At 42.2% G+C, this 72,089-nt stretch overlaps 1 protein-coding gene across 1 annotated transcript; it reads left to right on the forward strand.

Moving 5' to 3' along the window:
- The first annotated feature begins 623 nt into the window (after positions 1-623).
- On the forward strand, positions 624-52,002 carry LOC116423988 (uncharacterized). The gene is made up of 3 exons (XM_031969837.2): positions 624-2,204; positions 22,919-23,091; positions 49,636-52,002. Exons 1-3 carry the CDS (start codon positions 1,316-1,318, stop codon positions 49,915-49,917), a joined length of 1,344 nt encoding a protein of 447 aa, XP_031825697.2. The 5' UTR covers positions 624-1,315; the 3' UTR covers positions 49,918-52,002.
- The last annotated feature ends 20,087 nt before the right edge of the window (positions 52,003-72,089 follow it).

The following is a 72,089-nucleotide window of genomic DNA, read 5'->3' on the forward strand; positions in this document are numbered from 1 at the left end:
ACTCCAGAACAGAGCGCTCCAAAAACTCGCCACCCCTCCCACAGGGGCGCATCAACGGAGCGCACGAAGTGGGCTCACGGAGCGTCGCGGGCGAACACTTTTCCCGGGCCGTGTTCCTCCTCCTGCGGGGCGAAAGAAAGCCGCCGCGGCAGCAGAGGCGAAGCCGGCGAGTGGTGAAAAGACGGTTGCCACGGCGGAGCGACGGAGAGCCTCCACGACGAGAAGGCAGAAGGGGGATCGAGAATCTGCGGGGTGGGGGCCTCCAGACGTATTAATTAAACGACTCATTTTCATCGCACGACAAAAACGTGAGTTTAACGCCCATCGGCGGCTAATGCGTCGCCCCTCTGCAGCTCGGCCGTGCCCGAAGGAATCGCGGTAGCGAGGTTCGTGCCTGGCGAAGAGCGTCCGACAGTACATTCGGACCAATCAGGAGGGATCAGGCGGCACGCCTAGCCTCGCCGTTCGCGGCGCTTGGCCCCGCCCACCGTCTCTCGGCTCTCGCTCCCCCCACCAGCGGCCGAAAGCGAATCCGGTTGGTGGGGGTGACGGGTGACTCGGCGGAGCTCCCCCACCACCGGCCAAGAGCGCCTCGTTTAGCCTGTAATTTGCTCAAACACTAGCAAGCTCTCGTGCCAGAAACATCCGTCAGAGCCGCGGAGCTCTGCTGGCCTGCTGGTGTGTTCCCGAACCGTGAAGCTCGCTCGCGGCTCTCGCACGCTGCTCTCTCCTGTCTCCGGCAGTTTGGCCCGGGTCAGGCCGACAGACGCAGAGAACCGATCACGCGCCGTTTCCATTCGACAGGCTCGCGTCACCCGCGCGTCGATCCTCGGTGATAAGTACTCGTAGCTAGAGAACCAGCTCCCTCGATGGAGATCATCGCCGGATGCCCAGTGTGTGTTTATGTGAATTCCAAGTGGTGAACTCTGGTTTCCTCTAAATGCGTCGGGATCATCGTGGACCCGGGTGATCCCTCGCGGTGACATTCGACGGTACAAGGATTGTCCGCGATGTGTGCTTTTGGTGCCGGGAACTGAGTGATTAACCCGCAATTCGGATGGTGCACCTCGGACATGATAGTTGCTGAGTAAAGTACCCAATCGAGACCAGCCTGATATTATCCAAGTGCAAGAGAAGCTACAGTTAGTGTGTTACCAAAAGGAAGAGTGGATCGGACAGTGTCGAAACACCCTCCGACATCCGAGGAAAGCCTGCAGCAGCGATGCGGCGGACTTGACTCCGCGTAGCCCACTTGGAATCCCATCCCGACCCGCCGCAAGTGTGTCCCGTCAGCCAAGCGTGCGATAATCGTACGATGATGCCGCTCGCGCCGACGCCAATCGTTCCGGTGCCCACGAAGCCGAAGATCGGCTTCAGCATCGACTCAATCGTGGGTGGCGGCGGGCAGGGCGGTCGAGAGGACAGGTTGGACCGTTTGGAGCGGGTGGAGATTGAGAGGGATGGCAGCCCTATGGATGTCGAAGGCTCATCTTCGCCTAGGAGTCGTCGGGTCACAGCGAGATCACCTGGCGCTCATTCCGAAGGCTCCGATAGGCCTGTATCGAGGAGTTCCTCTATAGAATCATACCCTAACTCCCGGCGAACGCCTTCGCACGGTCTCCATCATCATCACGGGAACCATCACGGGCACCATCATCATCTGACCGCCGCGACGCACCTGGACTTCAGTAGAACGACGGTGCACAGTCACAGCGGCGGGTCCACGCCCAATAACAGCCCTAGTCCTCCTCACAGGATATCGCACGGCGATTCCCCGGTTGGCGCACATCCTCAACCGCCGCCAGGGGTTGTCCGACCTAGTCCGAATTATCTAGCGCCGCCGCCGGGCGCGGCAACTGCGGCTGCTGTCGCCGCGGAACAGCTCAAGTCCCTCTACGGGATACCCGGACACGGCCCGGCTGGCCCGCAGACCGGCCAGAACGAGTACCACACGCAGCAATTGGCTTTGGCCGCGAACCTAGCGGCCGCGCAACACTTCCAGGCTGCGAACCTGGCGGTTGCCCTTCAAGCGCACCACGGCGCGTCGCCTCATGGACCGCCGCACGGACCCTACCCCCATGGAGGCGCGCCCGGAGCACCTCATCCGCCGCCGCATCCCCATCAACCGCCTAGGGACAGTTACCCGCTCTATCCGTGGCTACTGTCCAGGCACGGACGCATCTTCCCGCACAGATTTCCTGGAGGTACGTAACGGTTTGAGATTGGAGCCCCTGCGGTTTGAGGATCCGTGAGGATTCGGTTGGGAATTGGAACGTTCGGGACGGAGATCGATGTCAAAGATTGGAATTTCGGTCAGGAGATACGTAGGCTCGTTTAGGGTTGTCGAGTTGAGGGAGCGCTGCGTGAAAGATGCGATGATGGAGGATTTGCTGGGAATATCGATTGCTCAGGCGTTTTTAATTGGAATAGGGCTTTAGGGGTTGACGAGGTGAGATTTGTGTTGATGACGTTGAGAAGAGGTTGTTGGTGTTGTGGACGTTAAGGAGGATGTTTGGATATTCGAGGATAGGTTAATTAGTGAGTGTTTTTAGATTGGAGATGGAAGGTTGCGAGTTGGAGGGTTGCTTGGTTTAAGTATTTAGGTGGACGTTTAGAGGAGCTCGTTAGATTTGTCGAGTTTAGGTAGAATGTTTTGAAGCTGGAGCAGATATTTATGAGTGAAGCAGCGTTGATTTGTGAGTGATTCGATCGAGGGTTGGAAAGTTTAGTTTCAGGGAGTTGATTTATTGAAGTTTGTGTTGAAATAAGTTGGAGAAACGAGATTGTAGGGGGTTTCAAGATTTAAATGAGATGTCTTGAAGATAGGATGTAAATTGAAATAGAACAATTTACTGGAAGCTTTGAACGACGTACCAATCTGCTTACATCTGATTTACTGACGTGAGATTAGATTATATAATGTTTAATATCGAGTTGAAATTAATTCTTAATGCGCCTATTATATCCACTAGTTTCTTTAACATTTGCATTCATTAATTAACGCGTCCCCTGGCATTTACATAAAGATATGATTGATGAATGCTCTCTAACGAGCGGAATAAAATGTTCCTGCATATGAATTCTGCAGACGTTGAGAGATCCATTTTACTAGAAAAGTAACCATTACAAAAGCGTTGAAATTTCCCTGCTGTTATTAATTAACCATGACACTACACTACTGCTCCACTACAGTTCAAGTTTCACAGTTTCCTTAAAACACTTCGCTTCCTCAACTATCACAAATGATTTTCCAAAGATTTCCTTTCGATAACTTCTATCTCTAACATTTCCCCCCAAAACCACAATTAAAAGCTACAAAACATGTTACACACCGTACACAGAAAAAAACTCCATCTCCACAAATGAACGACCACTAGAAACAAACTCTCGACAAGTCTCCACTGCCGATCCCATAAAACTCCGTTTCCACCCAACTCCGAAACCTGGAACACAGCTAAAGAATCCCGTTCTCCGCTGCAAAAATCAGAGAACTCACTAACAGTTAAATTCCTAGCAACCCTGTCCGCCGGAGCGGGCAAAAACCGTAGTCACTTAATCCGCACTTTCTCTCAATAAGATCTTTTTCCGCGATCCGAAGGAACGTCAGCCACGTTCGATTTTCCCGGGAACCGAGCTATCCGATAGTTCCTCGAACCGTCGGCGAATTCGACTCGCTAATTGCCCCCGGCTTTAACGAGAAACAGCAGGGGAAAAAAAGCGGCCCGCGATCGAAACGTCCACAGCCCCGAGAACCAGACAACTCGGTCCTCGGTTCCGGCCGAGCAGGCTCCGCGGCGGCGAGTTAACTCGTCATTTTCAGGCGAGTTAATAAACTCGAGCGCCGGAGCGATTCTTTTTCCCGGGGCTTAAACGCGCGGCCGCGACCGGTTCTCTCCCGCCGCGAACGACCCTCGCGAATCTCTGCGGAATCTGCGCCGCTCGCGGGACAATATAATCAGTTTTTCTTTTTCGCCGATAAAAAAAGTTGGTAAATCAGTTTCGCCGGTGGCCGAGCGGACGCGGTTCAAGATGTTACGCAAAGGTTTCGTAACCGTTGGAACGGTTGGTTTTGTAACGTTGTTGTTCGAACGGTCGGCCCTCCCGTTATCGGCCACGAGAAGCACTTAGAATCCGAAACGCGACCGCTACGAGCGTAATTGATTCACTCGTTGGCGGCCGATAACATCCAATTATGAATTATACTTAGATAAGGCGATATCGTTAATGCGCGGACGAGATAGCGGATCCATCCAGTCATCGTTCGATGGCGCCTCGATTCGGGGAACGCGGTGACTCCGGGAAAATTTCGGTGGAACGTTGTGAAAGAGTAGATCCGTGGATTTTACGGTGTTGTGAAACGATCGAGGGAAGTGGCCGGTTGTGTACGGTCTTCTTTTTTTCCTTCGGGACGAGTTTTCGGGGATGTGACGCAACGGGGAACGACAAATTCGCGCGTAGGCGGTGATGAGTTGATTAATTTATTTTCGAGACGCTTGGAGGCTGTTCGGTGAATCGGAATTGGACTACAGTGATAATTTTGTAATCTTGAATACGTAATTGTGATAATGGATTGACGTTCGGTTCGTGGTTTCAGTTGGTTAATTCGTTTCTGTTTGCACGAATGTTGTGATGCAATTTGATGCGAGGGTTTCTTGGGTGTGAACAGTGAAAATAAGATGAGACGGGAGATTAATGTGAACGGCGAGTGTATTCGTCATTCTTCGCTGAATGGTTAAGGGATGATGTTTACGAAATTTATAAATTTATGAATGGGAGAAGCTGATTGCGTAGTGACTTCCTTGTTGGACAGTTTCGTATAATTATTTCTACAGGTGTATGATTAATAGGTTACGAAGTGTCCGATGAATTTGTCGGTGTAGTGGGGAAACAGGAGGAATCGATGAGTTATTTGTTAAATTGGAAAAATTGAGAAACTTGATTAGTGACTCGATGCCTGCGAATTCGAAAGAAATGAAGGAGTAAATATGCGGACGGATAATACACAGGCAAAAACTAGTATTTCCAGTTGGCAATGCGATTGTCAATTCACTGTTTATTTAAACATTCAATTGCACCGATTATATAAATCTCAGATAAATATAAACGACAATAACAGAGTATGTCTTATCGATTCTAATTAGTTGCGAAATCTGCCAAAACAAAGTCAACAAGAAACCCAAAACAAACAATCGGTAAACACAAAAATCAATATTAAACATACCCAACGAATTTTCACTTCACTATCAATCATCAACAACGAAACGAAAAATTGGATCTCTCCAAAAAATAATTTCCTTCTCAAATCTACATCAATTAACCCTTTGCACTCGAGAGATGACACTCAGTCACCATTTGCTTTGTAATTTTGGAATATCAAAGAGTACACACAGTATTAAGCTTCGTGTAATCCATAAATATGTGGAATAGTGAAATAATTACTTTGTTTCTTAATTTATGTATATTCTTCCATAAGGTTCGTTTCAAAGAACAACTCACTGAAAAATATTGAATACACCTAATGAAAGATTTCCGGGTGCAAAGGGTTAAAACAAAATATTCCTCGATCAGTGCTATCGTCACGCAAAAATACTTCGCACAGCAAACTATCAATCTTCAATTACCACCACAAAAACTGTTGACCGGATTCGCGTTGAAAAATGGTAACATTCAAATCTGCCCAAGAACAAGGAACACTCCATAACAGGGGATGCGACGAGGCCTCGGAGCGACCGCCGACAAGAAGGGCGCAATAAAATCCTCGGAAGCAAATAAGACTAAATTATTATCGGTCTTACAGATCAATATCGCGTAAAATAAACATCAAGATTTTAATACCGCAGTAAAAAGGCAACGAACAAAAAAAAAGAAGAAGAAAAAAGGAGACAAGGACTAAATGCGTACACACACACAGACTCGTGCTCTTGCACGCGTTCACGTGTATTTCCTGTTGGATGGTTGAGGTCTCCATCGTCGACATGCTCCGCCAGTGCCCCCAGCTTCCGTTTCTTGCTACCGGCCATCTCATCGGCGTAAATCAAGCTTAATTAACTGTGACACGGCGGATTATCGTCGATTCGCTCGTGCGCCCGTTTCATCGGTGGTATCGACAATGTTTCGAGAAATAGATTTCCAATCGGTTTTTCGCTGGTCAGGTTAGAGAGGACTAGACGAGCCGCTCGACAGGGGAGGGTGGGGGTTGCGCGGTCACGAGACGCGGGGCAACGTGGAGCGCGCGAGCGCACGCGCATGATCACGAGCCCGCGGTACTTCGAATTTTACGGCTTGTCGCCTCGTTCATCCGTGGCTGCCAGTTAGTTTTATCTGCGATCACGGCCCGATCATAAATCATCAATCGTAACTTGTAATGGTCTAGGCATTAGCGATGGAATTTTGTTGCAGAGAGGATGCTCGTTTATTTATCGGCCGTAACTCGCGGCCTTTTGCTCGTCGAATATGAATTATCGCGATAGTTCCCCTTCTTTTCGCTCTTTCTTTTTCCACCGGTCTCGGCCCCCTCGAGAAGAAAAAACGCGCCGGCCCCCACCGTTCCTGACTCGCGATGGCCATGTGGAGTACGCGTGGGCGGTTTATAGTACTAATAAGTTGCAAGTGCTTTTAGGCGAGTAATTTCGGGAGAATTGTATGCCTCGAGAGCGAACCGTTGCGATCGATTGTTTCGAGGAACGGGCCTTTGGGAATGTAATCGATGGGATTGTTTCTGGAATTTAGGTGTTTTCCAGTTGACGCTTGGAAACGTGACGTTTCGTTTTCGGTGAAGGGGCTTGGTAGAGATCATTGGAATGCAGTTCCAATCGTCTTGTGTTTTTATTGTAGTGTAGAATACTATACCATAGGAATCTACGATTTTAATATTTCCATCGTCGTATTGCTTAATATTTATAATACAGTCACAAATGAGTTTCAAAGCATAGCATCCAGGAAACCTTCAATTTCCGGTTACCTTCTAAATCCAGGTTTCTAAAAGCTGATATCCCATTACCACTGAAACACCTCACGTTTCTGTCGCGAGCTTCGCAATTTAATAAACCATCCAGTTAAACATACAATTACTAAGCTTCCTTGTACCTAACGTCCGATTCAAACGCCAGCAAACCGAAACGAAAAAAGGGACGTCCGTTCGATTCCAGTCCCAACAAACTGGTCCCAAAGAATCTATATCGGCATAAATATCCGCGTTAATTTCGAAATCGACGCCTTAGAGATAAGAACAACAAAGAAATCAGGGAAAAAGGGTGAAGAAAAGGAAAAAAAAAACGTCGCGAACAATCGGCGAGATTATGGCTCGATGTTACCGGGCAAACATGGCCACCATTTTTTCTCCGCGCGGAACGAGTTTCTGGGCGCATTTCTCTACCGGGTGGCGGCCGCTCGCGCCGTATACGCGATCCCGGTAAATTTATGGTAATTGTCTCCCCGGAGCCGGAGACGTTTCGCCTTTTCCCTCGTTTCCGCGCTACCGGTTGCTCTGACCTCGTAACTAACCGCAAACGAGCCTCAATAATGCCTGATTGCCACCCGATTAGGTATCGGAGTCTTTCAGAAGACCCCGTCTCTCCTCTGGAAACGGGCGTCGCGCATATACGGGCCGAACCGGAAGCCGGCCGCGGACCGTTTCGGTCCCGCGGACCGTTTTTCGCGATCCACGGGCTAACGATCACGATTTTTCGATTGAGCGATTAATCTTCGGCGTTCGCGAGTGTATTTGGTCGAATGAGACGCGTCGCTGGATAGGTTGATCGATGGAGGAGATACGCAAGAAATGGTAAAAATGAGCCGTTTACTTGTTATAATGGTCAAGTCTAATTGTAGGAAGTCGGAAGAAAGTCGAGGAAGTTAATGAACTTGATTATTAGAGTATTTATTAGATTGCCAGTATTTCTTTTTGTTGGTAGACGGTCTTCACGGAAATTCAAATGTTAATTGAATTTGGAATTTCAGATGTGGAATAGGTAATTAGAAATGTAGAATTTACTGTAGAAATTGGTTTCCTCTGATGATTATTCTGTAGGGCACAGATTCTGTTGGATGTTTTATATATTTTTTTCCTGTAGGTAGTGTGTATTCTGTGGAAATTTGAGGTAGAACCTTTTGTGAGCTCTGTTTTGAGAGTTTTTGTGAAGAGTTTAGATAAGGAATTGACAGTTTCAATGGATGCGATGTTTTTTAAAGGACCATTGTTCTGTATAAGGCTTTCGGTTTCTATGTTTTGTATTTAATAATTTTCGCAATATCATATAGCAAAAGAGAGGAATGATAATTCAGAACATGAAGTGTTAAATCACCTCGCAAGTGAAAACCAAGGATTATCGGATATAGCGATCTTGATGACCGTTATTAATGGTCTTGTAGAAATCGTGCTTTATTTCTGTACCAGAAAACATAGAATCTTGAGCTACATAATAAATACATATTCCCCATATTTTATTACGGTACTCGTAAACAGCGAGCGGTTCAAGAAAATTCCACCGAGTCAGTTTTTATTAATTCATCAATTAGTTTCATTTAACGCGCAAACCGCAAATAAAAAAAAAAAAAAAAGAATGCGATGTTATTCGACTATCGCTAAACTGCGGTCGTTTCAACGCAGTCCGTAAGATGATAAACTTACAACGCCAATAACTTTTATGAAAGCGTCGTAAATTTTATATCGCTCACTTTTGTAAATAAATAAATGACCAGATAACACGCCACCATTATGTAGCAGTCATTATGATACTATCCACAGATAAACTAACGTGCCCTTTAACTGCTCAACATTAACACGAAAATTCCCAATCTTACGATTATTTCAAATGCAATTTGTAATCCTGCTCTACAAATAAATTTCGCGATGTTTCAATAACTCAATATACTCGAGATAATAGGTACCCTTAAAAAATACTGACCAAACACTAAAAATTCACTCCTATAACTAACATGGAACAAAAACTACTCAATCTCAATACGATGCAATCAAACTTCCAAAATCCCTGACAAATAAGCTTCTAAATATTCCAATAACTCATTCCTAGAGTACCAAATTATCCCTAAGAAATATTATCACTGGCCAAACACTAAAAATCTATTGTCAAACATAAAATACTCAATCCCAATACAATGGAAACTCTGATTTCCACGATCCCCGACAAATAAACTCCAAAACGTTTCAATGATTCGACCCTGGAGGCATAAATCACCCTGAAAAGAATCCTGGCGCGCGTCAGACGCAAAGAGGTCGCGACAGACTGCGCGCGTCTATCTGCGATCAAACGGAAAAAGCGTATATTTCACGCGTAACAACTTAATAGACAGGAATTCGATCGAGACAGAAGGCAAAATGCGTACAATCCATCTGCTTGGCCAACACTTAGCCTCGAGGCGTAACATTCGCGACGGAACCGTCCACTGTGTTGTCCCCTTTTCTTTCTGCGGTAATTGAATGTTCCGCGAGTCGAGTAGTCGCATAACTTCGCGCCAGCTCGTTTATCCGGGGAAAAGGGATCGCGCGAGATTTCACGCGAGCGGCACCGGTAAAACGATATCGAAGAAGCGGCCGCGAGATCCGGCGATGAACGCTGGCCAGCAATGCAGAAAAGGCGGCCGCTTATTTAGCAATTAGTCGGCATCGATAATTACCGCCGCGAAACTGATCTTCGGCCATTATCATTCCGCTCGTTTAAGTACTTACACAGTTGCGTCACGACTCGATCCTGAAATTCTTGACTTTCATTTTGACCAAGTGGCTGCTTTGACGTTGCCATTTTGTGAAACCAGTTATACTTAAATAGTGTTCGGGCAGGTTAACTGTGTAGTTAAATATTCGTAATAGCAAAGGAGTATCTGATCTCAACTGGGAAAGAACGAATGCTCATGTTTACTCAATTTCGTCTGAAATCACTAATTGCGGCATTTTGTACCGTATCGTAGGAGGCAATGGTATTTGTCAGTTAAAAGGTAAACTTGTCTAATAATGTAAATACTGTACACTTTTTAGTACTGGCTGCTTGTATGATACTTTTATAATTTTCATAAATTTCGGTACTAGGATTCTTGAATGATCCTTTCGATCTAGTTTAATCTTTCACTAGAGTATAGTCTAGGTTTTGTCCTGAAGAGTTAATCGATCTCGTAATAGGTAACGAAAGAGATAAAACGATGAAGTAATTTGTCATTCTTAAATGTTACGTTTGATTTAAGTGACAATTAGTCAGCGAATGATAATGTAATTGAATCCGTCGTGACGGTCGAATTTCGACGGTCGACGCGGAGACAATGTAGATAACTTGACGTAACAGTTCGTGACGAATTCGCTGAGCCGCTTTAATCGTGCTCGTGGCTCGGCACCGAGTGATTTTTTAATGACATCCGCGAACACTGAACGAACAGTTGCAATACTAATTACCTCTAATACCTCGCGGTTGCGCAAACGCAATGAATACGTGGTAGCGGGCTCCGAGCCGGTTCCAGCGTCGACACTGTTTACGGGGAATTGATATTACGAAAGGGAATTACCATTGTAGTTAAGTCACGAGCAATTACCATTAGCCATTCCGAGTAATTACTCTTTTGTTAAGTGAAACGTGCGAGACGGCGGAACGGCACGACTTCGGAACGGAAACGTTCGCGAGGCGTGAACGGAGGACCAGTAGGCTTGAAAATGGTAATTTTACGCCGCGTTGCCGGGGACCGTCCGTTTCCGAGAAAAACTCATCTGAAATATTGCACCGACAACGACCGGGGATGAGTACACCGACACTCGTGAAATGGAAAGTTCAGAGATTTTTAATATTCGAGTATTATTTACTTGCCACCTGACGAAATGGCAATCACATTCTCGCAACGGAAAGGTCAGACACTCTTATTATTTGAGTGTTATTTCGTATCTAATGAAGTGGCAACCGCAATCTTGAAATGAAAAGTTCAGACACTGTTGCTGTCCGAGTGTTATTTCGTGCCTAACAAAATGGCAATCTTTCCGGTACATAGAAATCTAGTTATATTGCAGAAATTATCAACTCTGCGGACTAAATATCACAGAATCTCCGTAGACACTTGTAATTGGATACTATAAAATTAAATTTCCACAAATACCAACGTAATTTAAAGTTTAATACGTAAAATCTAAAATGGCCATATTGGAAGCTCTAACATAACAAACTTCCACAATAAAATATCCCAGTAAAATTTTCAATGAATTACACTATTCCCATTCGATTTTATTTTCCCCAAATCGTTTTGCACATTCTGTACTTCAAATGTTCCAAACGATAAAATGGCATTTCCTTCTGCAAACGGTACTTACAATTAACTAAACTTTTCGGTCAACTGGATAAATTGAAAGCACATTGAAACTATGGTAGAAAGCTGCCGATGAAAATCGCCGTCGTCGGGGAACATCCTGAAGCACAATAGCGGAGTTAATCAGCTTTATTAAAGCGTCGTTTACCCCCGTGACGTCCTCGCCATGGGGTGTCCGCCATAGCCAATGGGCGCTCGGTAGCCCCCCGTGTCATTTTTTTAAGGGACACCGTCGATTTTACGGGTTCTCCGTGTTCCTCGCGCGTGTTTTTTTTTTTGCTTCTTCCTTTCATTCGTCGCGCGAACGAAATTCTGTTTGGCGATCTCGTTCGCTGACAATGAAGAGCCATTTTTTTTTTTATTTTCGATGGATCCATTGTTGAAGCCGATTGACGTCTTCATTGAGTGGATCGTCACACTCGATCGCGGATCCATCGGCTGCTCGTGTCACGGATGAATCGTACACTCGGATGATCTGATTCGTTTTTTGTTTGACTTCTCGCCGGAAACACTCGAAATGATTTTTTTACCATTCCTCTTTTTGAAGACATTTGGCAAATGATACGGCGATGATTGTTTTGGGGAAGTTTCGTTTGGATTGTTCGTTTCCGTTGATTTGTATGCATTATATTAGATAAATTGGTCATCAACCATGTCGACGTAGTATTGTCAATGATATACTGTTTTTTAAATGAAAAATTATACAGTTTGAAGTGGAATTACTTAACTCTTTAATTTTCTGATATCGCCAATATTTCTGTTCGGAAATGAATATCATAAATGAAATTTATGATTGCAATTGATAAGAGTATTATGAACTATGTGTAATTCATATTTTTTAATTATTATTCAAATGATTATGGTACTAATAAATAGGTCAAGTTCTTTCTAGCGGGGAAAATTGAATTTATTACATGCTGGTAGTAAGGGCATTTTCGAGACAATGTTGTAACTGTAGAGTTTATGGTTTCAACTGAATTTATGTCAAAGGGTTGCAGCTTTGTTACAAATGTATTGGCGCTTGTATCTGTTGTAGACATCTAATTATACATTTGAGAGTCCACGCGCAAGTAAATCGAATCGCAACGCAGGTAAAACGCGCGAGACATCTGGTATTGCCGACCAGCATCCCCTATCGCGCATCGAGCTGAAATTATAGCCGCGCCAATAAATATCGTTGGTCGTTGCGTCGCGATAAGATCGAAACGCCCTCAGAAATGAGTTATTAAAATATTTCCCCGCGAGACAAAGAAGCACAATAACTCGCTCAAAACGTTTCGAGCGTTTCTTTCTTTTAGCTTGGACGCCGTCGTTCAATTAAATTTCGTGCAATCGGCGCTAATCTTAATTAAAATGGAATCAACGCGAGTCTTAATTGAAACCAGCCCCATTAAATCTCGAAAAATATCGGGAAATTGAATCAGAAAAATTTGGACATTCCAAAAGAACAGAAGAAAATTTCTCTTTCTCACGAAGAACCATTGAAGCGTTTAAAATTCTTGTAACACTCGATACGTAGAGATAATCATTTTTAGCCTCGAAAACACGTTATATAGTTTATATAGAAAAGATTAAAGAAATAAATAATTTACAGGAATCAACCCTTTGTTCCATGATTTTCTCAATAACTACAATCATTTTATCTATCATTTCTTAGGCAAAAAGAATTTTGTATTCGTCCTGTGTCTACGTTTGGACGAAACATCGATAATTAGTGGTATAAAATTAACATTCAATCATTCGGAGACATTAACATAAACTGAAAACTGTTATTATAGGACAAGGGGTTAATGAACGTTTGGCATTAGCTAATGAATATTTAGTGCGGTTATAACCTTTTGTTGAGAAGTAAAAAAAAAGAAGTGTAAACTAAAATGGCGAAAATATGATTCAGTAAAGAACGTTCAACCGCCGTTGTCCCGTTAATTACTCGTCGCCTTCTTCCACGCGGCAATTAGAAGCGATTACCGGCGGCGGCGTATGCAAATCGGGGTACATTTTCAATTCCATGCACGCTATTGAAAAATCGTCGCCCGATATCCGGCGTCGTTGAGCGACGCCGTACGTCCGTCCAGCTAATTAAATAGTAATCGCTCATTACCACGGTTTATCGCCGCTGTTCGACTTGTTTCGTTAGTCGATCGTGAAAATGGAAATAATTTTCGGTGACGTCGGAAAAATTCGTTTCTCCTCGCATATCGAGGGATAGGTAATTGGTCATCTTATTATACGCGCTAATGAACAATCCGTTATTCTCCCTAATTATGCAACGACGCGGCCGTTTAAACACGTGGACTTTTATAATCCGCGGCTACCCGTTGGAGCGTAGGAAAATTCAATAAAATATTATTATTAATATCGTATGATTAATGGTGCAGGATATTACGGCTTCACAATTAGCGTAATTATAGATTGATAAACTGACAATTACGGATTGATAACGAATTCTATCGGCAGCGATACAAGTACAGTGATAATTATAATGTATTGGCTGGACGTGAAAGTATCCTCGATACTGTGGACACATAAATGAATTTTCTATAATTTTATCGCGTTTTCTAATCAATTAACGTCCAGTATATTTTAGATTCATATTTTACTATTTCTCAACTTCTCATTTTTAATTCGCCATTAATTCATAGCAATCTTACGGTAGCCCGATATTTTACCATGCTGATATTTTATCAGTTAGAACTATTAATTTCAAATATCCGGCCGATCTGTTGGCAAATAATAATCGTTTATAATGTTGGAGAATCATTAATACAATGACAATAATAGTGTCTCCATTTTCAGGAAAAAAAATCTATTGATTTCATCATAGAATAGCAGATTATTTATTGGTGTACCGTGGAATCGATCGTTTCTGACTGGTAAGCGTGATTGATCATCGGTGATAACTCGATCGATTCAAATGGTAATTTTACCGAGTTCTTCCCTCGTTTTGTTGCACATTAGCAAGCTGTAAGATCTCAATGAACCGCGAGAAAATACGTTTTCTGCGACGCGGACTGACTACTTGACGAGTTAGGTACGCTTCACAATGTAACTAGAATATGCAAGCAGCTTTTGAACAGTTTAAACATATGTCTTTATTTTAATATTAGCATACAACTTCTGACAAGTGTCTTCTATAGAAATGACTCTTTTTCAAACTGTTTTCACGCTCTGGAAAATGTTAAAGGTTTATCATTGACTGAATGCAACAGTTTATCTAAAATAGACGAGGGAATAATTATCAAATGCAAAAGTTGACGCGACACGTACATAATCAATCGATTGGCGATCAATCTTCTGCAAAATGTCGTAATCCGTATGAATGCCGATAATACTCTTTGATGGATTTTTTAAGGAAATAAGCGCATAAGTAATTCGAGAATATCTTGAATCTCCGGCGCGAAACATGACGCAGAAAATTCTAAACATCTTTGTTGTCGTTTGTAATTTTAAATTACAAACTTCAAGAAGTAACTCTTTTTTATCTCGGAATACCTCCACCGCAAACACCGCGATCTAGATGGCAATTAATCTTTCGTTTCATTCTGATGAATGTATTTAACTCTAAGTATGGTAACTTCATTTAAATGGTAATTTATTTCTTAGACTTCTCACTGGAACGAGTGCCTGGAAACTTTTCGCTAATGGCGCTAGGAATTTTAAAGATCTTCGGCGCAGTACAGAAAAATTCATATTAATTAAGTAGCTAGTGAAAAGAAGGAACTAGTGTAAGCCTGTAAGAAAGCTGCTCTTTATTGCGAAATTCATAGAAAGTAGTATCAAACAGGCTTTCCTTTACTATATCAACGTTTTCCATTACTGGAGCAACATTTACAGAAGTTTCACCAATAATATTTATAAATATTCCTTCAACATTCCGCAACATATCCAATGAGCACGTAATAATTCCAAATAATCATTCCCAACTTTTATTTTCTATGTTACTATAATAGATAACTTTCACTCCCTTATTGAATAAACATTTTAATAGCAATACTTCACTACACCTACATTTATAATACATAATTTATAACAGATAAATTAATAATAATACTACCATCTATTTCCAATTACACTGTCAAAACTTGGGTCACATAAAAAGCCATATATCCAAAAAGAATACTCCCATTACTCTTAGCTCGCTATAAAAATTCAAATTACAAGAACCTGCAGAAGTTTACCATAGGAATAATCTCGATTCTCGCAAAATTGACCCAGAAAACTTTACAAGAAGCCATATTCGTCATTATAAGGCAAGGGGTTAAGTGTTCCCGGCTGTGGCCCCGCGTCCGCCATATTGTCTCCCGCGGTTTCGGTTCGTGTAACACGTCCTAAGTGTTTCAATGGGTTGTTCGGTGAGTTAACGCGCGGCGGACGCGTTAGCGATAACTCAACCAACGCCGCCGCCGCCGCCGACGATTTTTTTTTCTCACCGTCTTGTCGAGTATTTGGTCAGCGGCCGGCCGATTGTTGTCGCGGATTTGCATAATTACGTAGTCGGGCACCGGTAATATACGGCGGCTGATTTGCATACTTAATTCCGTAATTGGCACTTCTTAATTGTTTAGTCGACTGAGTAATTCACCTGGCCCCTCTCCGTTCGATATTTTCGTCGAGGACGAGCACCGTCGGCCGACGTTTAATGGCCGACGCTTACGCGTATTACCATTCCAGATGGATCCCCGGAAATCGTTTCGTTTCTGCTGACACGAGTCTCCGCGTCGAATTTTTTTTTAAACGACGCTGTGTATTACCTTGTTTTATATATATATATAGTAATTCTAGGTGTTATTCAAATTCAACGGTACGCACGTTCATCGTTCTTCGTTGCGCAGAGGAAATTTGCATTTCGAGCGTCCATCGAAATATCCGATCTTCAGATTAAAATATCGTATAATTAGAACGCGTGTGCTTGTTTTAGGCGATCAGTTTGCGCTGGGTCAGTGTTGAGTTTCCTTGTTGCCGTTTCGCTTGCTTTATGTGGGCGTTGAATAATTAATTTGGTTCTGCGAAGTGTTTCAGTGGATCTTAGGGATTGAAGAGTCGCGATCTATGAGTTGTTTGTGACAGGAATTTTGTAAATGGTTATTTAGGTAATTGCGAGGTGTATTGTATATAAACAATTACTGAAACAGTGGTGAATAAGTACTTACAACGAAAGTGAGGGTTGTCTCCAACCCTTCAATATGATGGATGGTCTCAAAGCAGCGTGTTCCATCTATTTCATATGAGCTGAAAACGGGTTAACTTCCCCAGTTCACCCTTTGCTTCTCGGCTTCGAAGTGAACGCACCTGTCCGCACTACTTAAATCCACTGCATAATTTTATTACACACTTAGGCGATTTCCCAAAGTAATACCTTTACATTTCTAACAATTACAAAGCAAGGAACAGGCACTTCTTTCACAGCTAACTTAAATTCTCATTAAATTAAATCAAAATTAAAAGATCATTCGAAAGAACCGATCATTAAGAATGTAAATGTTACCGGTCACGAAGGTTATATTAAGTCTTAAACCACTTCATTACGCGAGCTTCGCATAATAAAAAAAGTCTTCTTCAGAACCACCCTCAACGCTCACCCCCGCACGCTCCAAATTTCCCATCAGCATCGAGTGCGAGCAGGGGAAAAGAAAATAATCCGCCTTATCGTTCGTGTATCGTGGCGCATTTGCATCGTCGGTCACGTCGCATTTGCCGCCGCGTTTCGAACAATTAAAAACGCATTAGCGGCGGGCAGGGTCGACGGCTCGGTCGGGGGTAAGGCCTCGCGACGCTGCGCGGTGGCGTTCGGAACACGTCGTCCGGGAGGGAATCGGCCGGGATGTAATTTGATACGTTTACGATTTGCTCTTGTTTTTCAGTAATTTCGAGTCGCTCTGGGCGGCTCAGCTGCGAGCGCGCACACATTCGCGACCGTAATTACAGGCCCGTCTAGGCTTCAGAGAGTTCTCTACCCTCTTTACCCTCCGTTACCTCCCTTTTAACCCGGCGCTCTTTCTTTCTCCTTTTTTTTCTCACTCTCACCCTCGTTTCCTCCCTTCTTCTCCTTCTTTCTTACCTTTTGCTCTCCGTGGTTCTTTGTATTCCTATATTTTTATATTCCTGTACTTCTCTACTTCTCTATTTTTCTCTGTTATCCTATTTCTTTGCTTCTCCCTTGACTTTCCTATTTCTTTTCTTCTCTCGTTCTCTATTTCCCTATTTCTATACTTCTCCTTTTCTCTGTTTTCCTATCTTTTTACTCTTCTCTTTTCTCATTCCTTTATATCCGGTCAGCTATACTTCTCTTTTTATATTTCTCCGTATCTCTGCAGCGTTACTTTTCATTCTCTACTTTTCTATATTCCCACATCTTTACTCCTTTTTCTTTTTCTATTGTCGAATTCTCGACTTCTTTCTCTCTTCCCTGTTTCTTTACTTTTTACTTCTCTCATGATCCCTGTCTTCATTCTTCAGTTCTCTCTTTCTATATTCCTCTGATTGTCTACTTCTATCTCCCTTTGTCTCCCCCCCTCCTCCTTCTGATAGCCCTAACCCACTCGTGGCAACGGGGATTGAGGAACGAACGGGATCGCCTTCGGCAACGTCTAGGAAGCGCCTAGAGATTCGCTAACGACGGAACCTGAGATCAACTTTCGGGGCGAGGGAAATGATAGAGATGGGATGAAGAACGGAGAGGTTAAGTGGGGGTTTCTAAGGGAATGTGAAAGGTTGGGAGATGGTGGCGGGGAAGGAAAAGTGGATAGTGGGCATGGGGGTTTCCAGGAGTGAAGTGGAAATAAGGGTGTGAGGGATAATGATACCGTTTCTCAACATTCTCGAGTTTAATTGGCACGTTAAGTGTCTGGCTAATGTCAGTTATGTACAGATGACACTTTTTTCTTGTTCAAACTTAACACTCGACTGTCGTTGGAATAAAATGTTCGCTTTTCCGCACAGTCGGCAATTTTAGACCATTTTTACAGCGAAACTCCTGAACAAATGATTAATACTCGTGTAATTACATACTTAGATTTCTATTTTTAATTCGTTTCATTCCGATGGAAATAAAAGTAGCCTTTCACCACTGATCCTGCCTCTTTGTTTCCTATTTCATTAATCATATTGCTTTGATTTCGTAAAATATTTAAGGACGATAACGCAACGGTGTACATTCTTTCTAAAATCACACCCAACGCCAATACTTAGCGTCAATAATTCGCAACAGGAGCGCGATGCTATAAGTCCCTCGTAAATGTGAATTTAACATTCAGATTAGCATGAAATGGGGTTAAAATTAACTCCGGAAATAATTCAGTGCACCGAATGTAGAGGGATAGTGGTGGGACAGGGGATGAACAGATCGCAGCAAAGGGAATAGGGTATAATTGAAAATGCTATAGCTGAACGATTGGACTGACACGTTAAAGAAACGATATGAGAAAGGGATATATACTAGCTTGAAAAAATACTGGGAATGCAAGGAAACGTCCAGTCACGAAGATAAAATTGATTTTCAAGAAATCAATATAGGCATTAACTGGCATAAATAATCGTAAATCCTAACCTCATGCGACACTCGCTTTGTTTAGAATCGTCGGAGGAAGTTTCAGTTACAATAATCGTAGATAAAAGATTATATTATCCCATTGATTCTTTAATATTATAATTTTTAATGATAAAATATTGAAATATCAGTATATCGAATCAAGGGAATAAATCGAATAAATTGGAGGCAAGTAACAAATGAATTTTTAAGGAAAATTGGATGGATTCGAAGAGAATATAATTGAATGCAAAAGCTTAAGAATACTGCAAATTGCATTTAATATACGATAGCACAGTCTATCGCTTCATGAGTCCTACAATGTAACGTCGTAAGAAAATGATTATAATGCCTAGCCAATTATCTCTTCTTTGAAAGTTACGCCACATAATCGCGGAACGAACCGATGTTTCAATAATTGTTTAATAATTACGACGATTATTCTATAGAAAATCTGTCGGACGATTAGCGTAGTTGTCGCGCGGAAAGCTTGCGGCGAATAGAAACTGATCCCGGGATCGACCATGAATGCCTGACATCTGTCATGCACGGTGAACGAAGAATGGTACCGCTTCTATAATTAATTAGCCGAGAAAACGACAACCGGCTGCCGGTTGCCTGGTTGAATAATAAATTCCGATTGTTTCGCGAATACAAAAAGCTTCTTATTCTCATATATTCATAGGGTAACTTAACCATGAATTATTTTCAGTCCATTTGTAACTATAGGACGACGGTATAAAGTCGCCGACCGCGATCGTCAGTTTCTGTCATAAGAAAATTGTTCTAAGCGGGAAGAACCTGAAACAACGTTTTCACGATGATAATGAGGAAAATTGACTCACTGAGATTTTCATACCAATTCTCCAAACTACCGGGTAAGTTTTTCGTCTTATTCGATCCATGCCAGGACTATAAGATTCGCTTTGTTTTTCGATGAATTGTTCTCTTCGTATTCAGCGAATAAAAGCAAACAATATCTCTCTTCTTTTTCAATAACAGTTATACTAATTATTAAATACTACATATCACTGCAACCACTGCAATACTATTTCGAAGCAAAACGACAATTAACTCCTTTAAATATTCCAACCAGAATTAGAATAAAATATGAATTTCATTAATCGCCAATTAAACCCTCGTACTGTACATCGACACAGAATCATAGTATTCTCCCATTTCTCGAAACGATTAACCCCTTGACGGATTATTTACATTCTCTACTAAGCTCGTGTAACATTCTACTATCGGAAATTTGAGAGAAAAGCAGCAAAATTGTCCATTCTAGTTTTTTGCCTTGAACCGTTCATGAACAGCATTGGTTTTTATTGAATTAATCTAGAAATCTTCATCGCGGGTCTCACTCGTCATCGAATGGCAAGGAGTTAACAAAGAACGTCACGAAAAGGCTGAAATAAATAGGCGAAACGTCTGACAAGCTCAATTTTCATGTTAATTATGAAAGAAGACATACGATCCGACAAGAAAGGTATAAGAAAGACGACGTAGTAGGTGGGTTTTCACAGAACGATCGGATCGATCTCGCCTGTGACAAGCGATCGTCCCTCGATCGGGATCGAGGTACCTACCGGGGCATTGTTTACCACACAGCCGAGTCAGTCCGTGATCCATCAAGGATGGAGGAATGTAACTTACCGGCGCAGTTACGGCGCAACTCGTAAGAATGCTCGCACGTGGAAACGCATCTTACTCAAGCGCGTGTACGCGTGCATACGTGATGCGGCCATTAAAGCGGGCATCCAGCGACCTTCTGCCGCGAGATATGCGTACCGTGCGTGCGCCTAAAGACCCAGTTAACATTTCAAGCATTTGCCCGAGCCTTTGCATAGCAATGCGATCATTGAGGACGCCGCGGAATGGATCCGGCAGGGCATTTCGCTCGTTTCATCGATCCTCTTCTTCGTCCTGCGGTTTTCTTTCGCCGATCTCGCCATTCAGTCGTACCCTTTAGCACGTTGAATGCCACGGGGGTCGCCGGCGTCCAAATCGAATTATTATCATTCAGTCAATGACGATTATTTGCGTTTTTGCATTACAAATAATGTTACCTAATGCGGTTATATTCGGCGGAATAAGAGTAAAACGATTCAATGAAGTAATTTGGTATTATTTTTGTTCGTTTCGTGTATTGTGTGTGAAGTTGTGTTAAATGTTAATGTTAATATTAGAGAGTTGAATGTCTTGGTATACAATACCGTGTCAGAGTCGTGGAGATTCGAAATAAAATTTGAGAAATATGAATATTATTCGGTTCGTTTGGATTCGAATTATTATTCCTTTGTTATCGGTGACTGTGCTTTAGAATAGGATATGGCTTGATTCTTTCTCTTGTTTTCTATAAATTGTTAATAAGAAAGTAGTTATATCGATCATGGTTCAGAAAGAACTCGTAGGGTGAGGGGTTAACATGATCAATATGTAATTCTTATAAAAACTGTAGTAATAGACTTTCCTCTGTTCCTTCATATACCAATTATAGTATTGAAGCGAAATTATTTACTTCGTAAATACTAGATACCAGTCATTGCTAAACAAGAAAACGCCATTTTGACGGGTGCAGTTCGGCACGATCTACTTTAACAAATATTAGTTATTTAATTTAAAAAATTTCTTAATAAAGAGTTACCGCTTCAAAATTCCCCACAATAATTTCTAACATGGTTCTTAATAATCGATGAAAACCTTATTCGAATGGAACAAATGCAAACGAAATTTTCAAATTATTCTCCCGACACGTCTCAGCTTCGTGAAGCTGTCAACTCAGAGACAAAGTCTTCAAAATATTGATAAACACATCGATAATAACCATACTGACGCCGCAGTGATCATATTCTCGCACGTAAAGGATCAAATTCCAAGTCTCTCGGACGACCATGACAACGCGATGACGCGGTATAATTCATTAAGGTCTAATTAATTTTTAACCGTCGTCATCGTCGATCCTGTCGTCGCGAGGGTGAGTAACGACACGCGAAGCTCGGAGATCCGCTCATGAGAGGCCGGCCAGATATGCATATAACCGAGGAGAAAACGAGGCGCACGAGGCGGCCGCGAGTTACCTAGAAGTCTGCGCGGGTAATTGAGTATTCCGCCTCGAAAGAGTCATGTCGATCGACCGATACCTTCGTCTGCCGGAAGTCGGCCGGGATACTTTGCCCGGAAAGCTCGCCACGATAAATCGCTCGATCCTCGTCGCTGGCTCTAGACCTGCCTCCGCGATCGCCGCTGAATTCGAAATTTTCCCTTGGATCGTTCATCTTTCATCGTGTCTCCTTTGCTAATCGGGGAATTCGTCGCGTCTTTTCCACCGTCGTTGGAATTCCTGTTCGGACTCGACAAACTTCTGTTTGACCGGCGATTTTCGGTCTGTTCGTGTTTCGAGAACGAAATTGGGTCGGAGTTAACACTAGAAACTACTAGACAAGTCAAAATGATCCATTCCTGAAGAAAGAGAAATGATTAAAGAACTTTAAGTTTAGTAATGTGCGAATTGAATTATATGTCAATTAAAGTTACAATGGATGCACACTTGGAATTTTTACAGATGAATTTCAAAATGGCTATTCAACTGGTCGGTAGTTTTTACTGTGATCCTTATCTGACCGCGGATAAGATAATTATTGAACTGACATTGAGGATTGTCATTTTACTGTTTTTGGGACGCTCGGACACGTTATAAATGCATAAAATCCGCCGTCTAGTAATAAAGCTGTAAAAATCGGGAAATAAAAGAGATAACTTATTATGGAATCTCTACCGCTGTTGACAAGCAAAATTTTATAGCCTTTGTTTCTTTCGTGTTTTCTACTAGCAATTAAATCTATTTCGAGACCACTGCTATACATGAAATAATCCCATACTATCGTAAATATATACACCCCTTACTTCAACCCTTTTTTGACTCCGATTTTTAATAATTGCAAAAAGAAGAAATCAGGAATGATTCGGAATGATCAGAATTATATTCTGATTTGCGTTAAGCTATAAATTGAACATCACATACGGAATCATTATAAGAATCAACTATCTGTGACAATGTTTTTGTAATATTTTTTGTAACCAAACTCATTGCAGGTCCCGACATCCCCGGGTTCCTCCTGCAACCATTCAGGAAACCGAAGAGAATAAGGACAGCGTTCAGCCCCAGCCAATTGCTGAAACTCGAGCACGCGTTCGAGAAAAATCACTACGTGGTCGGCGCCGAAAGGAAACAGCTGGCGCAGGCGCTCTCGTTGACGGAAACGCAGGTACGTGTTGTCTCGTAATCGAGTCACGACCAACGAATTTGCCGCCATTTTCTCGGATCGCACCGGTAGCATCCCCTAACACGAAGCTCATAAAATACGTATAAGGAAATTTAAAAAACGTGTATCCAGATTTTCATTCTTTATCACTGAACATTGTGATTTAGAAATATCATAGGACAAAAGTGCATAAAACGTTAAAAAATATATATCTACATCTTCATCCCTTATTACTAAATATTTTAACCTAGAAAAATTATAAAGCGAAAGTTCATACAACTTTAAAAATACATATCTACATCTTCATCCCTTATTATTAACCCTTTGCCTAGTAAAAGAAAACATTCCATGCTCCTTCTATGTATAGATTTAGTATAAACCACAGAAATTGCTAACAAGGACAATAATGTTTCATTTAAACTTAACACAACTCAATGACATTTATGTTTGTTAAACCATATTAGAAATCTTCGCCTCGTGTCTGACACGATATTGCAGGGCAAGGGGTTAAATATTTTGATCTAGATAAATTATAAAGCGAAATTATATAAAATATTTAAAAAACATATCTACATCTTCATCCCTTATTACTAAATGTTTTGATCATAAAACATTAAAAATCATATACCTAGATCTTGATTCCTTATTATTAAGTATTTTTATCCAGAAAATTTTTAAAAAGAGAGAATAGGGGGTCGACAAATTTATCTTTGAAATTTTTAATTTATCAGAATTTTGTATAACTCCTTTGGCATACGTATCAGTCAAATTTGGTTTATTATATGTAGGTTTATTTAAGCGAGTTTGCACATCAGCGATCGGAAAAATTGCTAGCACAATAGAATGCTGCCACGAATAATTACAGTATAATTAATACAGTAATTACTCGCGGAGGGTGCGAACGTACTCGGCCGGCCTCAAATTATATCGTTTAAGAGAGCGAGCAGTCAATTATCGGGAACGTAGACAAAATTCCGTGTTTATCTCACGCACTGCATCACGAGTCGTCTTTTAGTATGCTATTGTGATCACTCCATAAATTTCCGAAGTGTTTAGACATTCCGCTCGGAATTAAGTAGAAGCAGTCAGCGATGAACAGACAGAGGGAGAAGTGCTCGGTAATATGGTGAAATTACCTATGAAAAAACAAGGATCTTAGTACAAGCAGTAAAGTACAGTCTTTTATTTAAAGACCAGCTAGAAGTAGTTCCAGAATTAATGTTCACCAAGTTTTAAATTAAAACTGTCACGTCTCATACATATTTCATGGGAAAGAAAGCATATGAAATCTGAATTTCTTCTTAAGTAGACCCGCGTACTAATGAATTTTAATTCACTTATATTTTCAAACAATTTAATGAAAATACTGCTTAGATTTCTTAACAAATTCACTTAATTTTCGAAGTTTCGTTGCGTACTTGCTCTTACAATTCTAAACAGTACTTACAGTCAATGTGTCATAAATGTCATTCAAAGTATTTTCGAACTATTAAAAGCAAATGAAATCAATATATCACAATTATAAATTACACAAACAGCTAATTGAAAACACGAAAAGTTTAATTAGTGATCACATGGAAGATCGCAAAGGAAATTGATTTCAAAGGCAACAGACAATCTCTTACAATTCTAAACAATATCTATTAGATGACAACACAAATTTCTTATAGAAAATTGGAAACTATTTGAAAAAGTACCACACTGGAAAATATTATAAAAATTCCACCTTACCATAATAACAATAGCAAACAAACTAAATATAACACGTTGAATTCTTAAATCACTTCAATTCAATCCCTTAAGAATAAATATAAGTTTCCAGCCAGCAAAATTGAAAGTAAATCCAGTGCAGAGGGTTGATAACAAAAGGAATCAGTATGTCACGATTATAAATTACACAACCAGCTAATTGAAAGCACAAGGGGATTAATTGCTGGCCACGCGTACCTGGAAGATCGCGAAAGAAATTGATTCCGAAGGTTACGCAACGGACGTTCTCCATTGAGAATCGCGGGGCAGTCTTCAGCCCTTAACGTCGCGTTTCCAACGAGCTTGGTCCTGGAATAACGAGGGGATTGATATGCTAATGAGGGATCGCGAGGGGTGGCGCGCGCGGCATTCGTACGCGCGTATATGCACACACGCGATTCGCACTGTGCGACGAAGGTGCGTGCCGGACGCTCCAGATGCATTACGTGCATATATCACAGGCGTCGCGTTACGTATTCTATGGGCGTAACACGCTCCAAAAAAGGGAAAGAGCCAGAGGGGAGCCGCAGGAGGGTGGTATTGTGAATTGAGTCCGGGAGAATGGAGGAGCCGGCCCCGACGCGACGCGACGCGACGCCATCTTGGTGCCGCGGTGGAAACAGGCTTTCGCTGTTCTCTCCTCCTACCCTAACCCTTTTCCACCTTCTTCACTCCTCTGAATCTTCGAGAGGCTCGTTAATCGATTCTCTTTGCTCGTCAAATTTCATTTTGCCAATTGCAATTTGGAATTTTTGCTCCGTTTCTCTTTCAACCCCTTGTTTCGTGATACTCCGAGAAACTCGCGTCGAGGTTTCGACTTCAATTTACTTACCCTCTGCGCTCTGGAAGTGTTTCATTGGGGATACTGAACATAATGCAGACGACATTTTCTGAAACTAATGGAACGAGAAATTGAAAATTGAGGAAGGAAACTGTTTTACTTGAATACTTCGTATATTGATGCGAACATAACTTTGCTGTGTCGAGTTAATTGACGAGTGAGAGACTTTGGAATGCAAAAGGTTAATAACGAAGCTTGATTTATTAATACCAGTATATTATAATTTGTTACTAATTCAAAAACTCAGTTATTATGTGATTTGGAGAATTATAAAAATAGTAAATCCAATGAGGAATAAATCTCAGCGAAATTCCTATATTCTCTAAACCGCATAAAATACTTCTAAAATAGCCTTTCGATTCACGTTGGATCTACGAGCGCATGACTTATCGGCCCCATAGAGTAGATTATTTAATAACATACCCGGCGGTGCAGCTAATATGTCTCTTACCGCATGTTTACGTTGCCCGAGAGGTATTATTAATATTTTTTAATCGGCCCGTATCGTCGAAAACTTGGAAAGCGAGCCCTCCGCAACGACGGTCGGTGGCTCGGCTAGAAAAGCCGGTTGCCCGGCCGAGATTAGGAAAGATTGGCCTGTTAAAGTTATGTTTCGAGCGTAATTAGCATCGTACAAGTTGAGCGCAACCGTCGATTTGCATCCCTTATACGCGCACGAGGACTTAGAAGGTCCTCTAAACGGCGCGCGGCTGGTTCGCGTGTCGACTCTCGAGTCGGCCGTTAATTAAACTTATTATGCACGCTTGCAATTTGCGGGAGATAAGCAAGGTAAACATTTAAATCAGTTTATCCGGCATTTTTTCCTTTGCTACCTCTTGATTACCGACGTCACATAATTCCTTCTTTCGACGGCTCGAATTACTTGGATTTGCCAGAAAGACGTCATTCTCGGACGGCGTTTTCCACTTGGATGATTTATTCGGCTGTTAAACCACAGTGGAACGCCCGATAACAGTTTTACGGAAATATATGAATATTAATAAGCGCTCTTAATATATTCGTGTTATGAATTTATAGTGCGTAACCGAGTTTTGAAAAAATATGTTGGTTAGGAGGGCAAAGAAAATTCTCGTCTATTTATGGAACTAATGACAGTTGCGACATTACAAATGTATATTTTTGTGGTTTTTTTATATATAGGAAAGTACTATGTGTAGACAATCATCCTTACTGCATTGTAGTACTGTCATTGCTTACTTTGAAACGACTGATCGTAAACTACTGTAGTGCGGGAAATATGGAAAAATAATTTCGATAGAAAATAATGTATAATCTATTTAATCACTCGTGTTAGACGTTGTAACACCAAAAAATCCCTAACTTTCTTATTTCAGAATTATGGTACCTGATATTTAGCGTTAAATATCCGAAATGATTTGAAAAATAAGCAGTTTCACTTCAATACTAATCAACATGATGAAGTTGAAAGAAAATTTTAACACAAAGCAATATCGAATAGAATGAATATTACCAGTGAATATATTACAAATCTTCAGTGTCTCCTTTTTCAATAAATTAATCAATCTTATTCCATAATTCAATGAACCTAATTTTCAATCATATTATACACAATTTAGAAATTTCTTTAACACTAGAACTGCAGTAGCAGTCGAAACAACTTTGTTTCGCAATTATTGATACCTCAGAAGCATTGAACACTGAAAATGACTTTAAAAGCAAATAGTTTCACTCGAATACTACAATGAATGCCCGAAGCGACTGAGAATAATATATTGTTACAATTTTTACATAGATTACATACGGAATCGTATGAAATGCTCGGTAGTTCTAACGTTAAACGAGAAATAAGCAGCATAACAAAACGATGCGGGCAGAGACGGTTCTAATTGTCGATGCAGCGGCCAATCAATGTTTCAGGCGTTTCTTAATTAGCGGTTTGCGCAGCCCGATCTCGCCCCGGCTCGCTCGTATAACACGCGCGAGACCGTTTTGCGCGGCGCGCGTCTTGTTCTCGCTCTTGTTCGGATTCATAAAGCGAAGCGTGTGCACGCGTTACACGCGACCCGGTGGCCCTCATTAGGGGCCTAATTACGTGCGATTAGTCCCGCAATTATCCGGGGAATACATTAAAACGAGCACGGCTCGGTGGATCGCGATCACGCAGACGTTTTCGTCCGGTTTTCCACTCACGAGTCACGAACTGGCCCGTCCCCTGTCGTGAAATTCGAGACGTTCGATTCATTAACACGCTATCGCCGAAGTTTCGTGAACTGGAAGAAACATGTTCGTTTATTTTTATTTAACGCGTCGACTGCCACGAAAAACTTCGGCATTTTGTGTACCGCGTATCCTTTCGCAGCAAAGATGAAACGGAAGAATTATTAATTATTCGTTACCATAATTTTTACGTTACACTACTATTTAGTTAATTAGATTGTTGAACAGTTTTATTCGGGGTTAGTTATCTTAGGAATCATACTTGTTTTCAAGTAACTTGGAAGATTTTAATACCGAAACTGCGGGGAGTTAAATTTACTTCTCGAAACTTCTCTATAGAGACTCCGAGAGTGCATCTATTCAGACTTTGATTGATTTAAAATTCAATTTGCGCATTGCTAAATTAATTTCATTAATAATTTCTCAGAGACACATCAGTTATCTTTTTAATAATTGCAAAAGGAAGAAATCAGAAATGGGTGATTTTGACCTGTTTGGTGGTTTTAGTGTTAAGTTACTTCTCGGGGATATTAGGTGGACAAAAAACATTAGACATGAAAATAAGTAATGCACTCTTATTAATATTAACCCTTTGTATTCAGAGAATTTAATATTGCATTCAGCATGCTTCCTCGTAAGGGAATTCCTAATGCAAAGGGTTCAGTTACATTGTAATTCAATATACGGTAACTATTTCTTTATTAATTTTAATATTTATTCTCTATAAGATTATCTTCAAAAAACATACTGATTTTTACTTTATTTAACTTTTCGGTAGATAAATCATATTTGTCTTATTTATTATTAATTACTTTCACGCGTTAAAAGTATTTATATTCATTTAAAAATCCATGGTTAAATGGAAAGATTAAAGTAAAATTTGATCAATTGGACAGGAGAAGACTATTATATCATTATACGTTCAGATTTTAATTTGGTAAAAATTTCGTGGTTTCCTGAGTGTGTGAAAGGCGTGATCGTTGCATTCTTGATCCTTTTTCGGATCAGTGACGTGTAATTCTGTTTATTGCCCGGTAGTGGAATAAAAAAGGAGTTTGCGACTCTCAATTAACAGGAATATGTCGTGTCGGCATTTCGCAATTAAAACGCGCCTTTTAATAAAACAGATATGTTGGACGATAGCGAGAGCAGGTGGACAATGGTGAAACTCGTTGCGTTCTGAACGATTGTCATCGATACTCGAGCGAATTAAGTTTACGTCTCGTAAATTTGGCACGCTTTCAGCTTCTTTGTCTGATGTCAGCATTCCTCATTAATATTCAATTTAACGTACGCTACACGTACAGAATGTGATGCAAAAGAAACAGAGTATACAGAAAGAAAACATTATTTTACTAAAACGACTGCGACGATTCGATTATTAACACGTTTAGAAGATTTAACTCCTGGGATCTAGACCTTAAACTCTACACCTCACAATAATTCGAATATCATAATACCCAATAATCCTTAATTCTCAATAGAATTATAATATAATTCTCTTATCTCTATACGAAAGTATATCGAAAGAAAATTTAATTAATTCAACACAGTCGAATAACGAGACAAAGATCAAAAGTAAGCGACGATAATTCCAACGAGCTTATCCCTAGAACTACCGAGCAAACTAATTATTTTCCTTTTATTCTTCCGAAGATATTATCAGAGTATTTTATTAAGATTTTCATTAACTTATTTTTCAACTCGTGCATCATCAAATCAGGTTATTTAAATATTTCTCTAAAAAACGCTTGTATCTTCTGAGCGATCGTAAATGAAGAAACCAGGAGTAGGTCATTTTCACCTGTCTAGTCGCTTTATTTTGAACGGGTCGCCATTTTTCTGGAATGAAGAGCCTATCTCGAATCAATTTGCCCTTCAGCCGATGGAGATCCAGCGACGCGTAAAAAATCAGTAACGCCGATAAATTATTTCCCGAACAACCGGGAGGATAATTTAACGCCATTAAGGCGGATATTACACCGTCGGATGTGAATAAGCGTCTCCGAAATGATCTATACGTTGATCGAGAAAAGATTTCCCGACTGGTCCGACGCACGGGGCACGAATGCGCGCAGCGTTATCTGGATTTTTCGATGTTCGCTCGCCAGAACCACCCGTCAAGCGCAATCCCGAACAAGACTGTCCTCGAACTATTGCAGCGCGAGCAACAAGACCTGTTACACGGTTATAAATCAGAAGCGAGTGACCAGACCGAGGAGACATGATTGACATCAACGGAACCGGGCAGAACCAAAAGGAAACACCGTGAGGAACTCCGCTCGCGGACCCACGGGTACCGGTGTTCCAACGATAATTAACAGGACAGGGTAGCAAGACATGTTGCAACGCTCTCCTCTTGATTTCTTGCAACGCCGCAGTGCAGATACTTCGGGATCTTTAAACGGCGCGCGTGACAAAAAGCAGCGGGGTATTTACTTGAAAATTAAAGTTGCTCGGATGATGAAATTCAGGGGATGGGGTTCAAGGTGTTTCGAGAGTTTTTAATTTTCTTAGATTGACAGGTGCAACGTTTGAGTGTAAGAATGAGATTTCTGTATGTTAAAAGTTTTGAGAAGTTCTTTTTAATTCGTAACTTTTTGATGTTTATTTTTAAATTTTTAACAGAGTGGATATGTGAGAAATTTAATTATATATGAAGTTCGTTGTGTTGCAAAGGATTCTAATTTTCTTAACTTTATTCAGGTTGTAATATGGTTGTATTAGACTGACAGTTGAGTAGTGTTTATGATTTATATGAATATATGATTTGAATCGTGATAAGTATGTTCAACATGGAAATCGAATAGAAACATGCAGTAAAATTTTGTTTATACGATACTTTGTCTTCGGGATAATCAAAGAGTATGAAAATGTGTCAGACGCGCGTGGTATTCAGTGGCTATCTCCTAATGTCTGTTCATAACTTACCGTTTCCACTTCTCCTAAACACCAACGCGTGCGTGTCAAACTTTCCAAGTCGATTATCTCGAAAATGAAATCTGTATAAATGAAATTACACTCTTACAGTTGTAGTCAGATGGTAAAACATGATATATACACCTCTCGTCATTATACTTGTGCTCCGCCATCTGTGTCTAGATGGAATCTAAATGTTAGCGAAACATGACAACTGTGTGTCATGTATTTGAAACAAAACTAGACGGCAATGCCTGTATTCATAATAACATTGTAATATCTTGCATCTTTTTACAAATGTAAATATACATAGATACATTTTTCATTGTTATCAACGAATAGATCCTATCCATTACAGTCGTTCATTTCTGAAAGCAATTAACTCTACAAAAAAAGCACGGAAGCCTTACTGAATCGTAAATGTATAGAAACAACACCCAATGGTATTAACAACATACAAAGATATAAAATAGATAATAAAATCTGTCTATCGTTTATTTATATAAGATAGAAGAACTCTAATTAATCGAAGATACAACAATTGTACCATTAATTAATCCAACATAGGGCTCTACCATCAATTAATCCAAAACAGAACAACTCTATAATTTAATAATCTAAGGCAGAACAACTCTATCACTAATAAATCCAGGAACACTGACACATTAACAAAAAAAAACTTTATTTACACCCCAAAGTATCGCTTTACTAAAGAAACGAAACGCCCTACATCTGCAACCACTGCCACTGATAATCAGATCTCGATGAAATTCATCCGAACAATACGGGACTTCCCAACCGATCGGACTCCCACTTGTCCGTCGCGAGTCCCACACCATCCGATCAAGGAAAACGCGTCGGGGCCGCGTGGATTAATGGGCCGAATCGTCTCGATTTTAAATTCGAGCCGACCGGCTGACGACTTTAATTGATTAGGGGGAGCCTCCGGAAGGCGATAAAACCCGCCGTCTCGGATTTCGATCGGCGTCCGACCGGCTAGATGATTAATGCCGGCGCGGCGTGTTACCGCGCGTGTAACATCGACGGATTCCGTGGCGCGGAATCGCGGCGCGGACGTGTTGTCGCGCGGAAAAACGATCACCACTTTCTCTAATAAATCCACGTAACGGGGCGACACCGGCGAAAAATGAAAAAGAAACCGTGAAAAAACACGAACGCCGGTGGGAAATGATTAATCGGCGGCCGTAATGGCGGCCCGGGACGCGCAGGAATCGCGGAAGCGCCGATTTTTCGCGGCCCGACGCTTAATCCGCGGTTTGACCCTAATCTGTTTCAGCCGCGTTCATTAGTTCGGACATCGCCGAGTCGTTTATAATCGCCGCCGAGCGATTTTAATCAATTCCTACGGTTCCAACGGTGATTAATCGATCGCGCCCGACTGCGGATGAAGTTCCTTACTTCGCGAATTAATTACCAGTTTGTCGTGCGCTGTAATTGGCCGCGCGTACCGCGGACACGGGATTCCTGGCCACGCCGACTTCCGGTTGTCCTTGCTTCTGCGGAAACCGCGACGTGACTTTGCTGTTGTGTCGAAGAATTTTATTTGGTAGTCCATCGTGTGCTTCCGAGGAAGGTTTTCTGGTTTTTAGACTTATCTGGGTGTATCGCGATTCTTTTTAGGACAATCGTGGATTCTTAATATTTCCGGATTCTTTATTACTTCGTTCGTACTGGTATAGTTATTATTGCTCTGTGTTAAAGCGGTTACTTTGGAATATTTGAATTTATTGCTTTGTATTGCGCTTTACTTTTAGCTGGACTTTCTAATATTCTTTGTGTATATTTTCGTGCAAGAAGTAGCAGTAAGAACTTCCAATTTTCACCTTTCCCAATAGTTCTCCATTTTTCTATTTTTGACTCTTTACCAGTATTCCCACAATTCTCTATTTACTTATTTAAATACCTTCATTTACTCTTTGATCACTGTTCACTAATCCTTCAACCGAGTGCAACTTCCTGACTTTCAGTATTTTCAAACATTTATAGTCTACATTAAACGAATAAAAAGTGCATTCCACATTATCCCACTGAAGGATCGACAACCAAAATTCCATTAATCGCCGTTTAATCGCTACAAAAAGTCGAGCGTCGAATAATTAAGCATCAAAAAAAGTTCGCGCGAGTTCATAAAGTGAAATTTAAATACACAAAACAATATTACAAAATAATTTCATTTCATCCATCCATCAATGTCAATTTCAGTCACTAAACTACAGAAATACTGATTGAAATCGGATCTCAATTCATCACTAACAAGAACACAGCAAGAACTTTTCTCGATACTCAATATTTTTTTGCCAAGAGAAAGAAACGACGATGCGCGAGAAAGAATGCGCGTGGGGGGAATATGGCGATGGTCCGGGTTGCGCGCGATAACGGCGAAATTTCGGATGCTCGATCACGGGTCGCCATTAACGGGCATAATTAAAGAAAAGAGGGTCAGCAGTAAATCAGACTCGGTCGCGGCGCCTGTTCGCCTACCTGTCCGCCGTTTACAAAATAATCGGTCGAGCATGGCCAGAGCACCGGTCCGTGGCGGGTCCGTAAATCATTCGGTTAATTGCTGGTTATCAGCGAACGACAGGACTGTCTTTTCGCTTTCGTTGTCGCGACGGACAATGCCAGTTGCGGGTGAGACTTAACTAACGATCGCACGCATTATATATAACTCCTCGTAAAATCTAACGTTATTGTAATAGACTCCCGTACAAGACGCGCGGATAATTATAAGATATAGGAGAATTAATCAAGAGAAGTTAATGGTCCGTTTAACTCTACAATAATAGAAGCATAAGCATCATTCATTGTTATTGTTTATATTTATTCTTCATATTTTCGTCATTGCGTGTTATACCAATTCTCTATCCTCTAAAAGTAGCAAAAGAATATCTTCAACTTTCCTATTTAAGAAATTAAGTATATATAAATAGCAAATTACAATATAAACAAAACTTGCGAAAAATAGCGAACAAGAGAAATTGTATTTACTCAGAAATTATAATTATTCCAAGGTCTAACATTTATTCGTTAACATTACCATTGTAAAAAATGTTCACTCACGGTTAGCTCGAAGAGAAATTCACCAGTCATCCAAGTATCCACTATCTTCTTGAATAAACGTATTTTCCGCATTTTACTATAGATGGTTACGATTCCCCATATTAAAAAAACATATAAATAAAAAGCAAATGACAATATATACAAAACTTCCGAGACATAGCGAGCAAGAGAAATTATATATTCACTCAGAAATTAGAATTACTCCGAAGTCTAACATTTATTCATATTGTAAAAACTGTTCGCTCACAGTTACCTAGAAAATAAATTCACCAGTCATCAAAGTATCCACTATTTTCCACGCATCGAGTAAACGTATCTTCTACGCGTCAATTAAACACGCATCAAGAAGGGACACAGAAAAATCTCGACTAGACAAGAGCGGAGCTCGTCATGATGAACCGAAAGGCAACAAATCCGCTTCCGTCTGTTACAAAAGCGTATTAATTCCTTCTCGGAGAGCGGCTATTAAGCCTTCCAGCGTGGATCGCTCGGTCGCTCGGCCGGGAAGATTTTCCATCACATTAGGCGCATCGAGGATAGAAGCAACGTCTCGCGGGCAAAATAAACGCGTCCTCGGCTGCTGCGCGCGGTATTCTGCCCGGTGATATTTACTGGAACGTTATTAGCATGCTGGCCTGTATATTACGCCCGTAATTTGCATCGGGTTTCAGTTGCCAGAGAACAGAACCGCGCGCGTCGTTAACAACCTTATAATCTCGCGGTTGGTGCTCGATCTTTTTCTCTCTCTCTCCTCCCTTACTCACTCTATTTCTCTCGTCGTTTCGTCGCGGCTTAATGTCGGGTCTCCGCGGACCCGGGAACACATTGTCGAAATCGCCCGCAGCGTTTTTTACTTCATCTTAACCCGATCTTCTCTCATTTTTAACTGGTTGAGTGGCAAGCAGCGATCTATCTCTGCTCCGTGTACTTGTTGAACGTTTCTTTTTGATTTTTATTGGTAATAAAGGAAGTCTAACATGTTTTTAGTATTGTGAAAAATCGTGTGAGATCGAGATTCACTGACATAAATTTTTGTTCATAATCGTGCATCGTTGTTTGAAATTGTATGTCATCTCATGGAAATTTATGAACATTTTCACTGGCACTCGGAGAGTTAACACTGGATTTATGGACATTTACTCTATACTTTCGTGAATCTATGTTTAAGGAAATTAAATAGAATAATGAAAAGGAGCGACATTGTTTAGAAACTGGAATAGGTTTCAGAGTATAAACTCTGAGATTATCAATGAATAGTTTAATGAGATTTCTCAAGTTCGTTGTTCGCTAAAGAACAAAGTGAGATATCTAGACCAATAATTTGAATTATTAACATATTTCTTTCTATTTAGAACATTTCCGATGAAAGACTTCTATCTTTTCGTAGCCTTCAGAATTATTCCTGAAGTGTCTCTAAATTCCAATATCACGAATCAGTCATCTTTTACAATTTTTTCGGTCAACTACCTAAACACTAAAATTACCAAGCAGTTACATTGACTTTTTGAAATTCCTCTATAGAAACTTCCAGATTGCACCCATTGAGATTTCAATTGATTTATAATTGATTGATTGATTTATAATTTTATTTATTGATTTATAATTCAGTTTGCGCATTGTTAAATCAATTTCTTTAATAATTTCCCAGAAAAACATCTATATTTTTAATAGGTGCGAAAAGAATAAGTCAAAAGTCGGTTATATTGACCCGTCTGGTAATTCTAGTGTTAAACAAATAGAAACGTTCACGATTATAAAGCAGTTAAGGTTTCTGTAATAATGCAATACATTAAACACAGAAATGCGTGACTGGTAATTTATACGTTACGCTACTTAAACTGGCAATTGTGATACGCTTGACACTCGGAATTAAATGATAAACCAGCGATCGAGACAAAAGCTTCCAGAAGCCATAAACATCATAGCGGTAATATACAGCTCCTCGTTTCTACGATTTCTTTATGCCGGTTCCAACTTAATAAACCACATCGCCGCGATCTCCCTCGGATTACATTCTAGTCAAACGCCATATCGTTAAGAAACAATGTCACAACAACGCCGGGGAATTACTTGAATACAAAGCAGCGCGCCGGGGTAACTGGAAAACAATGAAACATCGCTCGACTGCTTTATTACTTTAAAATGCCGTCGAGCTGTTCGAGCGTGATTTCTAAACGTTCGGCCAGACCGTAAACCGAGGGGAAAGAAACGAGTATCAATCGTCATCGTCGGGCTGTACGCGTTTTACTATCGTCATTAGTTTCGTACGTCAGCGGTCTCGAGTTAATGTTTACGGAAAAATTATTGACACGGAATACAGGGAATAAAACTCGTGAAAATATATTTCCTGGGACGGGGCTCTCCTTTGGCGGCGGATGTCGTTGGAAAAATGGCGATCCTTCGATATTCTACGTAAATTATGAATGCAGTTCAATAAATCATCTGTCAGGAATAAAATTCAAGAAAAACCCCTCGCTTTTCAATTTCTCCGGTAACAAACATCGTTAAAGTCCATTACTACCTATTCGCGAAAGACTGAAAGAGTTTCACATTCGAATAACCTCGAAATCTCTCTCTCAAAAAGACAATCTCCGAACAATTCCGTTCGATCGTAATACTCAAAACAATTACGAGACAAGCGTCAATAGAATCTCTCCCGAAAGACAAGATGATCGGCAACGAAAGAGAAGAAACGATAGAACGAGAAATCCCGAATTCACCAGGAGCAAGATCCAAAAACAAAAGAAGCACGGCTCGCGGAGCAGGTTTACGCGCTCGCGGAATACGGTTCTCCGCTCGATGAATCACTGCCGGTACCGTTCGGTTTCTCGAAATTCCGCGTTCCCGGCGATCGACGCGAGAGAGAGACGGAGGCGAGCGAGAACGAAGAGACAAACGGAGAATCGACCCACAGAAACGAAGTGAAAAAAGAGAAAAGAGGGAGGGGGAGAAAAAAAGGAGGAACCGAGGTACAGGGAAAAAGAAGAGAAACGCAGGGAAAAATGGTGGGGGAAAAGTAAACGCGCGCGTACACGTAGAGACGCGATATATAATATCAAGGAAGACCTGTTATTCGAATCCCGGCGTGCGTGTACCCTTTCGGGCCGGCGTATTACGTTCGCCCGTGGACGGTAATGGAAGGAGTTTTGCATATTATGCAGGCCGCGTGCGGATTCTCTATGCATAATGAGGCGTGTCGTCGCTGGACTAAGAATAAAGCATTGCGAATGCGCTGTCATCCGATATATTGTATGTGAACGTGGCCTCCTCTTCCTGGCCGCAATTATGCGACCGATTCCGCGGACTGCCCGCGCTGCCCCCCTTCCCCGCGTACGCCGCCCCTCCATTACACGCTAATTATAGTTTCGATTGGCGCGCTTGCGAGGAGTACCTTGAGGATCGTCAGCGTCACGGCGACGACGCTCTCCGGTTGAAATGGAATTAACGATCAACAGTTGGATACGGTTTTAACAGGTGTACACCGGTATGTACACCGTCGATCGGTAAATTACTGTGATCTTCTAATTGCCGGTTAATTCCCCCCTTTTTTTTCTTTCTTCTGTCGCCGATCATTCTGGCACTGGTTCGAGCGTGGTTATTAGTCATTTCTGTTCGTTCCTTTTTTTCGTTCTTGTTGGCACGCGATGCATTATGTATGGAGGCTTTTTATTGGTCTTTCGGTTATTTAGTGTTCTCGCGATGACGATGGATGGACTGTTCAGCGGGTTAGTGGTTATCTTTGCGGGTTAGGTGAATGGGTTACTCGAACGGGTTTTCTTTCTGGTATATCGCGTCGGAGCTGATTTCGTTGTTTGTGGATGGAATATGGAAAGCTTGATGTATTTAGTTTTGGGGACTGTTAATTGAGTGTTTGGAGGAATTTTTTCGACTGTTTTGTATGGTTAGTATTTTTTGGGGAATGAGTTTGGTTTTTTAATATAAGGCTACCAGTTAATGATTGAATACTTTTAACTTAACACTAGAAGTAGGAGACGGGTCAAAATGACCGATTTCAAGATTCTTATTTCGCTATTATTAAGATGATAAAGCTGCTTCCGTGAGATATTTCAAAATAAATTCCTGCATTTCTGTAAGCGCAGCAAGAGGAAACCCTTCAAATCTCAAGAAATCTACTTTCCTAATTTTTATAACAAATAATACATAGCTCAGTCTTACTGCTCGGCAGTTCTAATGTTAAGGTGCAGTTGGATGCAACGATACTTATGAAATATCGATTGAAATAAGTTTTTTCTTGTGCTTCGCTAATGGAACAATAGAAATTCTCATACCCGATATCTCACACTTGAAACAGTTTCCTCCCTCATCTCATCCATCAAATCATAGAAATCACGATCTTCAAACAAACAGCCCCATAAATGCCGGAGCGCAAGAGAATTGCTATTTAAAATTATCCAACGCAACGACGAAAGGTTACATTTCACACAACGGTCAAAGTAATTTTCCTGTCTCATCTATCAAATGATAAAAACCACGCAACCCGAAAAATCATCGACAATATCCCAACGCAATCTTCAAACATACAATTCCACTCCATAAATCCCGGAACACAAGCGGATTACTATTTAACGCAAAACTACTCGATGCAACAATGAAACGTTTTGTTTTCGCGGCTCGATGATCGGGACGATTTTTCTCGCGCCTCGGCGATCGCGCGATAAAGGTCGAATGTGTGTCACGGGGGAGTGGGGATCACCAAGTAAGAAAGAGATGGAATGCATGCGGCATGCAAATCTCGCTTTAATTACCCATTGTTCTCCGGGAGCGTTCCTTCTCTTCCCCGTGGCCCGCGAACCGTAGAAACGAGACAAGTAATACCGTTTTTATTGCGAGACGTTAAGCAGCTCGTAAACTGTCCGCGCAGCCTATAGAGGACTGGACTCGTTTGGAACGACCCGAGATAATGCCCGGTAAATACGTTGTAGCGATTAGTCGCGAACGGATGCAAATCCGCGCGGCCGTAATCGTTTCCCGGCTCTCGATCGGCCGGCGGAGGAGCAGTGCCGGCATTAAAGTCTCCGCGGGAACGAGCGTATAGCGCGCTACAATTATCGGTGCTCAGCGCTCCGGGAAGATACGCGTTGAATTATCGTTTCCTTTCTTTGGGATTCTATTCAATCGACGGGTTTTCTTGTTTCGGCTTCTTTTTTGGGAACTGGAGTTATTGATTTTAATAACCGGTGTCGATTCTGAGGAAAACTGCTGCAGTGCCGTTGGCAAGGAATTCTGCTCGGTTTTCCAGTCGGAATGGTATTTCTCTTTTGATATACTTACTCTTACGTATATACTCGAAGGGTGTGGGAAGGTCTTAACATGGTTAACGCGTGGTTTGATAATCGTTTAAAATGATTGGAGAATAATTTGAGTATGAATAAAACTATATTCATATAGAAAACCTTGAGAACCAACGGATGTATGGAATACATGGTAATAGATACTAAAATTCTTCATAGGAATAAATAAAGTACAATGATACTCCTTGATAAATCTACTTCGCAAATTCTCGTCGAACCAACACGACAGGCATCAAATATATCAAATTTCCAACATCGATGGCAAATCCTTAATTCCAATATTATTTACCTTCTTTATGGGAGAACAAACAATATTATATTGAAAATTCTCGTGATCAACGTAAGTCTAACTGCACCGTGAACAGGTCAAATGATTCGAACTTCAGCGTCTTCTCTCATTAATTTAACTCTACATCAATTGCTACATTGCCCGATCTATCAGTTCTTCAATGTTTGTCCTTCCTCCTGTTTCTACTTCTAAAACAAATTCTTTCGTCTAACTCGTTTACCTTTATCCCGTGGCTAGTCATTCGACTGGTTACGAAAAGTGCCGGTGCGGTTAAGCAGATTTTCTCTGCGCCGCGCACATTTGTTCGATTAAGTGGCGCATATTCGAGCTGAGAGCATTCCAACCGCAGACGCGAGACATTGCGTCGGGTCGGCCGTATACGGCTGACACGTCAGCGAGCGTGTTAAACGCACGAATGAAGAGAAACAGAGAGAGAGAGAGAGAGAGAGAGAGGCTAGTGGCCAGCCACCGGCCGATCTCTCCCAATACCAAATACATTCTTTCGAAAAAGTCATATCCCGTAGGGGGCACGGTCGCCAAACGATCGGCGAATTCAAAGGGTGGACCCTCGGTTGGTCAAAGGGGACCGAACCTGCGAACGATTCCCGATTCGAACGATCGGCGTAAACGATAGGCGCGGTGGCTCGTCCGCGATGCCGATCCTCTTTCCTCTCTCTTTTTCCCTCTCCTCGCGCTGCTCATCCCTTTTGGCATGAGGAGGACTGCGAGCAGCGGGGAGGGAACTGTTGGTTTTCTCGTCACGATCCTGGCATGTCACTGTCGTGTGTCGTCGACTTCGTGTGCATACTGTCGGCCTCGGACGCTCGAGGAAGCTCCTTCGAACCGATTCGAGATCGAGAGAAGAAATCGTTACACTTTGGGACGGGAATGCATTCGCGGGAGGTCGAGCGGATTAGGCTCGGACACGATAAGATTTCTAGACCTTCGAGCTTGCCGATGAGAATGGACATTTTCGGTTTTGCGAACTTCGTGGACGCTGTGCTCCCATGATTCGGTTCCATTCAGTTTGCAAATATTTAGATCTTTGTGCAGTAGTTTTGTAGGTGGTAATTCTCCAATTATCGAGGTATCTAGATTTACGAACGTTTATTCTACACTTTATTCTATTGTTCCTAGGAAACTACGTGTTCGACTATGTAAATCGCGAGAATTATAGATTGAAAATTAAAATGTTACTAAGTGATGTTTAGAGAACATAATATTCGTCAAATTGACGGGTTCTGTAAATCTAGTGTTAATGAAGAATCAGGAGATTTTTATGAAAGGGCAAAGAAAACTCGTTTACCAATGGCAACGTGTCGTAGATAACGACGACTATCTTGTTGAATGTTTCAGGTGAAATTTAAGAAATTTGAATAAACTTTGTATTTAAGAGACATTACTTTTCGGTACACCCGATAGTTTTCTGGAAGATATTGATTTTTTTAATGATTAGTGGGTTTGCTGAGAATGGTGTGTTTTGTGGCTTATGGAGATGGAAAAATTGTACAAAAATATGATGGGATTAATTGAAGTTTAGAGTATTTTTAGCTGTTTAGGAGTATTTGTGGAGTCAATAGAATTTTATTTCATTTTCCATTTGTTTAGTACTTTATGATGTTGTATAATACAGTAATTGGTAGATTCTGGATGTTATTTTAAATTTATGATTATATAAACTGTATTATAGAAAGAACAATTGAATAAGTAATTTGTTTCTGTTATTAAGTGTTTTGATAAGGTGGAAGTAACCAATATTGTAGGAAAACAGACAAATATACAATGAAAAAGAAGCAGAATATTACCAACGCGAATATTTCTCTCCAAAGCAGTCAAGTCAGTTAAAAAAAAGCACAATAAATATACATTTCGTTTTACCGTTGAGAAATTAAGTATAACGAATTTAGTTACGAAACGAATCAAAAGGCAAGGGGTTTCATTACTCGCGGTACAGTAGAATAATTGCGTTTCGCTAAATTCCAGCGACAAATGTTGATTTGATATTAATCCTGATTTTGATTATCTTTCCCCACGCCTTTTCATCGAACGAACGAGTCGGCGCCAATTCCATCTTCTTTTATATATATAAATATTGACATTATTATTGACCGTACTTCGAGGACCAATATTTGATCAGTCTTTCTCCATTATTGGCTCGCTGTTTTCTCTCTACGAACGCCCTACCTGGTCTGCTAATCCACGCAGGTGTGTCCCCGTTCGAATCGTCACGCTCGGTATTTTGTTAACAAAATATCATCCCCTATTTTTAATCCGCTCGGAAATCCGGTCGTTTTATCGGCGAGGACAAAAAAAAAAGATAGAGAGAGAAGTCGCAGCACGGTTGGTAAATACTGCACACCAGGAAAAAATGTCCATCCGGCTGAATTGCCGTCCCACCCTTCGCGACCCTCGATTTTGATTGGACGGAACGTGACTTCCACCCTTGCGACTCATCCCCTTATGGCGGATGTTCAACGAGCACAGAAAATACCGTTTTCGATAGGCTGAATAGAAATTTTTAGATATAAACTCCATTTACCTTCACTTCAAATTCATTGCCACTGCAAGCATTGTTTATTATTTATATAAAATAACATATTTTATTTATACCAAGCAATACACGACAAATGTAGTTAGTAATAGTATAATTGCAAGTGATTATATAAATTCGCAGATCATACAAATCGAAATATTAATTCATACAACAGTAACAGAGATAAAATTCTATCTTCTGCGATAAGGGTTTTATTATGTTCATTCTAGCACTCAAAGTTTGTTAAGCATTATGAAAATGATTCACTCCACTATGTAGACTAGGAAACATTATAAATATAACAAAATTCCGCAATAAAACGTATAATCTTCTTTCTCTTCAAAATAGCAGATCAATTGTAATACATAATCATTATTAATTAACCTCCACATATATAATCAAAATCCAGTCACGAAACACACATTTCACGAAAATACTTATTTCCATCGTGCTTCAAAAAACTCCCAACCATTCCCAACCAGTAAAAACACATCCCCCAATCATCGGCTCCATTTACTCTAACAATCATCCCCAACCCTCAAAAGCCACTCGACAATTAAACATCCCTCCATCAAACGCTACAAGAGACACATCCACGATAAAGAAAAACATTCGTACAAGGGGCTGCATCATTTTTTCCCGTCGCCTCGTTCATGGTGCCGAATAAAATCTCGGGGGTTGCAACCCCCAGGGCCAATCGCGGCGTGCTACGCTGACCCGTAATCCCCCGTGGGCCGGCCAGTCACGCTCGAAACATTATTTTTAATCCCCCGTCGTGCGTCCCGCGACCAATCCTCCCTCTCTCTCCGTTCACCCCCTTTCGCGCCACCCCTTCGAGCGATCGCCACGGCTAAATAAACTCGAGGATATTATTTTTCAATTGTCGACGGGCGCGTCCAGCCGTGGCCGCGTGTTTTGTTAGGACGAAATTGAGCGTGATCGCGAGCCGGACAATTTCGCCTGGATACACCTTTCCGCGTGCCCGCCGTTTTATTATCGCTCGAACCCGAAAGTTGACGCGACGCTGGGCACTGATTTCGGGGGACGATCGCGTGCGAGAGGACGTTCGAGATTTCTCATCGAAACTAAAGTCCTTCAGTCGAAGGAGCATCTCAATACAAATCGTTAATGGAAGTGTAGGTTGAGTGATGCGATTCATAGAAAAAAACCAATGAAAACTTGTTATAGCATCTAATTGGTTTTTAATCAAAGCACGTAGATATGTAATGAAACAATAAATAAAGTAGAATATGTTTAACGCTGGAACTACTAGAGAGATCAAAATGACCCGTTCCTGATTGCTTCTTTAACAATGATTAAAAACATGACAGATAATTCTATGAGGAGCTACTGCAAAAATTGATTCAACAATAAGCAAATTGAAGTGTAAGTCAATAGAAATCTCAATAGTAGGAGTTGGAGTTTCCATAGGAGAATGTCAAAAAGTCAATTTGACCGTTCAGTAGTTCTAGTGTTAAACAAAACTCATCGCATTCTATGTTACGCGAGAGAATATTCGAGATTCGCGATTGAAATTGAACTTATCAAGGAATATCTCAATCTGGCGACGAAAATCTGTTACTTATACCTTCCAACCAGATTTCAATTGAAACATATAAACACGTAAAACAATAAATAAGTACTATACAGTAGAATATACATAAACGAACCTCATAGCACCCAATTTTTCGCGAGACAGTATTCAACATCAGATCAAAAGTAAAGAGACCAAATCTGCAGTCTCTCAAAACTCGCGCCATCCACCCATCCACGAATCATCCGGCTACCCAGCCGGCGTCCAATTACGCCCACAGCCTTATCCCGCCAGAATTTCCGAAACGCGAATATGGCAAGAACGTCGAACCGAAGGAGGATCAGACCACTCGTTCCTTTCCGGACGACGTGGGCAGGTGCCGGGAGCCAGAACGTCTACGGGAGAGGAGCTGGAACCCCGCGGTCTCCCGTTTCGCGCAGCAGCTGCGCGTCCAAAGCGCACCGACACGGCTAGAATCGCCCGTGACGACTGTCACGTGGGTTCCCCGGTTACGCGTATAAGGTGTTCACCTGTCACTTAGACGCGTTCCGGGAACAGCTTCAATTACGCGGCTCCCGCTGGATCGGACTGCGGCTACCGCTGGACGTGATCGCTTTTCTGCCCTCCCTCCTTTCGCCCTCCCTCCATTGGATATCCGTTCCGTACGTGTGTACCACGCGTTATCCGACTCGTTATCTGGTGCCCGGGATCGACAGACGTTTTCTGACCCGCGCCGACCGAGTTAGCCGGGTAGCTAAGTTGGCTGGGTAGCTAAGTTAGCCAGGTAGCTAAGTCAGAGATGCCTGTAGGTCCCTGGATCTCAGCGATACTTTTCCGGCGATGTTTAACGCGGCCGATCGCCGCGGATAGATATTAGCCACCATAATCCTCGGCGTAATTCGATCGATCCGGCGCGAAACAGGCGACCACGGGTTTCCTTGCCGATCCGGCTTATCTTTCCCTCGAATCGCGCGTAGCCGTTCCCATGCCGTTCCTATTCGAACAGCGATCGGCTCCCACTGCTCCACTATCTGCTTGATATATGTAAACTTCGAGGCTGAAGTAGCCACTAGCCCGCTTTTGAAGTCCGCGGGATTATTGGCTAGTCGGACTTCCTTTGATCGGTACCTTCATGCTCGTTTCCAGCGCTGATGGACGCTGATTTTGTTAAGTATATGGACGTCGTGGGTGAAGTTTAAGACTTAAGTCGCTGGTGCTCGCGTTTGAAGGCCGAAACTGGTAGCGGATTCGATTTCCTTTGGTAGGTTCATGGTTGCTCGAGGCAATTATCGAGGGTGATTTTATTGGGGACTGCGGTTTCGAGGGTTTCGCGATGCGGTTAGTTGGCTGGAGGGCTGCGGCGGTAGTTGTGATGGACGGGACTTGTTGATGGGTTGTGATAGTGCGTTTAACGCTTTTTGTAGAGGTAGTTTGTTAATCAGTTTATCGTATATATTGTAGATAGATGCTAATAGAGGTGAATATTAATTACATTCTTAAAATTGAGATGAAATAGCGAAGGAAATCTTATTACTTTTGAATATCACTATTATATTGAAAGCAAGATTAATAAGTTATTTAAGAAGACTCAGTAAATTTCTATAAAGTTTCCCATAATTATCTATAGTTCATCATTATGGATTATTTAAATTATTTCCGACCCACATTATTACCATCATAAAACACTCTCCACGATCCAAAAAAACCAAATAATTATCCACTCCATATATCCCCCAAGCACGCGATAAACCTAGAAACACAACATTTTTATTCTACGAACGAAATGTATCGTCTCACAAACAAGATAATCACAGTCTTCAATTAACCCCGATTAATATCTCATGTTCTAATTACCCGCGCGTCCGGTCAATCTCGCTCTACCATCTCGTGGGATTCCGAGTGCCTGGAGAGGAAAAATAGCGAAAGAGAAACGGAAGAATAGCTGAAAATTGAGAAAAAAAGGGGAGGAAAAGCGATAGGGGGTATCCAGGCCTAATCTATCGGAGCCTTTTTATGTCCCCTGTTAAATATAATTACGTTTATTGGCGGCGTGCTAGCAAGCGATTCGCTATGCCCTGCCGTCGCGTAACAGGAAATTGGATACCCGCTAATGGAAATTAATACCGCGATTGTGCGTCTCGCGGCGTTTTCTCCTCGTCGATTTTAAACGCCGTCGGTGAGTCGTCTCGAAACGCGGAGTTTTATCGTAATTAAACTGACGGGGACATTGTCGCAATTTATTGCACCCGCGTTTCCATAAATCGGGCCAAGATGGCCGCCGCCGTCGGGCTTTATCGCGGCCGCGTCCGGAATCTTTTCGTGTCCTGTTATTGGCCAGGATTCATACGAAGATGACCGTTGTCTCGTCGCTCGTCACGGTGAGAAATATCCGTGATTCGAATTTTATGGAGGAAACGAACGTTATTCGGTCGGTTGCGAACTGTTCTCGAAAATTCAGTGTAGTTCCCGGATTTTATGGTCGTCTTTGTTGTAAAGAAAATTGATAGATTGAATTGCTCTTGAGATTCGCTCGTCGATGTCGTGCCTTTAAACAGTCGTACTGTGAAATTAATAGAAACTGCGGACTAAGATTATGTGTAAATGTCAGTATGATACTATAAATAATCATAACAAGAATTGAGAAAATATTGAAGTCATAAACGTAGAATCGAATGCTGAGTTTCATTGAAAGGATCGCAAGTTGTTAATATTTCATCGAATTTAACGTGAGACTATTCTCTTCTATCTGTATTGTAAAGAACATTCCAATTCATCGTCAATATTACAATTACTTTCATTACATTAAATTAAACGCTTCTCAACTGCCAGTTCAATAATCACAAAAAGAGGGTAGCAAATTGGTCAGTCAAACCATCAACAAAGACTCCCCCCACACTGGTATCTCAATAAACCAACTCACAAATGATTCAACATTTTCCACGATGAACCCGACACAAATTAAAATCCTCCCAAGAACAGCCGAATAAATTCTTCAACCCCATCCCGATCACCTCTCCAACGCCCTCGAAGGACACCGTCAGCCGCAGGATCACCGTCGGAAAAATAAACGATCGTCTAATCCCGGCCGGAGAATAACCGTCTGCCAAATACCACGAGCAATTAGCCGCGGAATTAATGGCGGCGGCGAACCAGCGAAATTTCGCGGGGGTTGCGCGCCCTGGGGAACTTTTCGAGGATTGTGGCACTTAACGGATGATTAAGAGGGCAAATAGAGACCGGCCCCGTTAACGACGCTGTAGTTCCATCCCCCGGAACCCTCTGCCCGCTCGCTAACACTCCCAGCAGGACCCTCGTCGCACGGTTTAATCGAGTTACCCCCATTTCGTAATCGCCCTCTGTCCCCGACCCGGTCGCCATGGTGACCGGGAGCGGTCCTGAAACCCGATTGGCGGATCTCGACGCACGCGGAAACCCTGGCCACCCCTTTTCCCGCTAACCAGGATCAGCTCGACGCTTTCAGCCTTTCGCATCCCTCACTCTTCTTCATCCCCTAACTTGGTCCCTTTCTCTCTCACTCTTCACGTTTCTCTGGTTTCAACCCCTATTGTCTTTCTCTGTTTCTCTGCGTTCAATCCATATTGTCTTTCTCTGTTTCTCTACGTTCAACCCCTATTGTCTATGTCCTTTACTCCCCGTCTCTGTTGCTTTGCTTTCATCCCCTATATTCTATCTCATACAGTCTCTGTTTCTTTGCTTTCATTTTCTTACTTTCTCTCTTAGACTCTCTCTGCTACTGTGTTTCTATCCTTCTACACATTTTCTGGCTTTTTTATTGTCACTGTCTCTCTACTCTCATTCCCCCACTCATTCTGTCTATTAAACTATAGTTTCTCTCTGTTCTACTTTCACCCCTCCATATTCTCACTTTCTCACTCTATTTGTTTCTTTGCTTTCGTCACCCTTCTCATTCTTTTTTCTCATTTTCTCCTTTTCACTGCTATCAACCCCTTAGCTATTCTTTTCTCTAACTCTCCCTTTGCTTTCGTTTTTCTGTTCATTCTCACTATATCCCTTTCTCCTTCTATTTTTACCCTCCCTTATCTTTTTCTCTCGTTCTTTCAGTATCTTTGTTTCTCTCTCTCTCACACAATCCACTCTTTCTCTGTTTCTTTTCTTCTTCCAACCCCCTCCGTTTCCGAGTCTTTCTCTGTCTCTGGTCCGCCGGTCTCGCGGAACGAGGTAAAGGTGGATTTACACACTCGAGCCAGCTGGATTTACACTCGGTTTAACCGAGTTTACCCTCCGCGTCACACCGGCGCGTAGGTGAGCACCGCAATCCACGCCAGTATTTTACGGGGGCGCGGGTTGTAAAAATCGCATAAAAGCTTCCAACAGCTTGGACGATTTATGCCGCGATACCGCCGCGATTTTATTCGACGAGCCAACGCGCCGGCCACGGGCGTGTTTTATCGGTCCTCGCCGCGAGGAATTTTCGGCGCGGGTGAAATTCGTGGGAACGATCACCGACGGCAGCGAAGTCTGATAGGAACTGTTTATTTGTCTACTTAAATTGAAGCGGTAAACATTGTTTTATAGGATGACGATTAGAATGGCAATGAACAACGAAGAATACGGTCAATTTGAAGTATAAATAATCTTTACTATATTATTGTCACTTAGTATATTGAGATGGAAATATAAAGATGATTGAACGAAAAATAGAAAGTAGGACTGTGATGGAGAAATAAAAATATTAACGAATTTTAATATAAGTTTCTTTCAATTTTTAATTCACTGCTGTGTTCAGTGGAATTATTGTATCACTAATAACGTAATAGGAGACAAAAGTCTTCTGTTTTCATTATAATTCTACGTGCGGTTGAAGACATAAACGTTAAATATTGATGACAGAAAGCAATAGTATTTTCTCAAAACGTGCGCAACAATCATCTATTACACTGAATTCAGAATTTCTATACTTTCCAACAAATGACAAGAATGTTTCATTTAATCAATTAAATTCCTTCTGAATTCGCTCTTGTCCACTTACAAAAAACATAAATTACCAAAACCACCGACGCTCGAGCGATCCCGTGACTCCAGCCGCTTCTAACCCCTAAATTCCATCATCCACCCTCCGCACAAAGCGTGTTTATAAACAGTTTCCACTCTGTCGCTAGATGATCGGCCATGATACCGAGCCCCGACGCGAGTTAATCCCGGTCTTGTCAAAACCGCGCCGGGTCCTCTGCTAGACAAACATCCGTGCCCCCGTGCGCGCCGCCACCCCCTTCGCCGTTTCTCGCGACGACAATGCCGATTTCACGCGTTGATAGCTCGAAAATGGAGCCCATTCAACCCTTCTCCTCTCCCAGGAAGCGCTCGCCCGGGACAATGTGTATCTAACAGTCAATTCGGGGACAATGGCTGCGCTCAGCCCTTCGCCGCCGTTTCATCCCTCTCCCCTTCGTTTTTTTATTCTTTCGCCAGTCGCGACGGGGTTCCGCGTCACTGACACGGACCATTGTAACCGGATACACCCCGTTTAGGGGTTGCTCGATAATACACAACCGGGACCGGCTTTTCTAACTAGTTGCCACTTAATTTGGCAAACTTCGAGGGTCCACGCACACGTCCCTTCCTTTATTATTTCTTGCTCTCTCTGGTTGTACTCGACCCCAACGAACTGATAGCGAAAGGAATGACTACTGACTAGCAAGAATTTACACTTTATTGCGACGTGATCTGTTGCATCGGGGAGTAATGTTGTTGATCTTGTCCCTGTTCGTAAGATGGTCGACCGGTTGCTGTAGGGTTGGTCGCTTGGTTCCCCATTATAACCGACGCCATTTTGCTTGGAGATCTTTCGATGCCGGTGAGAAATCTGTGGCGTTTAACAATAATGAGACTTCTAATTCTAAGCAAATTTGACATACAATAATTCTAGTCACTACGAAAGGCTGACACAATGAAATTTCATTCCATGAAATTCTCGAATAGAAACTGTAAAATAGCATGCAACAGCTAAATGATTAAACAGTCATCATCGACAATGAATTAAGTCACGGAAAACACTGTGACAAGCATAATTTACGACACTAATCAAATCGTCATTGCTTCTTGTTACAGGTGAAGGTCTGGTTCCAAAACCGGCGGACGAAACATAAGCGTATGCAGCAGGAGGAGGAGGCTAAAGCGCAGCAGCAATCCGGCGGCGGGGGCGGTGGAGGCGGTGGAGGCGGCGGCGGTGGAGGAGGTGGTGGCGGTAACGCGAACAACAACAGCAACAAGAACACCCATCACGTGAGCAAGTGGCAGCAGGAGACCGGTGACTATCATCACGAGGAGGAGGAGGAAGAGGAGCACATCGATCCGGAGGCCGAGGAGTGTTCGAGCGGTTCCGAGGCGTAGCTAGACGTTCTCTGCCTGGACTAAAGGCGCCAGGAATCCCGTCCGATCCGACGAGAAGGAGAGAGTGCAACCGCGTGATACGATCGTGCGTTGTTCCAGCTCGATCGATCGTGGACCTCTCGACCGAGAGGCGTAGTACGGATCTGGCTCTCCCATGGAATCGCGATCCTGGCAGAGAACGAGCTGCTTCGGATTCGACGCGCGGGGAATCGCCATAATCTGATGGAATTGTCGGACACGCCAGCCACGACCTCGGCACCGCGTGACGCGGAAAATAGGCCGACAGAAGAATCGCTTAAGGGTGGAATTGCGGGGTGCTAGAGTGACGTATCGTGGAATTGCTTAGAGTGAATCTTAACAGTGTCGGGTGTGGATCAAGAGTCGCCGTGTGGAATTCGATTCGGAGCATTGTTGAGTTGGAATTGCTGGATCAGGCAGCGATTTTGATTATAGCTGGAACTTCGATGTACATCCGCACGATGGAGGAAAATTTTAAGGAGTTCCACTAGCAAGACCGTTTGGAAACTAGGAACCAGTGAGACGAACTCCGTTGGAATTCCGTGGAACGGTGGTCGTTGAAATCGGTGCTCGGTGTGTTTACGGAAATCCTGAGAAGAACTGTTTTCCGAATGCTGAAACATTGGTGGAATCTGAAAGGTTCGAGATTAAGATAATAATCAAGCACAAAGTGTACCGAGTAAAACACTCTGCACGATATATCCGGAAAAGAGGACCGAAATTCCAAAGATCAGAATCAGAAGAATCGAAAATAAATCAGTCGACAAGACGCTAAGAAAAATTCCCCGAAGAATCGAATCGGAGCACAATAAAAATAGAAATTGTGTGAAACAAACGAGCAATTCCAGAAGAAATTGTCGCGTAGCTTCACGCCGTATTCTCCCTGTTGGCAGAACTGGCAGTGTCCGCGTGTCTCCAAGCGAAACAGCCCCGCGCTCGGAAATCGATGGAATTGCGCGATACTGCGAAACCTTCGGAAGCTGGCTAATGGAGGCATTGTTCCTTGTGCGCCCAAATGGCCGAGCTTCCGGCGGAAGCGACGACGAGAAAGCCTCGAGTGTTTCGAATCAATCGATCCCCTCGTGTCCGACATGGAATCGCACCGTTTTCTCACTCTAACCCATAGTTCCTCGATCGAAATCGCCACGAAAAGGACACCGAGATGTCTAGGGGACTACCCCGAGAACATCAGCAGAAGAAAAGAGAAGGGGTCGGCTGCTAGTTCGATCTTCGTCGACGCGTCCGCGCAGTTGCATCTTGCCATAGAACGCGTTATTATCTCCCCCACCCACCCTCCTTTGATCGTGTAAATAAATAACCGAGAGGAATCGAAGACTGTGGTCCGTGAATCACCGTGATCCATGGATCAGCCGTGTCCCGCGTGCCGAAGGCCGCGTGGATCTCTTTTAATCCGAGGTTAGAGTGTACATAGTTTGACAGAGAGAGAGAGAGAAAGAGAACGAGCGATGAATCTAGTGTGAAAGAAAGAAAAAAAGAGTGAAAGTAACGAAGAGTGGGTGTGAAAGTGTGCGTGTGCAGCGGAGAAGGAGGACAGAGTGCCAAATTTCGTACCCTTAGGGATGATCCCAGTGTAAACTCGAGTTGTACTTTGCGATTGTATTTAAACGTCGTTGTCCCACGAGCGACCAGTATTTTCCCTTTGTCGATCGATGTCTCCGAAATGTACTGACGATTTAAATTATTGTATCGATAGACCGTTAGAGGGGCGGCCCTGTTAGGGGATGATCGTTCTCCAAGGAATTTCTTTCGTTTCTTTTTAGAGTCCCTTCGATGAATCAAGATTCAGAGGATTCCTCGAAGGGACTCGCGAGTGGTTTTCGCGTGACGAGGTGGATCGATCCAAGCGAGATTCAAGGAATCGTTGCCCGTGCAGCTCGCTCGGATCGATCGGTTTCTGATTCTTGGCGAACGATCAACTCCGCGGGGCTCCGTTTTGTATATAGATTGTACATAAAAAAATTGTGATTTTACTCGACGTGCAAAGGCGTAGGATTGTACGATCATCGGATGACTCAGTTCGTGTTCTAACGATATAGCGAAATAAATTATATCATCTCTTCACGATACACCTGTGACGTTTTTGTTCTTTTTTTATTCATTTCTGCCTTCCAGAATTGTCTCTTCAGCATCGTGTTCTCTTATCTTGAGTGTATTGGGAGAACGAAGATGATACTGCGGGTTTCGATTCTCTCGAAGCTTCCGAAACTCTGTGTTTAACATCCTTCTGCTCTGATTTGGGAACGGAAATTACGAATTTTAGTTTTTGGAGGCTTTATTTTGTAATCATAAACAAAAGGAGGTGTACCACTGAACACACAATCATAATTTATTAGACTCACACGATAAATTAAATCTTCATCTTCTACTAATAAAAATTAAGAGAAACATAAAGTGAGAATCTAAAGATTAATCCTTTTTTAAATTTCAAAGGAACTTAAGAGTTTGTGTTCTGAAATATCGGTCAATAATGCCCAAATATTTCCAAAATTATTACATGTTTTTTAACAAATTTTTGAAAAAGTCGAAGACAATGCTTCCAATGTCGGGTGTTCAAGGAGACCGTTTATGTAAATTCCGTCAAACGGGATTCCTCGGTATGCAAAATATTTTCGACGGTGGTTATTATTCCCTCGACAAATCGTTTTCACGGAAGTGTCCTTTCGAGGATCCCGAGCTCCTCTTTCACAAGCTACCGGCCCCGATTCTTGTCGATAATCGCTTTATAATCGCCGCTCTCGAGACGAATAATTACGCCAGCTCCGGCTGACTCCCCCGTAATTAAGCGAGCCGCGTCTGCTTTCGTGGCCGAAACAACGGATATGCAGACACGCCGGTACTACAAAGAGTCATTATCCTTGCCGGGGCACCGGAATCGCCGGTTCCATTCGTGAATTTCGTGTACGGCGCCGTTGAACCTCTCTCCATCGATTTTGAATACGAGAAACCGTGAAGGATACGATCTCACTGTGTGAGGAATGAACTAAGGAAACGATATAACAACGTAAAGAAGCAACACGTTGAAAAATACCACGTGTCCGCCATATTGTTTAACGGTTACTTCACCTCGAAATTTAAATATTTAATATCTTCGACGTTTTTCGAAATATCGAATTGATATTTTGTAGGAAGCTACTACTAAATGGCAGAATAAAGTGTCTTAAATCGGAACAGACAACATTATTTTACAACTTTGTAAAATAGTATTGAATTTTAGTCTTTGATTTTGGGTACTCCGTTGGGTTTACATGAGGCGCCATTTTATTTTTACACAGTCTCACTTCGAGACTTTAAAATTAAATATTTCTCAAGCCATATAAACTGTTGAATTGATCTTCCACCGGATGCATCGTTTCAATGACACAATCATCGTAATAATGAAACATTCTTGAATATATTCTTGATTCCATGGAAATGAATGATAAGAATATACTTGCGATTCACGGTCTCGTTGAAAGTTACGAAAGCAGAACTGAAATTTCCACGTTACCCACGTTTATCTTCCCCGTATGACGTAATTAAACGTTCTATTAACCGTTCCCCAGGAAAATAATTAAACGTCATACGGCGATGGGTACGTACGTGGTTGCGCAGAAATTGCCGATAAATTAAGCGGTTCGATTAATCGTCACGGGATCGGAGTTACGACGGCGGAATCGTACGCGGCGCGATAATTAAGCGCGTTAATTGGAACGTTGACCAAGAGGCTGATAATTGAACTCAGTTGGGGGCATGTCAAATCGACGCGGCCCACGATTGCCAATTAATAGACCTCATTGTTCATTCCGATGTCTGCTCCTTGCCTGCTCACTAAAATTAGCTCATTAACACGTTAAACTGCTGTAAAATTGGCCCTTAGGACCTGATCATTTGAAATTAAAAAATTGAGAGATAATGCTCCATTTCCTCAATAGGTTTTATTCAAATATTTTAATCAAACACGAGAATTTCCTTTCTAAACGTTTCTCTTTATACTATATTACAAAAAGTTATAACTTTCTTCATTCAATACCTATTTACTCGTCTTCCAAATATTTTTTAATTCGTTTCAAAATATTCTACCAAAGTGCTAACCTCTCCAACTGAGAAACAACTTATATTCATTTGATTCGGGACAATTATGAAGCTTGATATTCAGTTTTATATGATTCACGAAAGCATGAAATATTCAAACGAAACAATACATAAATCTTTTTAAATTGTCACTAACTTTTTATGATGTTATTTGTAAAAACTGGCATCGACGCTTCACGGAAAAACGATGAACGTTTACAGTGACCAAGAACTTCCAAGTACGAGGCGTTAATATTCGTGGGCGAGGCGTCCTTAATCGATTATTACCCGGTGATCTGGCAATTAGCGCGTCGCCCGGTTCGCATCGATCCGTCGTATCGGCTGGTAATCTCGTTTCACGGTGGAAACCGACGGTGTTTTCGGGCGTCGAGAAGTAACGGGCTCGCGGAAGAATGTCGAAATCGTGGAACAACGTGCTCGAACACGATATTAAACAACCCGGCTTAATTAGGGAGACCGAGCTCGACGTCGCCTGTGACTTTTTGTTTCACGTCGCGCGCGTGTGTGCATGTGTGTCACGGGGTCCGAGGTTTCTGAACGCTTTAAGGGAACACCGATGAAGATTTAATAGCGATATTCTACCCGAATGTTCGTGCGTTTCGACTTTATATAACCACAGATTTTTTTGGAAGGCAACGCCCCTACAGATTAACGTCTGAATAATTGAGATATTTCCTTGTTATCCTTGCTTCATTGATTAACAGGATCCAATCGCAACCCGAGATATTCTCCTTCCACATCGCGTACAAATAGTGAACTATCAATATTTCTAAACAAACATATTTCCAATCAATATCATCTCCAAACGAATTCAAAATTCCCATTGCCCTCGAAAATTCCCTACACTCCACCCAAAATCATCCACAGAAACATCAAACCGAATACTAAGAATCCCATAAACACACAAAACTCCCAACCATTCAAAACAAATTCAAAACTGAACGAATCACTCTCCGAAACTCCGCACACTCTTTCTAAAACTACCAGCAAGAATGTCAAGAATCGACTACCAAGAATACCATAAACACACAAAACTCCCAGCCACGATCACTCCTAAGTTCAACATCCACCGAAGCACCCTATCAACACCCACCCCAGCCTCCAGCACGATTTTCCACAAAACCAACCATCGAATCCGAGCAATAAGTCCCGAGATAAGGAACACGCGCAACAGAAATCCCTGTTCCGCCGATAAGGACACCTCGCCGCGAACAGGATCCCGAGAGCGGCCGAAGGGAGGACAGGTGAGCCGAAGGGAGGAGGCGGGAACGTGACCGTAGGATAGGCACGAGGCGCGGTGAGACGCGAGGAGGGGGGTTAGAAACGGTCGGACGAAGGGGTGGGTGGTATGCCAGGGCAAAGGGGGCAGGGGGGGAGAAAGGTGGAGGCTAGTCGAGGGTCCGCGAGTTCAGAACTGCTAATTATGTAAATTGCCGGTGTTGCAAATTACCCTCACAGTTTGCGTTCATTCTGCACACAATCCACACCGGAGTCCCTGCACACCTCGCAACGGAATCCATCCACTCGGATACTGTTACTTCCTTCGAGAAAGAGACGGGGCGCAGTGCTCACGACGAGGACGGCTGCAGGAGGGATCCTCCCGGGGGCCCCTCTCGATGGAACGAGATCCTCCCGGCGCAGCGGCTCTGCCCGGCTCGGTCGTTCGTCATAACCGGTACTCAACGACGCGCGGCTAACAGTGTTTAGCGGTATGAAAACCTCGCCACTGATGGAGATTTTCATTGCTAGTCCGACATCGATGACATAGGAGAGGTTCCTGGTGGACGGCTGGTGGACTGCAGGGAAATAGGATTTTTGAAGGGACTTCTTGAGGTTCAATCGAGGAGGAGCTTTAGGGGTGAGTTTTGAAGATGGAATTCCAGGGGTAGTTTTTTCACCTGGGAAGTAATTTGGAGAGTTTTATGGTGGCTATTTTTATTGAGAGTCAGGGGTGAGTTTTCGGGTTGATTTGGAGGTTGATCGATTTCGATGCATTTAGGGGAAATCTGGGAGTGGTTGCACCGGAAGGTACGCGGAATGGGAGAATCTGTAAAATAAGTGAAGTGTAGTGATTTGTACAGTATTTGTTACGAATAATCATTTTCCACAGTGGTATTTTTCTAATTATATGCTTGAAATTTCGAATTTGCATGAAGATCCGTTTAGTTACTGAGGTCCTGATGTTGAAAATAATGGAGTTCCGAGAATTCTTCACTTCTGGAGGAGACTTGAGGTTTATACAATGATTTAGTGAATCTTCGCTATCCTAAATCAATTTCTAATGTCCTTGCTTCATATCTATACAAACGTGGAACAACTGAAATAGAAATGCTCCGATAATTGTTCAAACGGCATTAAATATTAAATATCTTTCTACTAACTCTAACATAATCTTCGAATATTCAATTCCTACCGAATGAAGTGCTTATCACATAGTCCCCAACTTTGAAATAATGTTCAAACGGACTCGGAGAAAGCCCCAGTGAAATTCGGTAAACGCTTATTTCACTGTGAAAACCGCGTCGCTCGTTCCATTTAATTTTGCGGCACGCTGGCACCCAACGGCGGACGCATTAAACGATATCGATATCTACTCGCAGGTGTACATGCGATTCCTTTCGCTGCCAGCGGCGCCAAACAGTTTCTACGACTCTCGTTGCTCCGTGAAATTCCACGCTGCTACCACCGAGGTAATGATACGGTATTCTACTCAATCATATCGACTCGGCGATGAATCCCGTAATGGGACCGTGGCATCCAACCGGTTTATACGATTCTCTCTTTCTCTCTATCTCTCTCTCCCTCTCCGTTCCATCATACGGTTCCGACGTTCCACCAAAATAGAGCTAATGGTATACAATTTCCAGCGGTCGTATTAATTTCGCGGGGACGCTGAATTTCATTAGACATCGATCCCTGTTCCGTGAAAAAACGTTCCTTCTGGCTGCACCGGTTCCCTGGCCGCCATATTGATTGTAATAACACCAATCGTCGTAACGATCGTTGTCACGGTTGCGTACCGGTCGATCGAATTAATTCGAGAATTTACCTTTGATATTAACTATTATAATACTTAATGATTATCATAGTAAACTATACGTAATAATTATAGTAACTAGATTTTGTTCTTAAAATTCGGCTCACAAGGATTGTTTCTTCTCCTTTTATCTTTAGTTCGAAGAATTTCTTTTGTAAATTGGAAAGTTTCTTGGCTTAAATTTTAGATAGAAGCTTGCATCGAATTCCAAAATCTAATTTCACGATGTGTAAATAATATGAACTCACAAAATCATTGTCGATAGGGTGACTCTCACCACTTGATTTGATACAGTGAAACTATACAATCTGATATTTAATATTGAACTCTGTATAATGTATTAGTGTATGAAATATCGGGATAAAATAGCTTTGTTCCTGAATTGACTTGTGATTGCTCTCTGAGAATTTCAAATGAATACAAGAAACACACTCTCGGAAAAACATCGGTTTCGTCTCGCTGGGAAGCGTTAAACATTTCTATCGAAATACTTCCGCGTGCAGAGGCTTAAAGGGCAAGGATCTCTCAATTCTTTCGCGTTTATCGTCGTGGACATCATCTGGATCCCGGCGACACCGCGGAAGCTGTCCGCCATGCGGTGGATCACTGTCATTCAAATAAAGCAGGCGAGTCGCATTTAGGGACACGAAACGGTGTTTTCTCGTTGCCGGGACGGGCGACGCACGTAAATTAGGGAGGATAAGTGGCGTGTTTCGTCTCGGCTCTCTCGAATGAAGAAGTTCGAGCACGAAGGGGAAAGAAGGCGCGCATCACGAGACACGACGATGCGAGGGAATTTAAATAACATTGTCCTCTCACGTGCGTTTAATAATTGTATCCCGGGTTTATTACATAAAATTAAAGAAATTTCGGAGTGTGCACATATGGAGTATCCACTACGAATTATAATAATTCAAGTCCTGTGACGCGTGTACACCAGAGAATTGTTTCCTCAGTTATTGGATACTCGAAGAATATTCTCTTCGTCGAGCGAGTGGTATTTAACAAGGAAACAGAGACGATTGATTTCGCAGAGAAAATTGCATCGATAAGAAAACAAAGATTTCAAGAGAGAACACTGAGTTGATAAGGGAACGAAGGTCATCGGTTTTAGAGAGAAATTGAATGAACAAGAAAATAAAGATGACCAATTTAAAGAGAGAAAAGTTAAATCAACAAGAAAACGAAGATCATCGGTTTTAAGTGTAAAAAGTGATTGCTAGCAATTTTTAATTTACACCATAATTGTCAACGCGTTACACCTTCACTCAACGACACAAGCAGCACGAAAAGTAGAAACGAAAGAATACAGAACGCAACATTCGCTTATCGATTACGATCGGTAATATCGTCTAAATTTCTAAATTCAGCGATTTCGCAGTTCATTGCCTAATAAAAAAGAAGCAACAGCAACAACAACCTCGCAGACGGCTCTCCTCATTCGCCGGATCGTTCAGGAAGCGCTTGATGCACGGGTAATTGACGATTCCGCGTCCCGCCGCGTTCCCGAGCGCGGCTTAATGCCGGCGTCCGGAGTATTTCTCCAGGCAGAGCCCGGGATAATCGGGAAGGGATCTCTCCCGATCGCGGACCTGAAAGTGTTACGTGCCGTTTTCACGTGCCCCGATCGCTTACCCGAAGCGATCCACTGTAATTAGTCGACCGAGGATACTTACGGAAACATAAGTTTCTGGAAGCCGAGTCATGGAAATTATGGAAATCGCAGAGGAAAAAGGTTTCGCCCATTTCGTTATGCGTTTTGTACTTTTCCAACGAAAATGGGAATTTTGTTGTACGTATACCAATTGTAACAGTTTCGTTTCGATGATTTAAATCGAGATGAAATTCGAGATGAATTGTTTTGTTTTCGGTCGCTGCGTAGATTCGAATGAAATTTCGTGATATTTATGTGTAACTATGTAGGAAAATGTAAACTATTCACTGCGGAGTTTACTATATATTATGAGAGAAATAATTAGGTGACTAAGTAATAATTACTTTGCAAAATCTTCTTTTCCGTTAGTACATTTCTCAAAGGATACCATTAGAGTGCATTCAAATATTAGTAATACTGACCTTTAGCACTCCAACCGAGTTCACTTGCCAGCAGCTCCAAGCCAGTTCCACAGTAACCCTGAAGAAAATGAAAAACTGTTATGTTGTACAATTTCATACATTCCTTATTCTCTTACAACATAATTTGTATATGTAACAAATGCAATAAGCTTAAGGTAGTTTTTTCAGCTTTGTTTATTAAAATGTCCAATACTATAAATGGCACCGTAATGGAGTTAACTTTATACGCTGCAAAATTTATTTCCTCATTATATCCCAAGACTAATGAAACAACGATATCAGAAAACTATATAAAAAATAATAGTTTACTAAAACCAAGGACTCAAAAAGTTCTGAAAATATGAAGGACCGAAATAAGTCACAACTGTTATTCGATATATCAGTTTCGATTCCAATTCTTAATCCCCTGCAGTGGAGAGGTGATTCTGTCACCAATTGATTTGACATACCAAAATCATAAAGATTCATAAAGGTATAATGTTAACCTTTGTATTAATGCAGCATCATGTAAAATATTCAAATATTTCTAAATTCGTTTCCTGATTAGTTTCAAAGAATATCGTTTACATCTCACTGGAAAACGTTGAATATTCCTAACGAAAATCTTTCGAGTACAAAAGGTTAATATCGATCCTAAAACAGTTCTATATCTACTGTCATTCTCGAAACAGTTACAAAAAATCGAAATGAAGAATCGATAAATGACAGTTATAGAACCTAACCGATACATCGGTTCCGAATGACCGGAATCGAAACCGACATAGCTCAGAACAGTTACGACGTGTTTCGGTTCTTCATAACTGTTTCAAGAACCGAAGCCGATATCATAACTGTTCACAATCCCCCATCAAAACCCCACAAATCGAGTCCCGATTTTTCCCGCGTGCACGGAATTCGCTAGGGCCACCGCGACGCTGAGTCCCCGTATATCCCGGGTTCACCGCGAACACGCGTGGAACATTTGTCAGACACTTTAGGACCTGTCGGCCCATTGTTTTCCCATCGATTCTGGCTCGGAAAGCACGGCTTTAACCGATGTTTTACACGCTCGATTCCTGGAACCGGATCCTCTCTCCATCTGGGATCCCAGGCTTGTGGCATCCGAGTTGCACGTCCGTCGAGAAACAAGAGAAAGAGACACGCACGTTGCAACGGGCTCAGTCGAAGGCCCAGCTCCAGTGAGTTGGACGAAGATAGAGGGAAACTGGAGAAGAGAGAGAAGAAAGAGCAAGGAGGAGAAAGAGAAAGAGAGAAAAAAAGAGAAAGAGAGAGAGAGAGAGAGAGAGAGAGAGTGAGTGGGGCCAGGTATACGTTGGCCCGGGACTACGGAACCCATTTCGCCTGTCAGGCCCAATTCCGCTCAGGCCCTGGAACCTTGGCTTGGGCTTTCTCCGTTCCTCGCGCCCTTCTGTTGCTGCAGTTTATGGCCGTCATTACCTCGATCGGGCACCGGCTTCGATTAAACGATTTGTTCGTGTGCACGGTCCACTTTACTCGCTCCTCGTTTCATTTCGGATTGTCGATGTTTTCTTCCTTTCCTCTTCCCTTCCCCTTTTTTCGTTGTTGTCCTCGCGCGATTATCGCGCCGCGAGTGCGTCGACGTTATGCTAGACGAGTTGGATTTTTGGCAATTTCGAAGTTTCGACGTTTTCGAGGACTTAGAAATTTCGAGGTTCTGCGACTTCTGAGGCTTTAAGAGTGAGCAGGCTTTTTGGGAAATTCGAGATTTCGGGATTTTCGAGATGTTCTGGTAATCTCGAAGTTTTGGACTTTTCGAGGCCTTAGAAATTTCGAGGTTTCGGGACTTTTGCGGCGTTAGTAGTGAGCTGGTGTTTTGGGAATTTCGAGGTGTTTTGATAATTTTGAAGTTTTAAAGTTTTCGAGGTTTCCGACATTTCAAAGGTTAGGGAATTTTTTTAAAGATTGACTGAGTGTTTGTTGGATGTTAGAATTGTGGGTTGTCTGCTATAGATAATAATATTTTGAGTTATTAATTTCTTAATGGCATTTGTTAGTGATTTATTTTTTTATATAAATAGACCTGATTTAATTTAAAATGATGCATTTATTATATTGTAAGGTAAGTAATGACATGTTATTGTTATGAGTAAGATGAAGCTATTTGTAGTCAGTTTAAATCCAACATCGATGCTACAGTGTTTCGTGGAACTAACGGTAAGAACATATTGAATATAATTGAAATTGTTCGTGTTACAACTGGATGGTAATATTTGCGCAATTTTAACTTAAAGCAGGCTAGTTGCGGCAGTTTGACTCGTAACAAGGATGCAAGACACGTGAACCCAAATGACCCAACATCTAATGGGTCCTTGGGTATTCTTCCTCAGAATGGCGTGTACGGGAATCCCGAACAATCCTTGGAAACGATCACTCTATAGTCGTAAAAACATAAAACACATGTTGCCGGAGAGAATGCAGGTAAATGTGGAAAGTTTCTCCTTGAAATTTCTAATTTTTGACAACGGTACAGTCTTTCTTCCATTCACGTCAGAAATTACTGTATTCTTTACTTAATGCTTCTTTAATTAATTAAATAACATAGTCTTTAACTAAGAACTGTGTTTATGTATAACAAATATTCAAGTAGAACGCAGAAATTCAATTAATAGAAAGTAAACGGTCACTCGAAAGACAATAAAAGTCGACTGATCTATATTATTACGTACGATTTAAATTTTAGTAACACGATATTATATCGTTTAGTAATAACAGCTATTAATTTACACTCTATGCATATTTGGTTACGCTTTCTAGCGTAATTTTACAGCGTCATTTCATTTATACCGAATCACCTTTTAAGGGAAATAAATAGATCTGCTCAGCACCATTTTTAGTAATTCCTCCTTTTCCTAACTTACTCAACTAACTGTTCTTTTATTGAATCTTAGTCCATATAAGTATATACTATGCTATGTTCGTATTCCATACAAAACGTTGACCATATTAATTCTGTTCGCCTTGAGCTCCATCTTCGCGAGCCTCCATAAGAAAAGCTTTCAATCTACACGAGAAAACGAGAAAACTAACCTATATATTTCATCTACATAATTTACAATAAAACTACTAAACGTTCAAATCACTTAATTCACATTTCCTCGAACAAACTACAAAAATGTATTCCTCAAGATCCTCGCCAATTCCGTCAACCTATTTCAATAATCAATCACACAAGCAAAACGAACGACTAATTGCGATCGTTCGCCAGCAAACCAATCTTTCCATAATTCCAACTAAGAACTCCCTTATCAAACAGTATAACATTTTATCAAACAGTTTCAAGATCAAAATTCCAACTGATCTGCTAACTGCACTGTCAATTACGCGCTGATGCATCTTAATAAATACCTCTCTCGCCGAGTCACTGCCCAAGTCAAAAGGTTAATAATCCTGAAAAAAGAAGAGCATTTCGTTCGTCTGCCTCCACGCCCTACAAGTATACCAAGCCATGAATTAATAAACTCTGGGGATCAATTTCCACCGAGATACGGGAAGCAGAGGAGAAAAAAGTCGACGGGGAGCAGAAGCAGGCGCGAACGGCAATCCGCGCCGCGGCTCCCTTAATGCAGGATGCATCAAGGGAAATTGCAGCCCGCACGATTTCCACCGCGTTAACATTCGCCTATCGATCCCGGGACTCGCGAGATTCTCGCCTCTAATCATATCGTGGGCAAACGTCTTCCTCGATGTTGCTCACCGTACCGTGAACGACGATCAGCCGCGCGACTTCTCCAAGATCCACCTGGGATTGCGCTTGACCCCCGCGCCGGATTCTCTGGATCGTTTTGGATCCACCGGGGAGCTTTATAGAACATGATCATTGCTCGTGAAACCAACCGTCGAATTAACACGTTCGCTACCAGCGTCGCATGCTCGCGATCGTTAATGTTTCGTATTTTGTGCGAAGAACAGTAAAGTACATTCACGTCTGTTTTCATCTAATATCGTAACGCATGGTACAATGTACAGGAAGTCTGGGAGATTTTTCATTGATATTTGTGTTTTGTAAGGAGTCTATGGTTTATTTAATAAATTGTAACCACGGAGACTATTATTGCAAGAAATCTGGGTAGAGAATGTTATTAGTCATCGACTGTTGAGGTAATTGATAGAGAATGTGTGAATATGTTATCTCTTTTATAGCAATGTGATTTTTTAGAGATAGGTTCCCTATGAGCATGTGTTTTTATGATAGCAAAGACAGAATTTTCTATTTATCTATATTTGTAGTGTGTGATCTATATTTTGAAGTTGATAGTTCCATTAACATGATGGGACATTTATTAATTCTATTTGAAGTAGTAAGAAAGTATTACAGTGTTCTACGTCAGTCGATCATTCTCCGAGACAAAATCTGAAAGTACAACTTGCAATAAAAATCCTTCTTCTTTTACTAAACAATTAACGACAAAACAATCTTTTACAACAAAAATCCTCCGACAATTTTCACCGACATAAAGTCTTCAAAATAAGCAAAAACCACCTCATCAAATTTACATTCAATAAACCCTGAAGCCACACCAAACAATCGAATATTCACGGTCAGTCGTTGCAGCTAAGGGATGAACGATACTGCATCGAATTAACAGTTCGGTTCGATCTGGGCCGATCGGTTCATCACGAGCCTCACGAACGAATTGTCTGGATCGTGCACCGAGAACGTGTTCCGGAAAAGGAGAAAGCCCCGAACGGGATTCGCGGGATTCGGCGCGAGGCGAGGGATCGATCGGCGAATTCCGCGCGGGCCGCTTAATCCAACTTTAATTTGGACTTTACGAGCGTCGTTAGTCGGTCGGCGCGGTGGTCCGCGGCCAGTTTCACCTCTCCCCTCTACCAGGGAGGCCCAGTGGATTTATTTCGTGGCACACATCCGTGGAAAAAGGTCGGTGTCGCGGCGCGTGTTATTCAAATGCATAACACCGGCTCTAACTCAGCCGGTGACTTATTCGCTGCGACACGATCGGGCATTACGCGCCGGTATGCCCCATTTTCGTGGGTCATTCCCACAATTGTCAAGAGATTTTTGGTATGCCGAATACGGAATGAGGTTAAAATGATATTTGAGTATTAGACATATTACTATGTGGAATAATGATATTTGAGTATTAATTGTTACTTCTTTTGAGCTGGTTTTCAGTTAAGGGTGGAAACTACCCTTAGAATATGACATGAATGATTGATGAATATCGTCTGAAGTATGAGACATGTAAACTAATTGATTTTATTAATTTTATTAAATCGTTGAAGGTTCTATTATCAATTTGTTATGCAGAAAAGACTAGCTTTAAGCATTGTCTTTTCAAGCTTTGCTACTATTGAACAATTTTATTTTATTCGACAGAACGTAAGATATTTCCCAACATCTACGCCCTCGTTTCAAACATTCCATCAAACTATCAGAACGCTCTCCAATCACCCCAAAACACTCCCAAAACTCCGAGAAACCAGAACACATCCAAACCCAATCCCAAAGGAGTCACCAATCATCACCCCGAATCGCTAAACACTCGTCATCTAATCTCCGCAAGATTTCCCCAAAGCGCCTCGGAGGATCCCAGAGATTTCAAGAAACCGCGCGTGTCCTGTCCCCCGAATCCCGAAAACGAGTAGTACAACGGCGGCGGAGCGGCGAGGAGGGGGTCGCCGGAGGGATCTCGAACTCGGCCGAAAACACAAATTTGCGTGTCCCATCTAATACCATAAATCTGTCATCCGACCGCGGGGGGAACAAGCTCGTTTGACTTGGCGCTGCTTTGTCGGTGTGGTGGAACGCGACGGAATTCGCAATTTAGCTCGGGTCGCCGTTCGCTCGCCTGCTCGCGCGCGAGCGCGTGTAAGAATCAGTCCAATCGAGGGGATCTCTCCTCTCTCGCGCTCGCGCGCGTACACACCGGAGCCGAGGCCCGGCTTAAGAGAAAGAGATATAATTCTTTTCGGGGCCCTATCCGGGCCCAGGGCCCGTGTACGCATGACTTCGACCCGTGGACAAGCCACAAGGTGTTTTCGTCCGAGCAACGAGCCGAGGTTTGAAGTGTCCGTGGTCCAACCTACCGATCCTCTCTCTCTCCCTCTCTCTCTCCCCAGCTTTCCTTCTTTCTCCACCCGACCACCCCTGATCTTCTTTTTATTTCTGGCCTCAGATACACCCCCGACAATATTGTAAACAAAATGGTACCAGTATTTCATTGGTAACCCGACACCCCTTGCGCCTGAACCCACACGCATCGCCTTCTCACCCGCCTCCTCGTTTATCCCCATCCACGCACACCCTAGCCCCCTACCACTCACCCTCGCCGTTGCCTGGCTCTTTTTTCCTTGGCCGCCTTGTTGCCGGTGTTTTTTCGGGCTTTGGTAAATGGTACTCGTTTCGGGGTTCCCTTGGAGCTCCTTTTGGACGGCGCTGCTCGCTGTGGGTGTTTGGCGGGGGAGGCGGTTTTGGGAATTGATGGGTTTGTTGGGAAATTTTGTGGCTTTTTGGAACGGATCTTGGAGTTTGTCGTTCGCGGTGTTTCTGCGGGAGAGTGTTTGAGATAGTTTGACTGATTGGAGGTGTTCGAGACCTCGAGGGATTAAGTTAACGCGGTGGGATTGTGAACTTCGGGTGTAGAAGTTTGACTACAGAATATGTAATCTGCTCCATTTCGAAATGATAAATTACATTGAATAACTTGGAATTATTGCCAAAATGGAATGATTAGATTCACTTGACCGGAATATATTACATAAATCTAAACCATTTCAAACAGAACGTAAGATAGACAATCAAATACAAAGCGCCACAGGAAATACAGAAAAAACCGAAACATACAACATACCATTAAACGCAACAAAAATCCCAACAAATCCAAACATTCTCAAAACTCCCCGATCGCTCGAATCGCCAAGCGTCCAGAGAAGATGCCAAAACCCGGTGAACTAAATCGGAAACAAACGGATGCCCGAGCATCCTATAAAGAAAGTGACCGATAGGTGTTCCTCGATTTTCTCCGGCGATTTATGAGCGGCGATCATCGGATCGATCAAGCCGAAGGAATTACTCGCCATAAACTTTTCCCGATTCCAGTCGAAACGGGACTGCATCATGCTCACAGCTGGGTCGACGGCGTCGAATGAATCTCGGCCGGGTCTGTACGACGCCGGACGCGGCACGCGGTTCGAAATCACGGAAAAGGAAAGGCTGGAACGGCGCTGGATCGCCTAATAACCGAGTATCATCCGACCAGAGGAGGGATTTCTACGATTCCAGATCTCGATCCGTGGATCTGTCTAATGTGGCCCAGCCACGCGAACCTATCATAACCTGGGCCAACCTCGCCGGCCACCTAACCACATGTTTGCCCAGTTAAACCTTTCCTTTTCTCTCTTTTTCCCTTTTCCCCGCCTTTCCATCGCTTCTTCTCTCTTTCTCTTTCTCTTTCTCTCTCTCTCTCTCTCTCTCTCTGTTCATCTCTCCCTGGAGAGAGACTCGGTTTCCCGGACATTAGCATTTCTACGAGTGGTCGCATCAACGTTCCCGCGGGATCAACGATCTGCTCTGTTCATCCTCTAGCTCTCCCCTTTCAACGAGAACTCGATTTTTCAATGGCAGAAACACGATCGGGAATCGGTTCGATTGGCTCGATTGGACGTTTTGCGAAATTGTAGACCCGTTCAGTCGGTTTCGACGGTGGTTGGGATTGCAAACTTTTTTCGGGGGGAATTCGAGTGATATGGTGAGCGGAGATAAGGTAGATCGGGTAAGTGGAACAAGTGGATTATGGAAATTCGCGTGCTCAAAGTTGCATTGGAGAAAATGGAAACTAACAGTTCAGGGTATTGATAGTGTTTTGTGGTACGTTTGGAGAGTATGCGATCTTGGTGATATTGATGAGTTTTTGATTGTATTACCATGAATGCTTGGAAATCTCTGAAACGTGAAAATCGGACGATAGTAATTGAAACTGATTCGTAATATGAATTAGTAAAACAAAAAATTATAGTTTCTATATTAAAGCATTATACTGTACAATAAATAAGTATCCTATATTATACAATTGATAACACAGCAACAAATTATAGCAAACCAAAACATCCACGGCGAAAACCTCAAAAAGATTCAGTCACGTTTCAAAAAAACCCAATGAACTCGCAATCCACCGAATCCCCGACAAAACCAAAAAAAATTGCACAATATCGAGCAAATTCCATGGAGGAAGCATTACTTCTCAGTTTTAATCGTTTTTCCCGTAAACTCTCAGCTTTCCAGGAAAAGGAAAATGGCGATCGCAGGCCGGCCAGCGTGTCCAGTAAGTGCAGCGTGCACTAAAGTTAGTATTTGTAACTTCTAGCGACGTTTATTGGAACGCGCTCGCACGTGCATCAAGGAATATCTTTAAAAGTCAGGCTCGCTGGTTTTTCCGACCAGTGGAAACGAGATAAATGAAATCCACCGCGGGATACGCCGGTATTAGAAGCGTTCGATAAACATCTTCAGCCGCGCAGCCAAAGCGATCATCGATTTCAACATTCCGACGGTGAACTTCCACGGATTCCGCCTCGGACTGATTCCAGTTCCCCGCATACTTCAGTACGTTTTAATGCCATCAAAAAATCTTCTTCGCTCGGGCGGAGATGTTTGCCCCCGGCGTGCGCGCGCGGTTTGCTTTCAATTTCCCGGAAGCCTGGCTCGCCGAGAAAAATTCTAATGGGCCACTAAAGTTTCTCAGAATTTTCAAATGTCTCCCGATTACGATTTTACATGGAATTTACAACGAATAAATTTCGAATAACTTCCTTTAACGTCCGCGGCCGGGCCCCAGGGATGTTCGATGGCTGGAACGACCGCGGATGGCCGACGGAACGTCTTATTTTCGTAGAAATAACGAGAATTATCGTCGATAAATTAATTTAACGTCCCGTTAACAGAGTTGATAAAAACGGGCGTGATGCCCGATAGTTTTTATACCCAACCGTAGGAACCGCGGCATCGCGAATAGTACAAATTGCTGGGAAAACTACGAATTCCCTTATCTACGCGTCGTTATATGTAATTAGCCTGGGTTATCTTGATGTGGCCAGTGCGATAGCATGATTAAGCCTGTAATTGTTATTGCGTCGTTGATGACAATAAAAACTTGTAAATGGTATAAAGAATAGATTAGGAAAATAAGAGGCACGGGAGAAGAGATAGAAAAAGGAACTTGCACGAGTGTAAAAAGTGGAGTGACGGATGAATTCTTTCTTATGAGCTTGATCTAGGATACAATAGAATATTCATGTGGATGTAAGTAGATATTTTTTTCACTCGATCCGTAGAGAGGTCAGCAACCTTAAGTACCTTTATAGTAACTTAAATATCTATGGAAATAAAACTTCTACAAATATTAAAAAATTATAAGTTGTTATCAGAAGAATATAATGAAAAGAAAAGACAGAATATAGACCATAAAATATAAAATAAATGTAATATCCAACAAATCAATAATATTAACTAGTATACAACAATACAAGTACAAAACATTTTATCCTTTTATCATCTGCAGCACAATTAATCTACAACACTTCTCTGAAACTTGTCTACAACGATTATCTTCTTACAGCACAACCTCTTTATAGCAAACGTATTCAACATCGAATTTTCATGTCGGCGTTAACAATTTCCCGATAAAAGTCGGTCGGTCAGCATTCCGAACAGTTTCATTGCAGTGCTCGTTTCTCGGCCATAATTACACCGCGCGACTATTCATTAAGCTGATTATACCTTCTCATCTACAATGACACAAAAACAATGACCATAAACCCAGAAAAAAATCAAACTGAATCAACCGTACCAAGTAAATCAAGATTACACAATAAAATCTAACAACCTTTTATCATCCACGGCACAATTAATCTACAACACTCCTCTGAAACTTGCCTACGACGATTATCTTGCTTACAGGCCAACCTTTTTATAGCAAACGTATTCAACATCGAATTTTCACGTCGGCGTTAACAATTTCCCGATAAAGGTCGGTCGACTACCATTCCGAATAGTTTCATTGCGGTGCTCGAATCCCGGCCATAATTACACCGCGCGACTATTCATCAAGCTGATTACACCTTCTCCTCCCGCTCTTCCCATTTCCATTCGTTCCGAGGCATTATCGCGGCCGGTGCCCGCGCAAAATCGCGCCGGGCAACCATAACCGGGGCCGCGCACACACACGCCACCCTTTTTCCCACCCTGTCTGCGTGGTAACGATGCGCACGACGCCGAATACGGGCCGGCCGGATTTTTCTGGGACACCCGTTGATTCGAGGGAGCCCCGTTGATCGTTGATGAGGGCTCGCGGAACACTGTTTCACCGGTCCGGGATATTATTACCGCGAGATCGGCGAAAACAGATCTTTCCCTCTTCGTTTCCTCTTTGTCGGGGATCGGCGATGCCACGAATCTCCCATGGGTCAACGAATTATTCCCGCTGCTTTCTTTTTCGAAAGTTCGGCCGTTCCGAAGAATGAACGGTTATTTTGTGTTTTTCTGATAGGAACACTTGCGCTTGAATATGAAATCGTCGTTGAAGGATAGGAGAAGTTAAACTCTTTACAGTCGAGAATATTTTTCTGAATAAATATTCGTTGGTTTCTGATGATATGTTAATTGTATTTCTTACCATTAACGTGAAGAAATATTTTGTATAAATTAAGAGACAGAAGTGCTTCGATGTTCCATGATAGATTATGTAAAATTTAATATTAAATTTTCAGTTTTGTGAGTTTCTTGGGTATCGAATGGTGACGAAGAACCTTTCGAGTGCAGAGGGTTCATATTTGATTGAAATATATCAATCATTCGCTTATTGAAAGGGAGAGTTTGAAAATACACGTCTTGAAATTTTATTTTCTCTAGACATTTGATTTGTTCATTATAATATATTGAAATATACAAACACGAATCAAAGAATCATCAGAAGCTGCTAAACCTTTTCGAGTTTTAAGTTTAATATCCAAATCTAAAGAATTAGTATAAATAAATAACTCCAACTAAAACAGAGTTTAACCATAGTAGAATAACGGAAAATAGAGAACAGAGATAAGCAAATAATGCTCGCGAAACAAGTAGTTTTACGATTACCAAATAGATGGGCAATTCCCGAAAAAAGGACGCGTTAAACGAAAAGTTATTTTCTGTAATGGCGATTCCATTAGATAAGAGATCAGATAAATTATTCACTCACAAGCGTGTTGCGTTTCACTGCATATTATTACTTCATCCCGAAGGATTTATACGCGCGATCTATTTATCTATGCTTGCTCGATTCGCTTTAATATCTCTGTTACTTGGTCCCGGGTTCCGAGACGTCGGTCACAATGAAGGTATTTAATTCTCGGCTGGCAGACAAAAGGGGAACGTTATTAAAACGTTATCGCGATCGGTTATCTAGCGAAAGATCGATCGGCGGAGCGACTCGCGGAATAGGATCGGAGGACTTCGGAGTGACTTCTGGCCGGATACTAAACTACACGCGCGTCCGATCGATCGATAATGAACACGTGGAAGTATTCGAAGTGGCTACGTGACCGTGCATACGCATGGATCCCGATCCAGTATTTTATCGGGAATGCTCCTCCCGTGTCCATACATCTCGATCGGATGCGTTATAATCGTTACGACAACGTCCGTGACAGCGAGGAAATATTTCTCTACGATCTTCCTCGGTCCGTTATTCGACCGATGATCTCTTATGAACGAAAACTAAAACACTGTGTTCTCGAGATCAACTGTTCCGAGGATATTCTAATTAAAAAGTTTGGATAAACATTGGACGAACGGATGTTTCAAGATGAAGGATTAAGGATTTCCTTCGGATAAAGTTTACTACTATTATTTGATAAGATAGGTGAATAGAACTCGGGAATTATGAATGAAAAGTTAGAGTTTTTTAATATGTTCAAACACTACCTTCTAAAAGCTTCTCGCTCATTTTATTTCGTTGGATTCCTCCGTCGACATTTACTATTAAACAACTATGCCAGTACAAACGTATTTTAGTAAGTACAGGAAGATAAATAGAAAATTGTAGATATGCACACTAAACTGGAAACTATAAGCAAATTCATCCTCGTTACTTAAGAAACATAAAAGGGGTGTCGCTGGATATCTCCGTCAGACAATTTATTCGCAAAGAATCTTCCACCAGCATTCCAATGAAAACTTCTCAATCCACAGTCTCCTATTCACCTGCCAATAAAACAAAATACAAATCCTACGTTCAACGACCAGCTGAAAAATGCCAAGACCCTACGATAAAACAGAGACCACAAGGAAATTCATCCTCGTCGCTTAACGCCAGGAAAACCACCCCAGAAATCTCAGGCTACTTACCCTAGCGACGATATGTCTCCTATAACCATTCGAACGAAAAGTTTTGCATAAATTCTCCATCTACAATCTCGCATTCGCTTCCCAATAAAACAAGGTACCATTCAAGGATCAATTGAAAAATATCAAGACCCCACGATAAAACGGGAACCCCGAGGAAATTCGTCCTCGTCAGCTGGCGAACAGAAAGGAAACCGTCCCCAGAAATCTCGTCAGCCAATTTACCCTGGCAACGAAATTTCTCCGGCGGCCATTCCGATGGAAAGTCCGCAAGATTTCATAGTCCCCTGTGTGGGTGTATCGCGAAACACACGGCGCTCGCGGTAACACCGAGAGGAACGGCCGTGCACGCTGGCTATCGACGAACCTAACCTGAGCAGCGCTCTCTCACACAGGCGCACGCGCGAACTTACAACTTCTCCCCGGCCGGCCGACCGGCCGGCTTCTCCGAGCTGTCCTAGAAGATATACTCGCTACCATTAACATTATTATGTGAGCCAACGCTCGTCAGTGGGGATAAGTGAACGCGGCCGGCTTATTAAATTGCTGGTGTAACATTACGATTTACAGGGCAATAAGAGAGTTATC

Source organism: Nomia melanderi, chromosome 13, assembly GCF_051020985.1.
Source record: "Nomia melanderi isolate GNS246 chromosome 13, iyNomMela1, whole genome shotgun sequence".
Classification (NCBI taxonomy): domain Eukaryota; kingdom Metazoa; phylum Arthropoda; class Insecta; order Hymenoptera; family Halictidae; genus Nomia; species Nomia melanderi.

Coding starts and splice junctions, on each gene's coding strand:
- LOC116423988 (XM_031969837.2), top strand. CDS start 1,316: ATGATGCCGCTCGCGCCGACGCCAATCGTTCCGGTGCCCACGAAGCCG. Junction 2,205..22,918: donor CCCGCACAGATTTCCTGGAG/GTACGTAACGGT, acceptor AACTCATTGCAG/GTCCCGACATCCCCGGGTTC. Junction 23,092..49,635: donor TCTCGTTGACGGAAACGCAG/GTACGTGTTGTC, acceptor TTCTTGTTACAG/GTGAAGGTCTGGTTCCAAAA.